The sequence below is a fragment of the Glycine soja genome, chromosome 3 (assembly GCF_004193775.1).
Source record: "Glycine soja cultivar W05 chromosome 3, ASM419377v2, whole genome shotgun sequence".
NCBI lineage: Eukaryota > Viridiplantae > Streptophyta > Magnoliopsida > Fabales > Fabaceae > Glycine > Glycine soja.
Genome location: NC_041004.1, coordinates 29,872,965 through 29,945,053, shown reverse-complemented (window position 1 = coordinate 29,945,053; position 72,089 = coordinate 29,872,965).

The following is a 72,089-nucleotide window of genomic DNA, read 5'->3' as shown; positions in this document are numbered from 1 at the left end:
GTCCGGAGCCCCACGAATTGATTGCCTAGCGCTGTTCGTGCATCCTCCACCATCAGATCTTATTCGGAGCCCCATGAATTGATTTTCGTTCATGCATCCTCCACCATCGAGTCCGGAGCCCCACGAATTTATTGCCTAGCGTTGTTCGTGCATCCTCCACCATCAAATTTTATTCGGAGCCCCATGAATTGATTGCCGTTCATGCATCCTCCACCATCAAATCTTATTCGGAGCCCCATGAATTGATTGCCTAGGGTTGTTCATGCGTCCTCCACCATCGAGTCTGGAGCCCCACAAATTGATTGCCTAGCGCTGTTCGTGCATCCTCCACCATCAAATCTTATTCAGATCCCCATGAATTGATTGCCGTTCATGCATCCTCCACCATCAAATCTTATTCGGAGCCCCATGAATTGATTGCCTAGCGCTGTTCATGTGTCCTCCACCACCGAGTCCGGAGTCCCACAAATTGATTGCCTAGCGCTGTTCTTGCATCCTCCATCATCGAGTCCGGAGTCCCATGAATTTATTGCCTAGCGCTATTCGTGCATCCTCCATCATCGAGTCCGGAGTCCCATGAATTGATTGCCTAGTGTTGTTCATGTGTCCTCCGTTATCAAGTACGGAGCCCCCGGTGAAGGGAAAATATAGTTTTTGTTATTTTCCCAATCGGTTCCTTCACCAAAAATGTGTATACGTGTATATTATGTTATTCTTTGTTTGTTTTGTGTTGTGCAGAGAAAAAAGAAGGAGAGACGGGAGTCAATTATTTCAAATCATTTTGGTTGGAACTATTGTGATTAAGATCAATTAAATCCCCATGATGGGCAAAGGACGGCCTTCGGGAATAATCATAGATTAATTACGGAAAAGGATAACAGAGTCGAAAGGAAACATTATTGTGCAATCCGTAAAGTTCCGTAACATTCCAGAAGCCGAAGAGGGGATGGTTGCGTAATCCATAAAGTTTCATGACATTACGGAAAGAAAAACAAGTATTTTTATGTAATTCATGGGGTTTCGTAACGTTACGGAAAAAGAATCAGCAAAAAAGGAGCAAAGGGGGTGTATTTAGTAAAATGGGGGGTGCAAATAGTAATTTTCAAATCTAGGTCCTTCTAGAGGTTTCTGCGCATTTTCTTGCTTAAGGTGGAAGCAACCTAGCTCGCCTAGGCGAGCTAGGTGGCAACCACCTCCCCCATTTTGTTAAAAAAAGGGCTTCTGGGGCTTCCGGGACACCTGTAATGCTTCCGTAAAATTCTCATAACCCCAATTAAGCATATTTCACTTAATATGGGTGAGAAGGAAGAGAAAAAAAGAAGAAAATCAAGTCCTATAGGCTTCCGTAACTTTTCCGTAAATTACAAAAGAAGGGGGGTGAACTTATCAAAATGGGGGGATGCAAATAGTAATTTTGAAATTTTTGAATTGGGCCTTCCAGATTGTTTTTCGAAGCTGGATTGCTTCTGGAGGAAGCAACCCAGCTCGCCTAGACGATCTAGGCAGCAACCTCCTCCCCCTTTTTCCTATAAAAAGGCAAAAGGGGGTTGTTCTAAGGGTCCCTGATCCCCCTGGCTATGCATTTCAGCTGTTTTTGGTGAAAAAAATTGTTTTCATGAATAAAATCCAAGCCGAGGTGCTTCTGTAACGTTTCCGAGATGTTTCCGTAAACAAATCCTTGGAGGTTTTCCTCTGTTCTTCACCGTTCTTCATCCGTTCTTCGTTCTTCAATGGGTAAGTTTCCGAATCCGAGACTTTTAATCCATTTCTTGTTTTTTGGCTTTCATCTTTATTTCATTCAAGTTTGGTTTCTTTTCTTCCGTTTTTAACGAGCTTTAACCGATCCTTTAAGTCGTTTTCTCACCTAATAAATAATAAAATGAATTTCAATCGATCATTTGTGTTGTAATATCGTTTAATCACTGTTAAAACAAAATCTAACCGATCGTTCACGTTGTAACCTCGGTTAAACCAAAAAAAGCAAAAAAAATAATAAAATAATCAAAATATCTTTGAATAAAATAATCAAAAAATCAATCGGACATTTTTCTTTGGAAGTTTCCTTGGATCAATTGACTAATAACCAAAGTGAAACTAAGGCTAAAATCAATTCACAAATCAAGCTTTGTTCGCAAAAATCACTGATTTCCTCTTCGATGGAGGATACGTAGAAGCAAAAGCCCCGCTTTTGTCGACCTCGTGAGATGGTTAGAGGTCCAACGCCTTAGCTTTCTCACCAAGTAAAATGGATCATTTTAAGGTCCAACGCCTTAAATGACCCCCCTTCCAAGTAAAAAGAATCACTTGATTCGCCCCTTTTGAAAGAACTACGTAGGTATGATTTCTTTACCACAATTGAGGAATACGTAGGAGCAAGGGAAATACCATTGTCGACCACAAAAAGATAAAAATACAAAAAAGGCATAAAAAGACATAAAAACATAAAAAAGGGAAAATAAAACAAATTGAAGTCATATTTGCACACTTGATTAAAGGTTGTTGTCCCTTGTGACGGACGCGTGGGGTGCTAATACCTTCCCCGTACGTAAATACAACTCATGAACCTTTCACGATTAAAGTTCGTAGACCACACCTTTTCGATTTTTCCGACGTTTTCCTCGAATAAACGTTGGTTGCGACAATGACTATGAAGAACTTCATGCTAGAGGACACGGGAACACAACGCTCTGATAGGATGTGACATTAGGATATAGGTTCTATATTAATTGTATGAAGTTTAGACGACCTTGTTTGAGCCGAAATAATTTATTAATTATTTGAACAAGTTTTATTTTGATGTTAGAAAGGTGAATGTGAGCCTTCTATCCTCTTGAAAGGCCTGTATTTAAATGTGTTTTAAAAACTTTTAATTAAGTTTTATTTCTTATTTCTTTTATTATTAGTACATATATGTATGGGGTAGAGGGTGTCACAAGTGGGGTACTTGAGTTTGTAGAGTGATACACTATTTAAGGTGGGTTACAATCTTGTAATTATTTTTTTGTTAAGTGAAATCCTTTTGAGATGTTTCCATGGATGTAGGCAAGAGGTGTCGAACTATGTTAAATTCTTGTGTTCATTATTATTTTTCTTACAGTTACCCAACACTACTGGACAATGTGACTTAGAAGCTGTAGAATCAAATGAGAAAGTCATATCCAATGTTGTTTTGTGCAAGTAAATTTTGAGGAAAAAATTTCTTTTAAGTACACATATATCTTATCCCTACTCAACATATATATCATCTGATTCTGAGGCAATGTCTGCCCAAGTTTTATTTGGATGTTTGGTCAAGCCTATTTCTTGAAGGGCCAAGAATGTTTGTATTAGGAAGGCATAGTCAGCCTTGGATTGTTTTAATGTTGGGTTTTTTGGGAGTTCCTGAGTGGATGACTCAGGTTTAATTGAAACTACTTGGGGGGATGACTCAGGTTTAATTGATCTACAAACTCTTATTCAAAGAACCAAAGAATCCATCACCATTTGTAATCATCCAAAAGAAAAACAAACTTTATCCCAAAGGGCAACACCAGCCCCGAAACCAACTAATAGTTATCTATATAAAAATAAATTTTCAACTGTTTTGCAGATGGAGCCGGAGTATTAGGACAAAAATCCCTTTAAATCCACAGCTAAGGCGTTTCCTTCTGGATTACATTTCAAACCAACTGCAATCAACAAAATTAGAAATTTTTATGAGTTCATTTTGATAGACTAAAACTCAGTGTCCATCAAACACTTCAAAGATCCAAATGATCCATCATTAAACACCCATTCAACAATCCAAATCCTAAAAATTTTACAACCAAGACAATTTGGTCCAAATCTTAATGAAGTCAAAAAATTCTCAGTTCCTTTTGACCCACGAGGTTATACTTACTAGGATTATGTGGATGCTTGGACCAATGTATTTTGGCATCAAAACAATAAATTTAAGCATTCATGGCTTATTTATTTCAAGACCAAAGCGACCTATAATTTCCCAAATTAGTTTCTCCAGTGGTGGGACTTTTTTGGTCCAATACCCGAGATTTTTTCGGAGCAAGTTCAACAAGGATTTGCACAATTCACCAAAATGTTTAACTCTTAGGATTCAGGAATTCCAACATACCTAAAATATTTTTCTAGTTTTGCTTTGTCCTGGATATTCTCTTGGCAATACATGTATAGTAAGACTGAAAGTGACAAACAATTTCCATCACTTCAGCAACATGCTTTTGTCAAGTGGTGGAATCAATTTGACACATCCAAAGCTGAACCAGACCAGGTTAAACTTTGGTTCAAATCCCATTCGGAGTTATTGAAAGCAGCTGATCTAGAGACTTCGTTGTTTCTCAACCGGAAGTCCCAATTAGCTGCCTTCTTGGCTGGCTCCAGTTCCAAAGAACACCTGACCAAAAACTTGAAAGAAGTTTTGCAATTGCTTCAGAAAGACGAAGAAGAGGGTTCTTCCTCAAAGAAAGAAGACACTAACTCTTTAGATACTGAAGATGTATTCTACCAAAATGAGGATAACTGTTTTGGCATTTGTTTAGATGATGATTAATTCAAAAATACCATTTCTATAGTAATAGTTTTGATCATGTAAATTGTATTGTAGTTACAGTTCAATTTTATGTCTATAAAAAGAGTCCTCAATTCCATTGTGAGACACCCTTTCAGATAGCAAGAGTCGGATAGATTGTAGAGAGAGAAGCTCTTGGAAACACTCTTTGTATGCTTTTCTTTCATTAATAAAATTTCAAGTTCTTTCTTCCATTTCTCTCTCCCTCCTTACTGATTCTATGCGGCTCTGCCGCCGCTTTAGTTTCTTCTTTTCCTCCCCCTAACAGATCTAGTGCGGCCCTACTGCCGTTTTTGTTTTCTTTTGATGTTTTAGATTTAAATTTTTGCATATTTATATTTACTATTTTTATTTTCATATATCCTATATCTTATATCAACATTGTTCTTACTTCTCATTTGTCCGTCCTAATATATTATTGTGCACATTGCCAAAATTTCTGGGAGGTACGTGCACTTGTGATACTTTTGATGGCTATGCAAATGTCATCTCATAATTGATTTTTTCTGTAGTTTTTGGTTTAACTTAGTATTATGCTTATGCTTCTAAATTATTGATCACAAGCAGGGCCTTGATTCCTATGGACCAATTATATGTTAGAAGTGCTCATAGATAACAAGGTAGGTTTGTGGCAATTTTATATTCACCTGTTCAATTTCTTTAGTTCTTATGTATTTTTATATTACCAACCAATAAGTGTGCAATCCTGTGCTTTCCAGCAACTTGAACCATACTTGCTCCCTGTAGTCCAAGGCAGTAAGTATCCTTATCTGACTAACTATTTGTAATGTTATTGTGTTGTCACATAACTGTTTCTTTTCAAGGTTATCCTTAACAAGTAAATAGGATTTCATCACTTTCAAGCAGCCATTGGGAAAGATATTATTGATGTCACTTTCATTGCTAGGAGATGCACAACAAGAAATGGTATTTATTTCCATGGACCGAAAAAGAAAAATCCAATGTTTCTAGTTTGAATGTGCACTTATAAAGATCGAATGTATTTATGTTCCTTACATTTATAGAATCAAGATCTCTAATGCCATGGAATTAGTTAATGGTTACTTTAGTGGTGATAGTGAAAGCAATCATGAGAATTGTATGCAGTTGCACTACTTTAATGGGTATACTGCTTCATTTGTTCAGGTAATTCTTTTTATAAGTTTGACATGAACCAATTATACTATATGGTTGTGATAGTTGGAATGTTGGATGTAAACTAGTATTAGAAGGTTTTTCATGGAGATCACTGCATCTATCTTAGATTATAGAATGGGTGGCTTATGCCATTGTATGATCCAGAAGTACATACTTTGATAAAAGCTAAGCAAAAGAAACTAAGAAGCTTGCTTTAGTTTTGTGAGATAAATGGTAGTTGTATATGTACCACCAATATTGTGTTAATTAAACATGTATTTCATTGCAAATGACAATCATCTTGGTTGAGCTTTTGCAAGTTCGTGGTTCAATCCCACTCCTTTGGCAACAAATTGTTGACTTGACTTATAAACCAAAGTTAAGTTATTGAAACTTGAGGAAGCTGCAAGTGGTTGTTGATGGTTGCATTTTTTAGATCTATGTATAACGTTCTATGCCTATTTCATTTATATTTGTTTGCTTAAGACGTAGCCACGAGTCCTAGAGAGGCATTTCTTAAATTTAAGGAAAAATATGGGGTAGTATTAGTTGTTGATCCTGTTAACAAAGTAAATATTCTTCATTGCATAATGAGTTGAGAATACTCATACGATGGTTCATAGTTTTACCTGATGATGTATGTAATTGCATTATAAATATTGGTATGCATACCAATATTCTTAAGATTGTTAAATATATATATATATATATATATATATATATATATATATATATATATATATATATATATATATATATATATATATCACCAAGTGTTACATATAATTATTGTTTTCATTTTTGGTACAAAACACATGCATAAATTAACACATGGATCTCTCATATAACAATTTGACCATTGAAAATCCAAAGCAATTGACATGTCAACAAGGAAGTGTGTAAGAATCCTTGCCTTTGCATATTTTTCTTTTTTTGGAATTTTGAGTTGTTATATGGTTATATGAGCCTTGGAAATTTATTATGTGGCTTAGGAACTTGTTTGCATGATCTTTGAAGGGAAAGAACTTGTGAGTTTTATATAGTATTCATGCTAAGTTAATTTTTTCTACATATATAGCCTATTCTAGTTAAATGTAGTTATGCTGACCTGTTATGCCTACTCCATTATTTTCCCAGGGGAATGATTCCATGTTTAGGGAACCTTAACTGTCTTAAAAGTAAGTTGATAAGTTATAAACTTCTAATATTAATATCTAGCTAATTCTTTATTATTTGAAGTTGTTCAATTTTTATAGTTATGTTGACATGTTAATAGTAAGTTAACTGATGATATTTTTCATAGATAATCATCACTTTCTAAACATGCTTACAATATAATTATTCCAACAATTTCATTGGTAATGACAGCAAATGCTACATTTTTTCATATTCCCCCTTTATTTGGAAGTATTTATCATTAATTTCCTATAAATTAGATTTGCATTTTGATTTTATAAGGAGATTTAGACTCACCTACAACTCATAGGAACTTTGTATTAATTTTTATTGGATTTGATGTGTACTTTTGTGCTGATCTTTGCTCTGTGAGATGCAAGTGCTTTCCATCATTTGTATTTGTGAAACACTGACACAGTTAAAAATGTAGTATTGGTTGTAGAACTAAATATTTTTTTAGGTAGGTTGTAGAACTAAACATATTATTTTATTAGAATTGATATAAGATTTTGATATTAACATTTTCTATTATTTTATTATAATTTTTATTTATTTTTTAAATAAAATACACTCTATGACAGTTCTTTGAATGACTGTCTTAAAAAGATTACATTCTAAGACAACTTTTTGAAAAACTGTCTTAGAATTTTCAAATTTTTTGATTTAAAAAAAAGGATTCTAGGAGAGCTTTTAAGAGAACCATCTTAGAAGGTACTTCTACTTCTAAGATGGTTCTCTGAAAAACCGTTTTAAAATTCTCATTTTTTTTAACAATTTTAAAGCGGTTTTTAACATACAACCATCTTAGAAGAATATCATTATAAGATGGTTTTTATCTAAAAACCAACTTAGAATGATACTCTTTTAAGACGATTTTTAGTTAAGAACCGTCTTATAAAGGTATATTTTTCTAAGTCAATTTTTTAGGAAACTGTCGTCGAAAGTTAAGACTTTCAATGACGTTGGCCTCAAAGATGGTCTAAAATCATCGTAGAAGGTACTTTACAACCATCGTGGAAGGTTTTTTTTTTTCAGTAGTGTAGTAGAGTGAAAAATAGTGATTTTTCTTATCTTATGGACCATGTAAATTAATAATAGACTGGCTGGATGGAAGTCCAAGTTGTTGAACAAAGCTGGTAGGGGAGACTATTATTCAACTAAGACAAAGATGAGACTTAGGTATAAGGCCTGCAAGGGAGAGTAACATTATACTAGTATTGCTCTCTGAGGGAAACATGATCATAATAAACTTAGGGTTTAAACTGTTTACAAATATCTTTGTAATAATTCCATATATTCAGTTTGTTAAGTAGTATCCTAGATATTCTTACACTTAGAATCCCATAGCCTTAAACCATATCAACTAGCATTTATCAACTCCAAAACTCTCATCCGAGATATGAATTATACATCATTCAACCTCTATCTTGTATTTTTACATATATCATATAATTCTTAGACTTAAATATGTTTTGAATCCCTGATAAATTGACATATTTTGTTTTGGATCCTTAATATTTTTTTACATTGAGACCCTAATAAAATAAATTTTAATTTTGGTCCTTGTTATTTTGAGTTAGTCCTTCTAATATATCTATTCTTTTATTTGAGTCATTTTCATATTTTGTTAATCTTATATTAGTCCCTTTGAAAAATATTTAAAAGGGACTAATAACTAATGTTCTAAATATTTTAGGGATAAAAGTAAAAAATAGATATATTAGAAGGACTAAAACAAAATAATATGGGCCAAAAAAGTTTAAGCAAAACATGTTTAAGCATAATTCTTATTAGTCGAGCTTATCCCTTTATCTGAATGCTTTTTTTTCTTCAGATTCAGTTAATTCGTACAGAAGAAGACAAAGTAGAAATTATATGTTTATATGCCTATAAAAAAAATTAAGGCTAGATATGTAGGACTGGGTATTTGATTGTTATAGTCAGATTTGGACCATAAAAGCTCCATGTGACCAAAACTAAGTACTCTAAATTTAAATCAATATCTAACTTTTGGAGCCTCAAATTTGGTTGACTTTTGTGCTCGACGAGCGAGTTGGGGTGGATTTCAACTTTCACTGAAAGACACGTTACCAGAATGTTGTCAAGCAACAAATATAAACTTTGATGTTCATTTCATACATGTGAGTAGTCACTTTGTATCCAATGACGATATGTTTGTAACACTCTCTACCTCAACATCCATATAAAAAGAGACATAAAATGAGGAATCTAATTAAATTAATTTTATTCAATAAAATCTTAAGTAAATCCATGGAGATAAAAGGTTCACATTCGCATTAATCACCTAATTAAAAACTTATCAATTAAGGGTATGAAAACATCTTTGGCTCAAAACAAGGTTCTCCAAAATCCAACGATGAACTGAATACTCAACATATGAAATAAAATCATTAAAACCACATGTCCGAAACTTCATGCAATTAATACAGAAACTCATGTCTCAATGTCACATTCTATCAAAGCATTGTGTTCCAACGTCCTCTAGCATGAGGTACCATTTCATAGGGAGACCAGTCAGGGTTACATTATTTTGTGAGAATGCTCTAACCATGTGGGATTGCTAAAAACATAAAGAAACCCTCAAACTAGGTGTATTTATCCCCAAGGCCTAGACTTTGAAGAGTCTGTTAGGACCTCTCCCTCCTGATTAAGGTCCAACCTAGAAAACATTATTTAGCATATAGACTTTATCTATGCGTTGTACAAAAACACACAACTCCTCAATTATTCTCAAATTAATTTTAACTCATCGCGCTTTAGAGTGATTAAACTCGTTGGGTTCCCATAGTGGATCTCATCACAATACTCGTCACGCATTAACTCATCGCCGTTAAATGGTCTTACAGTCGTGTGATTGAACAGTTCATAGCTCGCAACTCAATATATACAATATCTCAATACACATCTATCTCACAACTCATCACATTCAATTCATCACATGCACTCAATCTCAATCACAATCTTCTAATTCCAAAACAACATGTTATTACACCTCATGAATCATATATGCATCACACAATATTAATATATACATGACACAAAAATAGACTTTACCTATGATCTATGCAATACATAAAACTACTCAATTATTTTCAAAATCCCAATTTGATCCTCTAAGGATTCCTACACATGTTCATTCTAACCCTAATTGCAATAAACTCATCCCTTACCTCTAAGTGGGCTCACCAGCATAGTCCAACAGTGATAGTGACGTCTCTAGTAGTTCCCTAAGATTCCTCAAGTTTTTTCTCTGGTTGCTCTACTAGGATTTCCAAGCGTTAGAGAAAAGAAGAGATTGAAGCCTCCATTTCACACTCACCGTGCGAGGGATATTTATCTCACCAAGGAAATTATTTTGAAAATTCCAGCACTGGTGATGTGCAGATATGAGTTATGAATATGGTGTTCGAATTTCAAGACAATCCAACGATTAACAAGTTTGGGATCGTAGTTTTACTGGGGCAAGTTTGGTTGTATGTGAGAAAAAGAGAGCTCTGTGCGAGGGATATTTTTCTCACCATAGACATTATTTCACATATCCCAATGTTGGGGATGTGCGAAAATGAGTTCCGAACCTAGCGTTCAAATTTCACGACGATCCAATGGTTAACGAGTTCGAGATCGTAATTTTACCAGGGAGTTTTGAGAGAGGGAGAATGTAAAATGAATTTTGAGAGGAAAAGACATGTAGAGATGTGTGTAAATGTAAAAAAAAAAAATGATCTACTATGTCTCTATTTATAATTAGAGTACTCTCAATCTATTATTTACTATGTTTTTCTTTATTTTATAAAAATGAACTCTATTTTACTCCTTATCAAATGAATAAATAAAACATCCTTTTTATTTTTTAAGAACATATATTTATTTTATTTACCTTAAAACCATTATTTTAATCAATAAAATTATTTCTCCTTATTTATTTAATTACAGAAATCTCATTATTTTCCTAAAACTCTATTCAATTTTAAATAAATCCTTTTAAATTTATCTTACAGAAAAATGGGATGTTACAAAACATTCCAAAATAAACCCCAATTTGATCTTCTAAGGATCCTTACACGTTCATTCTAACCCCAATTGCGGTAAACTCACCCCTTACCTTTAAGTGGGCTCATGTGTGTAGTCCAACAGTGATAGCGGCATTTGTAGTAATTTCCTATGATTCTTCAAGCTTTTTCTCTGGTTGCTCTATTAGAATTTCCAACCGTTAGATTGAAGGAGGAGGGATTGGAGTCTCAATTTCATTGTGTGTGTGCGAGGGAAATTCTCCCTCCATATACATTGTTTTGCAAATCTCAATGGTGGGGATGTGTGAAAATGAGCTCTGAACCTGATGTTCAAATTTCACGATAATTCAACGGATAACGAGTCCCAAATCAAAATTTTACTTTAATAAGTTTGAATGTATGTGGAAAAAAGAGAATATTTTGGAAGAGGAAGAAGGAAAATAAATTTGGGAGAAAGAGAGAACGTATAAACTTATTTTAAATATAAAAATTGATATAATAGTCTCTATTTATAGCAAAAGACATTCCCAGCCTAATATTTATTATATTTTTTCTTTATTTTATTATTTTATAAACAAATTATTTTTTACTCCCTATTAAATGAATAAATAAAACATCCTTTTTTATTTTTTAAGAACATGCATTTATTTTATTTACCTTAAAATCATTATTTTAATTAATAAAACTATTTTTTCTTATTTATTTAACTACAAAAACCTTTATTATTTTCTAAAATCCTATTTATTTTAAAATAAAATCTTTTTAATTTATTTTACGAAAAATGAAATACTATTACAATATCACATTTGCTACTTCGTCTCAAATTCTTTTTATTCCCATGAATATTGAATAACAATCATTTATTTGAATTGGATATACTTTATTCAAAAAATAAATACTTGTAGATAAAAAACGATCAAACGTAAATAAGAGATACATATTCATTCCTATGATATGAAACCCAAAAAAATAATCTGTAGTTTGGTACTAAATGTTGAAGAGAGTTGGGAGTAGTGTTAGTGTGGGAGGGAAAGTGAGATAGATGGGAATGAAACAATATAGGTAAGAATATTGAACTGAAATGAAATAAATAAATGCATGTGCAGGCTATTTCTCTCAATCAAAATTGTTTATATAGATAAATTGAGCTGGAGATCTTAATTCATACCCTTTGACACAATCTCCAATAAAAAAAAGCAATTAATGGAGGCCTAAAGACCAAAATTAGAAATAAGATAAATCTAGAAACTAAATAGAAAAGTCTAGACTTTTCTTAAGAACTAGAGTTGTCAATGTCTTCTCTTGGATTGCAGGTCCAAACACACTAATTAATCAAGAAAATCACAATAGTGAAATATGTGTATTAGCCATGGTTAGAACCAAGGATATAGCAAGACATAACAGTGAGAACGAAGAAGTATAAGTCAAGGTGAACAACTTCCATCTATCTAGATTTGCAATGAAAGTCTGTGAATGGGGTTCTGGTTCCTTGCTCATAAAAGGCACGGCCAAGATGATTGTATGTTAGTACTTATCCCGACTCTAGTTTTTATGGCTTCATGTGGGTTGCCCATCTTCTTACTTATTGCCCTTTCTTGAGCTCAACCTCTGCGTTGAAGTTGCATCAAGTACATAAATAACTTTGTTCCATGCATGGAGGAAAAATGAAAGTGGAACCTTGGTCTTTAAAGTTGTAGGCAGGAACTAAGAATTGACATCTTCATTATTAACTTAAGCTCCAGCTCCAACTTCATTTTTGACATTATTCATAGTCAAGGCAATTTGTTTGCAGATCAGGCACTGGTTCCTGTGAATGAGCCACTGTTTGATGCACTGCATGTACGTGAGACTTGTGCACACATAAATCCAGCTTCGCAATTTCTTCTCCAACTCCATATATTATCCTGGTACACATGGAAACAAATTTTGTAAGAGAAAAGTTAATATATAATACAAATTCAATTATTTGTTTTGTATATTCTTTATTTTTATTTATTTTAATTATCGAAGCAAAGTTGAGTGTTCACAATTGTATTATAACAATAACAAATATTTAACATCCAAAACTCTTATTCGATATGAAATGATAATCATCCAGCCTCTTCCTTTTTTTTTAAGGCTAAATTTATTGCAACAGCAATTGGCACGATATATGACCAAGCTGACAGTAACAGGGTACAGCTACAAGAGAAAACTAAAAAGAGAATACAGTGGCTATCTAACTTATACAATCAATAGGAGAATATTGTACCATGAACCAAAAGCTACACCATAAGACAAACCCCCTTTAATGCAGATCCAAGACCACAAGATCGTCTTTATATGTATCAACACCGAATTAACATCCTTAATATGCAGAACCTTGGAAAATAATGTTGTTGCGATGCAACCATAGACACTAACATGTTGCATATGTATTGCTAAAATAACATTACTAGTAATCCTGTGCAATTAAATTATATAATACTACAAAGAAAAAAAAGAACTACTGCTAATAAATAAAATCTACCAGAATCGTCCTACCAATTTGCTATTTTTATATCACCTTTGATACCTACCTATATCATTTAATAGACCATCAAATCAAAAAGTTTGATCTAATTTTGGGAGTTTAGAGATTGCAATATAACCACAAGCTTCGTTTTGCTTCTCATCCACATAGCCTGAAGTTTTCAAAACCTGAAAAAACAGTAGACAGAAAACAAGGTTAAAATCTTTCCTCCTCTGGTCGGGGTAATGAGTTGATTTTCTATTCCACAAATAACATTCTCTAAAATTGGTTCATTATGTGGTCCATCTCATGGATAACATGGTGTGTCAGCATGTATAGTGTGTAATGTTTTTCAAACAACTAAGAGTGTTTAGTGTAGAAGTAAAATGAAGAGTATTAGAGGGAATTTGACGAATCCTCGAGAGATGTAAGGGCATATTACTCAAAAAAAAAATTGTTGATGTCTTTAAACTAAAAATGGACTGGTAGTTCTCCCAAATGTTTTTCCTATATGAATGTTCAATCATCGTCATTCGTCAGGGTGGTTAAAAAGCAATGACAATATCCTTATAGCACCACACATGCACATAGCTAGCCACAATACATTCAACCAGTTTGTTTCATGTGTCGGAAAAATGATTAAATTAAATAACAATAAAGTAAATTATTGAAAGAATCGACTTGTTTTGCAGCTACGAAATATATATGATTGCTAAGAAAGAGCAAAAGGACTGACATGGGTTTCCCTCTGACTTGCATTGCAGATTTATATACTTACGTTCCAATCAGACAACAAAAATGATCCATTAAATGAAAGGGCATCGATCACCTAAAAGAAAATTATAGAAGTACATCACTATTCTTTGACCTACCAACTGGCAACTACAATTCCTAAATTACAGCTAGATTGGATTAACTTTTTTTAATTAGGACGAATGTTAATGAAAGGATTCATTATATTAATAAATAAAAATAATTTTGTACTCTAATTAAAACTCTTAAAATGATTTCACAAAAAAATCTTAAAATAACATCATTTTGTATTAAAATAATTAAAAATAAAATTGAAGTGAGTGAGGTCAATTTTGTATGGTGGTATAGGCAAATTGGCTATAGCAAAGAACTATATTGACCAGTCAAGGGGATTTTAATCTCATTCAAGGAACCTGTTTGCGCTAATAGGTGGAATGCCCCTCTCAACAAGATTTTAATATCACTTAGATGAACCATTTGTTCGTGCCAACAATAATTATGGTGAGGGGCTTGAAAGAAATGATGGATACTCTAACAATGATGGTTGCTTTGAAATGTATTAAATGATTTGGAAAAGGTGATACATTTTGTACTTTGTTAAAAAAAATTATTCTTGCTTACCAATCATACATTGTCTAATTAACCAAATCTAATTTCTAGACACGTTTCTCAAAAAATCAGATATGTGTAGATTTTCCTCCAACTAACGAAGAGATCTAAGTAGATCTGCAACAAACCAATTTGTGTGGGTATCGACCGTGCCTTTTATGGAGGATACAAATTAATCATGTAATTGTGACTATTAAATAAGTTGATTTACAATAACCAAAGAGTTAGAACTTTTACCTTAATCAAGGAAATCACGATTGTTGAAGATGATTATTGGCCATGGTTTGAACAAAGGATAGGGCAAAGCATAAAAGAGAGGGCGAAGAAATATAAGACATGGCCAACGAATTCCATTTTAGTAGATCTGCAACGAAGATCCATGAATGGGGCTTTGTTGTTTGGTTCATAGATCTAACATAAACATGAAAAACACAAAATTTTTACATGAAAATGCCAACATAACAAAAAATAATTATAAAGTGTGGAAGGGTTAGTCTCAGAATTCTAAGTCTAATAGTCTATTTGGTGAGAACAACAGGAGGTGATGGACTTTAAGGTGTAGGCTTCGTGTGGTAGGAATAATTACATGTGTGAGAATGATGGTAAGATGTGGGTGGAGGGTGCTTTCACACAATTCCACATTATAAAGCCTTGAAGCCTTTAGAAGGATCTAGAGCGACTAGCCTTGAGAAAAAAATAAACGGTTTGATTTGATGTTATCAACGGCTCAAGATTATTATTTGTTTGATAATCCGTGTCTTTTTGAACCAGCCAATAAGATGACATGCATGACGCAACACCAACTTTTTATTCGGTATACATTCTTTCAATTTTAAATTGGGTGAAGATGTGGATAACAACAACAAAACTTGCTCATGTATTGCACTAGTTTTATTTAATGTGTTTAAATTATTAGTTACTAATTAGAGATAAAATATTGTATCTTGAGTTTATTTAAAATAAACACATGTTTAAATAATGTGTTTGAATAAACACAACTAAATATTTATTTAAATTATTAGTTATTAATTAAGGAGTGTCTAAAAGTATATTCTATTGATTAAATAATGTGTAAAAGTGATATGTATTAATTCTTGAGTTTATTTAGCAAACATTATATGTTAATTTTTTTAATAAGGTTAAATTACTCATTTGGTACCTATAGTTTTATGATTGTTACTTTTTTAGTTCCTATAGTTTGAAAGTTGCGTTTTTAGGCCCTATAGTTTACATTTTAATTCTCTCGTAGTCCCTGTAGTTTAAAGTGTTTTTTTTAGTCCTTATAATTTGTATTTTAATTCTCTTTTAGTCTCTATAGTTTGAAAGAGATATTTTTAGTCCCTACAATTTGTATTTTAATTACCTTTTAGTCCTTACTACAAAAAAATATAAAAATAATTAGCTACAGATTAGTTATAATTTATCAATTATTTTTTGTTTTTTACAAATTATCTTACGATAAATTAGTTATGAATTACTTGCTAATATTTTTATAGTTAATTATAATTGATAATATTACTCATATTTTGATGGTAAGGACTAAAATGAAATTAAGATATAAAGTATAAGGACTAAAAAAATCACTTTTAAACTATAGAGATTAAAAAAGAATTAAAATATAAATTATAAGGACTAAAAAAAACCACTTTCAAAACTATACGGACTAAAAGAGACTTAAAATATAAACTATAGGGACTAATAAAACCACTTTCAAACTATAGGAACTAAAACTAAAAAGATAAGAATCTTGAAACTATAGGGACCAAATGAGTAATTTAACCTTTTAAAAAAAAATCTTCTTTTGTATGACTTAATTTTGAGGCAATTATCATCAAAGTCAACAAGCTTATCATTCATAATGGTTTGCGGTTGGGAAACAGTGTAAAATGCACAAAATCCACAAAAGAAAACTTCAATGGAAAAATCTACAAAATTATGAAAGTTGAGTGGTAAAATTCACGAAAATAAAATTTGAGCGGTGAAATTTGTAAAATAATAAAAGTTTGATGGTAAAATATGTAATTATGCAAAAAATAAAATTAACTACTACTTCAGGAATGTGATTCTTGAGTATTTTATTTGGATAAATAACAATTTTCGTTCTTGAATGTATTGAGCGTTGACAAATTCGTCCCCGATAGATGAAAATTCAAATTTTAGTTCTGAAAGTGAAAAATGTGTGACAATTTATCCATTAACTTTTATCCGTTACCTTTAATGAAAGAGCTTACGTGAAACATTCATGAACGAATTTGTTAACGCTCTACACATTTCGGGACGAAAATGACTATTTACCAAAAATATCATTTTTTCTTCATCTTCTTCCCTTTTTGTAAAAATTGCAAGCATAACACTACCACAAACATTTAAGAAAATAGGAAAGCAAGCATAAGTTATATAAAAAACATAATAATAAGCATAATATGTCTGTTGTTCTAAAATTTATATTATGACAACATTAAGTAGTAACAAAATCAAGTTCAGTTTTTTTTTCATAAATATTAACTTAATAGTTGTGCTTTTTTGTTTGAGTCTCATATTTTGAGTAAGATACTATCACATTAGAAATTTCAGACCAATATACAAGTTATGCATATTAATTAATATTATGCTTATTATTGTATTTGTTCCAACTCATGTTTGTTTTCCTATTTTTAAGTGTTTATTATAATTTTATGCTAGCAACAATTAAAAAGGGGAAAATGAAGATTTAATTATACTTTGGGTAAATAGTCATTTTCGTCCCTGAATGTGTAAGGTGTTGACAAATTCATCCCTGAATGTGCCACGTAAATTCTTTCATTACGAACAGAAGTTAACAGATGGATGGATTTGTCGCACTTTTTTCTATTTTGGGGACTAAAATTTGAATTTCAATCTTTTGGGACAAATTTCTCAGCGCTTTGCATATTCATGAAAGAAAATGACTATTTACCTTTTTTAATTCAAAATATGTAATGAAAAAATTTAGGACCTTCCAAAATTTACCGCTAAATATTTGACAACTTATTTACAATATTTTTCTTATGCTACTAATTGACTAACTGGCTGCGCACTGGTTTCGGTGGATGAAGGAAGAACACAACTGCCTTTGCTTTTTTCTTTTCCTCTAGTGTTTATTGCACGAATTCATAGATATTCATTCTGCAGTGACCCTTTCTCTTTCTCTCTTCCTGAGAACCTATTGCATTGTATTACTACCTTTGTTTCTTCTCCTTACCATTTTCACAAAAGTTATTATTTCTCCCATTATTTCTCTTTCTCTCTTGCTACATTCTTTCTTGCTGATAAATCAACTATTTTTTCCTAGCTCTTTCTTCATGAATTTTATTCCATTAATTCCTCACAAGAGTCTTTGCATTCTTGATCTTCATTCTTGATTTTACAAGAACATACCCTCTCTGAAAGAATCCATTTTCTAACATTTTCCAATATATTCGCCAGCTTCGTATATTTAGATTCTCGGGAGTGAAAATGTTTGATGCGCGCTATTCAAGCCCAAATTCTATTCAAAGTGGTAACAATCCTTCTCTGTTTTCCCTCTTTCCTATTTTATTTTCTTCTTTCTTCAAATAATAATAATGATGAAATTAAAATGTGAAACAAAAAATAACGGTTGGAGTTAATAAAGACGAGGCAAGAGAAAATAGGCAAGAAAAGGAGCATGCATAAATTTCTCAAGAAAGACACATCGCTGAAATTCTTAGCAGTGCCCTTGGTTACAATGCACATGGAAGGGTAATTTGATTTCCTTGCCTTTTTTTATTCATATGTCTATCTTTCATAGTATTAGGTTCTTAATTATTCAAATTTCTCTTATCCAATCACAAAGGATTGCTGGAAGTATTAGCATAAGTTATCATGTACCTAGAGTTAGAGTTAGCTTAGTTGGTTAAAGTTAGTTAGTTAGTTACACTTGTAACTAACTGTATAAATTATAATATCTAATCAATGTAAGTTAAATTTTATTCAATGATAATCTAGCCTTCTTTTCATTCTTCTTATTTTCTTTGCAAGCTTCTATGTATCCATGGTAGGTTCTTTGATGGTATTAGTGAAGAGCTCTGCTACGCAACTCATCATCTACTTCTTGTTTTGTTTGTTCTCTTTATCATCATGAGTAGCAATCAATCACAACAAGATCAATCCTTAAATATACACAGTCCCTTCTATTTTCATCCAAGAGAAAATCTTGTGATCGCATTGGTCTCTCTGGTGCTTGATTCATCAAACTACAACTCATAGAGTTGTTCAATGGTCACTGCATTGAGTACAAAGAACAAGGTTGAGTTTGTTGATAGCTCGATTAAGAGATATGAATCAAATCATGCACTTTAGCAACTTGGAAGAGGTGCAATAACATGGTGGTCTCTTGGATCGTTTTCATTCAGTTTCACCTTTAATTAGACAGAGCATATTCTGGATGGATGATGCTCGAGACATATGAAAAGACTTATAGTCGAGGTACTCACAAGGCGATCTATTGAGAATTTTTGAGTTACAATAGGATATGGCATCCATTAAACAAGGTGATAATACAATAACTAATTATTTTACAAAATTGCGAGTTATTTGGGATGAATTAGAAAGCTATCAACCTGATCCAATTTGTGCATGTGACCCAAAGTGTATGTGTGATGCTCTTGGTAGTGTTATATAAAGGAAGAAATAGGATCAATTTATGCAATTTCTTAGAAGTTTAAATGACCATTTTGGCACTGTCAAATCCAATATACTAATGATGGATCCATTACCTAGCATAGGAAAGGTTTTCTCATAAGCTGTTCTACAAGAAAGGCAAATCAATAGTAGTGATCTAATGGGAAACAATAGTCTCATCAATGCAGTAGGCTTACTTCCACTAAAAGCATGTACCTACTGTGGTAAGGATAATCACACGGTGGAAAAATGTTATAGGAAAAATGGTTTTCCTCCAAATTATACTTTTAGAGGAGGAAGAAGTAGCCGAAGAGGCTCTGGTAAAGGGAGTTCTGATAGGAGAGGAAGTAAGGTCTGTACACATTGTGGATTCACAAATCACATGGTTTATAAATGTTATAGAAAACATAGATATTCTCCTGGACACAAGCTTCATAGGCCTCAAGGATCAAATGTTAACAATGTTAATGTTGTGAAAGAAGAAGGTGATGGCCTTGTTTTGGAAAGAAGTCAAGAAGTACAAAATGATGAAGTGAAGTTGACCTCTCAATAGCATAAGGCCTTGATGACATTACTGCAACAACAACAGAACTTGGCTCAAAACAATTCACATGTAAATCAAATTGGTAGTCACTGGTTCTGTTGGTTCTAGCAATATACACATAGGTAAGATTTTATCTATCACTTGCGGTATAAGAAAATCCAGTCCAAGTAAATGGATTCTTGATTCGGGAGCAACTGATCATGTCACAACCTTCTCTTATCTATTTTCTTCTTACAAAAAGATAGATCCCATAACTGTTAAACTACCCATGGGCCACACAGTCACTGCAACTCATGCAGGCAGAGTTTAATTCTCAGTTTTTAGACCTTGAGGATGTTTTGTACATACCTACTTTTCAATTCAACTTGATTTTGATATCTAAATTTCTCTAATGTTTTCCTTACCAGTTAACTTTCATGAATGACAAGTGTTTCATACTGGATATGCAGAACTTGTAGAGGATTTATACAGTTGATATGGTGGAAGGTCTTTATGGGCTCAAAATGCCTCCTCTCAGTCTCAACAAGGAGTGTAATTCTAGTTCAACTATAAATTATGTTTTTTCCACTGTATTAGCTCTTTCATGTAATAAAGTGTCCATAGACTTGTGGCATTTTAGGCTTGGCCAACCATCTTTTGAAAGGTTATTGTTGTTAAAACAGTCATAGCCTCTTCTTACCTCAGATAAACATTTTGTATGTGATTCTTATGCTTCTTGTGCCATTGCTCTTATACATATTGATATTTAGGGACCTTGCAATGTGACTTCTATGAATGGTTACAAATATTTCTTGACTATAATAGATGATCATACATGGTTTTTTTTGGATTTTTCTATTGCATTCAAAGGTTGAAACACAATTCCATTTAAAGAATTTTGTTAATTTTGTTGAGAGGCAGTTTGACACAAAGGTAAAAACCATCAGATCAAACAATGGCTCAAAGTTTATTATGAAACAATTTTATGATGAAACAAGAATTGTTCATCAAACTTCTTGTGTTGAAACTCCCTAGCAGAATAGGATTGTAGAAAGAAAACACAACATTTACTTGATGTTACACAATCACTCTTATTTCACTCTAATCTCTCTTCCATTTTTTGGTCTTATGCTCTAATTCATTATGCTCTTCTTATTTAATTGTATGCTTACTCCTTTTCTTGGCAACAAAACTCCATATGAGAAACTGTATGGATCCATCTATGACATTGATTCTTTAAGAGCTTTTGGTTGTTTGTGCTTTACTTGTACCTTAATTCCCAACGGAAAGAAGCTTGCTCCAAGAGTTTCAACTTCTATCTTTCTAGATTTCAAACCTAATACAAAAGGATATGTCACCCTAAGTTAGAAAGGACAATAATGGATGGGCTCTTATTGCATTACAGTAATATTTAAAGTCAAGGAGGACGACATGCACATCCTAGTCAGCTGGATTATGATGATTTGTTAGCTTACAATTCTTAGTAAGAAGCATCACATTTTTTTTATTGTTTGATCATTCTTTTCTTAATCAAACCTCACACTCCCTACGGGGTGATTCAATATTTAGTTGACATTTTGTATGAATTTTTTAGACTGAAATAAAAATATCATTCTTTTTTAAATAACAAATTAATTAGCTAAAGAGAATATGAATATATACACGGAGTAGATATCATATCACAATTCACAATATTCAATATCCTGCTACAAGCATAAAACTGAATAAATGCAAGATGTAGCCCATTAGATAATTTTACATAACAAATTAATTAATAGGAGAATGAATAGTCCTAAGTATGTGAAAAGAAATGTATATAGATCCTTCTAAGTATATGAAAATGAAAAGAAAATTTTGTTTATTTTCAGGGTTAAGCTAATTTTAAGAATTAGAAAGTATTTAATAAAATAAATTAATAAATATAAAATGATATATAAAACGTTTATACAAATCGTAGGATTTATGTTTCAGCGTCACACTTGACTAATTTAATTAAAGAAATAACACAAAATCATTTATGTATTGAAGGTAATGATGAAATAAAGAACAATTAGAACTTATAAACTCAAATTCTACTATTATTACTACAAAAGTTATCTTCCACTACGTTAATTTAAAGATGGTTGAAAGAAGACCGTTGTTATTATAATCATGGTGGCATTTTCATAATTAATTGAAAATATTCAAGGACGGTTTTCGTAAGACCATCTTTGAAGTTCTTTCCCATTTCACTTTTCATTTCCTTTTTGCTCGTCCTTTCTCACTCTCTCTGCGCAACTCTCTCCTCTCACATTTCCTTTTCCCTCGTGCTTTCTCTCCTATCGACGTGTCGAAGGCGGCAAAGTTCATGATGTTGAAGGTTGATGATCTAATGAATTGGGCTTGTCGCGGCTCCATCTGGCCCATGACCTTCTGCCTCGCATCCTACGCCGTTGAAATGATGCACATCGGTGCGCCAACTACGATCTTGACCGCTTAGTCAGTCTGATCGTCGTCAGCACTTTCACTAACAAGATGGCTCTTGCTCTTCACAAGTATTCCCTCTATCTCTTGTCTAGGGTTTTTACTTCTCTATTTTTATTCCTTTCCACCATAGATTCAAAATCACATGACTCAGTTGATGCACTGACATTTTGAAAAATGGATAATATAGCTTGCATATTTATAAACACATGATAAATGATTTGTTAATTCAGCGTCAAAATCTGAATCTTGTTCCTGCCTGGGAAATCAACGTTTCTACGAATCAACGTTGTTTGGGGTTATCTACTACATATTGAACTCAAGTTTGCCTTTTTTTCTCCCATCTACTCACTTCTTCGATACTGCTTCCATATTCCTTTGTAAGTCTCTGCCAAACACACCTTTGTTTTCTATTTTTTTTCAGTTTTATTTTATTTTATTTTATTTATAATTGCATGTCATTGGTGAAAGAAGAAACGCAGAATGCTTCCATTTGCTTTCAAGATTCGGTTTAGGTAAAACATTTTCAATAATTTTTAGTTCTTGCTCCTCATCTTTATGACAATTGAATTATGGGTAAAGAAGAATGGCATGACAACTTGATTAGTGTGATCCATGCTATGGCGTGTTTGTTTGTGTTAGTCTAGGAAATTGATTCAATTTTCTTGTGTGCTTAGTGTGTTATTTATCGATGAAACTCACAGGTTGGAACCTTTGGGTTTTCTTAGCCCAGATCCAAACTATAATGGCTTGTGGGATAAGCGGGAAAAGTGAGATCAATGAAGGAGGTGCAAATGATTCAGTGGCTAGTGTGGAATGTCGCAACCTACCTTAGGAAGGGAGTGCGGGCGAAAAGCCAAAGGTGCATCTTCCAAAAAGGAAAACGCGTGAGAGTCGTCACCAAAGTTGATTAAAGGAAAACATTACAAAAAAAAGGTATGTGAATTTTGAAAATAAGGGTTCAGGAGTTGTTTACGCATGGGGAAGGTATTTGCACCCCACGCGTCCGTCACAAGGGACAACAACCTTTGATCAAGTGTGCAAAACATGACTTCAAAATTGTATATTTTCCTTTTTTTTAATATTTTTTTTGGGTCGACAAGGGTGTTGCCCTTATTCCTACATATCTTTAGGTGCGATGAGAAATTCAGACCTATGTAGTTCTTTAAGTCTGAATGTTTGTTAAATTGATTTTATGTTTTCGAAAGATTTATTTTAATTGCGAACAAAAAGTCGTTTAAGGCATTGGACCTTGAAACAATGTTTTAAATTTTTGAAAAGCAGAGAGAGTCATTAAGGCATTGGACCTTGGAACAATCTCTTAAATGATATTTGATAAAAAGAAGTTAGTTATGAGTTGGTTTTATTTTTGGTTTTATTAACTTTCAATGTCTTTAGAAGACAACTTTGCGACGCTAATGATCGGTTAAGATTGAGCTTTACAAAGAAAAAGAGATTGCCGATGATGAATGGAGAAGATGAATGTGCACAAAAAAACAAAGGGGGACCCCTAAGGATACATAGATCACATTCAAATCTTTAAAAAGAAAACTAACCGATGGATGCATGAAGAACACAAAACAAGAAATGATGTAGGGATTGATCACGGTCGCGATTCGACAACGCCTCTACTTTGTTTCCTCTTCTTCTTTCTTTCTTCTCTCAATTTCCTCACCCTCTGGACCTTGGAACCTCTCCTCAGCCTCCCTATCACGCCTATTTATAGGAAAATGGGCACTTGGGGCAAAGGTAGCTCGCCCAGGCGAGCTCATGCCTTAGTCATGAAGTAACTGGCTCACCCAGGCAAGCAGGTTTCTTAACATTGAAGTCTTTTGGTGGCCCAGGCGAGCCAGAGGCTATCCTGGGCGAGCTAGGGTCCAAGAAACTCAATAAAAGACCATTTTCCCCCTCCTTTTTGGTATCCTTCGCATTCTTGATCAAAACATTGAATGATCTTTCGTCTTGTGTTGTAACTGGTGTTGAACAATGCAGTTCGGCCAGCGAGAATCAGTGAATGATAGTCCCTAGTCGAAATTAAGGTATGGCAGTTGCCCCTCTTTACTTATCTTTTATTGGAAATAAAAGGGAAGTAAAGATAAAGACACTAATTTCATTCGAGCGACCTTGCTATTCGATCGGGAAACTGGCAAAAACCAAGGAAGTGAAACCGAAAAAACAAGAGGACATTGAAGTCTTATAAAACGTGAAATGGAGGACATTGAAGTCTTGTAAAGCAGAAGACATTTGAAGTTTTTTCTCCAAAGCATAGAAACAGAGGACGTTAAGTCCTAAGAAGCACAAAGACAAGGACATTGGGTCCTATAAAAGACAGAAGACGTTGAAGTCTTATAAAGTGTAAAAGACAGAAGACATTGAAGTCTTGTAAAATGTAAAAGACATAAGATATTAAAGTCTTTGAAATCTAAATGAAGACTGTAGTATTTGAAAGCATAAATGACTGAAGACATTAAAGTCTTTGAAATGTAAATGATAGAGGACTTTAAGTCCTATGAAAGCACAAAGACAGAGGATTTTGAGTCCTATGAAAGATAAAGACAGAGGACTTTGAGTCCTATGAAAGATAAAAGCGAGGACTTTTAGTCCTATGAAAGATAAATGCGAGGACTTTGAGTCCTTTGAAAGATAAAAGTGAGGACTTTGAGTCCTGTGAAAGATAAAACGAGGACTTTGAGTCCTATGAAAGATAAAGGCGAGGACTTTGAGTCCTATGAAAGATAAAAGCGAGGACTTTGAGTCCTATGAAAGATAAAGACGAGGACTTTGAGTCCTATGAAACATAAAGGCGAGGACTTTGAGTCCTGTGAAAGATAAAAGTCAGGACTTTGAGTCCTATGAAAGTGTTAGAGCCTATCGGCAAGTATACCGATTTGCACAAGTAGTATTTAAACGGTAAGACCGAGTATCGTATCCATAGGAAATTTGTTTCTCCTAGATTATGTATATTCAGTATGTAAACACCTTTTTAAATTTGGAAATAAGGATTGAATGATGGTTTAATTTTCTGCAATTACTACTCTACTTATCAACTTACGAAATAAACTCAAAGCTGTAAAAGATGCAATAAATATCAAGATAAAAAGCGTTGGGGAGTCTTCTACTGAAGTTTCTCTTGCCGTATAAAGAGATTTTTCTCTATTTAACGTTATTCTAGCGCTCTTGCACCGAGTAAATACTCAGACCATGATTCTTCACAAGAATGAGCCTAACTCTCTTAGCTTTTGTTCTTGATTCCTCAACAAACTCGTTCTATAAGAGTTGCAATAAGCATACAGTGCAAAACATACTAGATTATTGCATTCTATTCCTAGATGCACATGCCTCTAGTTTGCTCTACCAAGTTCTAAGGATTTAAAGCATTTTCTAATACTCAAGAGCCTAACTAAACATACAAATGGATTATCAAGCCACAAGCATGTAAAATAAGTGCAGATAGAAGCAAAGAACACCAGAAAATAACATTAAATAGATAGTTAGAGGTTTAGATTAAGAGTGTTCAGTAGACAACTCCCCAAAAAAGAAGTTCTTAGCCCTCCATTAACATGAAAAGCTTCATACAAACAAGAAAATAAATATTTTTGTGAAAGAAAATAGAAAAGAGTGAAGAAGAATGTCTTCTCTCTAGCCTCTTTGCCTTTTTCTTTCTGTTTTCATGTAGCTTTAGCTATGTCTAGCTTGGTGTCCTTTGGTTTCCCACCAGCTCAGTGTTTTAAAGGCTCTTGGACTTCTCATCACACGAAGGCTCGCTCAGCGAGAGTAAGTGAAAATCCGCTAAGCGAGCTAGGGTGCACTAAGCGCGAGAAGAGACAACATCCTCGCTGGGTGGGCTGGCTGCATGCTGAGTGCACTGATCTTTGACTTATCCTCTTCTAGGGTTTTGCATTTGCTAAGCGAGCTGGTTTTCTCGTTCAGTGAATGAGGCTTGTTTAGTCAATCTGCCTCGCTAAGCAAGTTCATCAGCAACTTTTTACACCTTCTCTTCTTTGGCCTACAAACTGAGTTGAATTCAACATTAGATCACAAAAATGGAGTTTCTAATCTATAAATTTACCCAAGAATAAAAATATTTACAATTTACACAAAAAGAACCATAAATTGGAGGCACATTGCTATTTTCTTACAAATTTTCAATACACTAAGAACTCATGAATTACAATTAACAAACTCCCCCAAATTTACAATTTTTGCTTGTCCTCAAGCAAAGAAAATCAAAGTTTACTTGTCCTCAAGCAAAAAGACTTAACAGTGGTCAGTCAAAATGGTGTTTACGTATCTTTTGATTCTGAAAAATGTGTTATCAAGCATGAGCATGACAAAGACATTGAGCATATAGTTTTAAGAGAAAATAATGTTTACATGATTGATTTGAAACAAAAATCTGAAAATGATAAATGCTTTTTAAGTAAAGATAGTGATCCTTGGTTGTGGCATAAGAGAATTGCTCACATTAACATGGATCATCTAAATAGATTAATCTCAAAAGACCTAGTTGTTGGTTTACCAAAATTAAAGTTTGAAAAAGATAAGTTATGTGATGCATGCCAAAAAGGTAAACAAACAAAAGTATCTTTTAAATCTAAAAAGATTGTATCTACTACTCAACCATTACAATTATTACATATGGATTTGTTTGGACCCTTTAGGGTCATGAGTTTTGGTGGTAGTTACTATGCCTTAGTAATTGTTGATGACTATTCTAGGTATACTTGGACTTTATTTCTTACTCATAAAAATGATGCATTTCATGCATTTAGAAAACTTGCCAAAGTCATCCAAAACAAGAAAAATCTCAAAATTATCTCCATTAGAAGTGATCACGGAAGTGAATTTGAAAACAATGATTTTGAAATGTTTTGTGATGAACATGGCATAAAACACAACTTTTCTGCACCTAGGACACCCCAACAAAACGGTGTAGTAGAAAGGAAAAATAGACCTTTAGAAGAAATTGCTAGAACCCTTTTAAATGACACTCCACTTCCAAAATATTTTTGGGCAGAAGCTGTCAACACCGCATGTTATATTATGAATAGAGCCTTAATAAGACTCGTTCTTAAGAAAACCCCATATGAACTTTTTAACAATAGGAAACCAAACATTGCTCATTTACATGTTTTTGGATGTAAATGTTTTGTCCTAAACAATGGTAAAGAAAGCCTAGGTAAATTTGATGCTAAGGCAGATGAGGGAATCTTCCTTGGTTATTCCCTACATAGCAAAGCCTTAAGGATATATAACAAAAGAACCATGACAATTGAGGAATCAATACATGTTTCTTTTGATGAAACTAATATTACTTCTCTAAGAAAGGAGTTTCTTGATGATATTGCAGATTCTTGGGAAGATATGCACAATCAAGAAAGGAATGTAAAAAGGAAGAGAAATGAAGAAAACAAGGATGTACAAGATGACATAGCCCAAGAAAATGATAATCTTCCCAAAGAATGAAAAACTTCAAGAAATCATCCTCTTGATAACATCATCGGACATATCTCAAAAGGGGTAACAACTAGACACTATCTCAAAGATTTATGCAATAACATAGCATTTGTTTCTATGATAGAACCTAAAAATTTTAAAGAAGCCATAATAGATGATCAATGGATAGTTGCTATGCAAGAAGAGTTAAATCAATTTGAGAGAAATAATGTTTGGGAACTGGTTGAGAAACCACATGACTATCCTATTATAGGAACTAAGTGGGTATTTAGAAATAAACTAGATCAAAATGGTATAGTAACTATAAATAAAGCTAGGCTAATTGCAAAAGGGTACAACCAAGAATAAGGTATTGACTATGAAGAAACATTTGCACCTATAGCAAGATTAGAAGCCATTAGGATGCTTTTAGCTTATGCATCTATTATGAACTTTAAACTATATCAAATGGATGTCAAGAGTGCCTTCTTAAATGGTCTAATCCAAGAGGAAGTATATGTAGAGCAACCTCTCGGGTTTGAAGACTCACAAAAATTAGATCATGTCTATAGGTTAAAGAAAGCACTTTATGGGTTAAAACAAGCACCTAGGGCTTGGTATGAAAGATTAAGTAAATTCTTATTAGAAAAGAATTTCATTCGAGGGAAGGTAGATACCACTCTATTCATAAAGAAGAAGGATACTGATATCTTATTGGTACAAATTTATATTGATGATATAATCTTTGGATCTACTAATGAATCTTTGTGCAAGGAATTTTCTATTGACATGCAAAGTGAGTTTAAGATGTCCATGATGGGTGAGTTAAACTACTTTCTTGGACTAAAAATCAAACAAACAAATGATGGGATCTTTGTCAACCAAGCAAAATATTGCAAGGAACTCATCAAGAAATTCGGAATGGAGAACTCAAAATACTTGGCTACTCCTATGAGCACTGGTTGCTATCTTGATAAAGATGAGTCCGGTCAACCTGTTGATGAAAAGCAATATAGAGGTATGATTGGATCTCTACATTACTTATCTGCAGTAAAAAGGATCATAATATATCTCTTAGGAATAGTTAACTTAGGATTATGGTACCAAAAAATTCTTTATGCAATTTAGTAGGATACTCAGATTCAGATTTTGCTGGATCCAAAACAGATAGGAAGAGCACTAGTGACACATGTCAATTTATAGGATCTGCTCTTGTCTCTTGGCACAACAAGAAGCAAAATAGTGTAGCATTATCCACAGCCGAAGCAGAATACATCTCTGCTAGTAGTTGTTGTGCACAGATTCTATGGATGAAACAACAACTATCTGATTATGGAATTGTACTAGACCATATCCCCATAAAATGTGACAACACAAGTGCCATAAATATATCTAAGAACCCAGTTCTCCACTCTAGAACCAAGCACATAGAAATTAGGCTTCATTTCCTTAGAGATCATGTCCTAAAAGGTGACTGTGTTCTAGAATTTGTAGATACCAAAAATTAACTCGCAGATATCTTCACAAAACCACTACCCAAAGATTCCTTCTACACCATTAGAAGAGAATTAGGACTTCTAGATGCCAGTGACTTAGACAAATAATTTATTTTATCTTCACTTATGACTTGTTTAATACACATGCTTTTATTATGTTTTGTGAATAATTTATGATATTATGTTATTTATTTATTCTCTCAATAATGGTTGTGTTTTAAGTATTTAGTACTTAGTTAATTATGACTGAATACTTATGGGTTGTGATATATGACTAAGTGGTTTGCATTTCAATTTGGTTTTATTCATGTTTTGCTTTATGTATGGTTTAGAATATTTTATGTTTGTTTTACAAGGTATGCTTTGTGTATGTTTTTTAAATTATGTATGTTTTACGCACTTTGACCTTTTTGATGTTGCCAAAGGGGGAGAGAAAAAATGGGTATTTTAAGAAATCAAGATGTTATATTTTCAAGACTTAAAATTAAGCATAAATTCAAAAAGAAATGGGGAGAAAGGGATGAGTGAACGGTAGAACAAAAATTGTATGCATTCTCTTGATTTTAGGACTATCATCATCAAAAAGGGGGAGATTGTGGAAGCAATGCCTTCCAAGGTTATTTTGATGATGCCGAAGAATCAAGGGTTAAGCAAAGTTTCAAGCAAAGATTCAAGAATCAAGTTTCAAGTTTCAAGATTCAAGAATCAAGAGAAGACTTAATCAAGATAAGTACTAAAAAAGTTTTTCAAAACATTGAGTAGCACAAGAAGTTTTCACAAAATCATTACCAAAGAGTTTTACTCTCTAATAATCGATTACCAGAAGGTAGTAATCGATTACCAGTGTTTTAAAACGTTAAGATTTTAAATTTCAAGAGTTACAACTTGTGTTTAAACATTTTCAAATCATTTTAAACTTGTGTAATCGATTACACAATACTTGTAATCGATTACCAAAGCTTCTAAAGGTTTTAATTTTCAAAATTTAAAATTAAGAGTCACATCTATTGATGTGTAATCGATTACACCTTAATGGTAATCGATTACCAGTGACTGATTTCGAAAAATAAATTTCCAGAAGTCACAATTCTTCAAGTGACTTGTTTCTGAAGATTTTTCAAAAGTCACAACTTTTTAAGTGACTAGTTTTAAAGAAATTGCCAAGAGTCACAAGCTTTGACTTGAGTCATCAAGAGATTATAAATATATGACCATGGCACGAATTTCATAAATAATCTATCTTTCAATCTTCTCTCAACATCATTCAATATCTTTCAACCCTTTCTACAAAATTTTCTGATTCATTTCTCTTCATCTTTCTCAAAGTTTTTGTTCAACAATTTTCTCTTCCAAGAAAAGTTCTTTGTTCAAAAACTTGTGCTATTTATTTTTTTTCATTCTCTTCTCCCTTGGCCAAAAGAATAGAAGGACTAACCACCTGAATTCTTTTGTGTCTCTCTTCTCCCTTACAAAAGATTCAAAGGACTAACCGCCTGAATTCTTTTGTATCTCTCTTCTCCCTTACAAAAGATTCAAAGGACTAACCGCCTGAGAATTCTTTTGATTCTTCCCTTCCCCTTAAGCAAAAGATTTCAAAGGACTAACCGCCTGAGATATCTTTTGTTTCCCCTTACAAAGATTCAAAGGACTAACCGCCTGAGAATTCTTTGTCCCAACACATTGGAGGGTACATCCTTTGTGGTACAAGTATAGGGTACATCTACTTGGGGATTGTTATACTGAGAACAAGAGAGGGTAAATCTTTTGTGGATCAGTTCAAGTGGAGGGTACATCCACTTGGTGTTTCAAAGAGAACAAGGTAGGGTACATTCCTTGTAGATCTTTGGCTTGTAAAGGATTTTACAAGGTTGAAAGAAATCTCAAGAACCGCAGGTTGCTTGGGGACTGGATGTAGACACGGTTTGTGGCTGAACCAGTATAAATCTTATGTTTGTCTTCTTCTTCCCTACAGCCTTTAATTTCCGTTGTGTACTTTTAATTATCGCTTTTACTTTTGGTTAAGTTTCTATTTTTGTTCTTTACTTTCTTAACTTAGTAGTAAAAGCCTAATTGAATCTAGTAACATTAAGAAGGATAAGTTTTTAATTAGTCAAGACACATTAATAATTAATTCAACCCCCCTTCCTAATTATTCCGAGGCCACTCGATCCAACATATTGGATGTTCTATGTTCCATCATGCCAATGTATTAACTCCTTACCTTTCATATATGAAGGCATTCAATGCAGTTAGTTGATTGTGCATCATTGTCTCAAAATCAAAGAAATGCTTTATGGCTGCTAGTCCTGAACTTTCAAGGGTTGTGTTCTTCAAAGCTACATTTTCCTAAATCCACTTCATCTGTTTGCTGCATTGTGGTTGCATCCTCTTTGAGCTGTAACAAAAAGGACAAGTATGAATGAAAAAAAACTTAGAATTAATGAAAGACATATAGCATTTTGCAAAGTATAACACTGTCAAAGTGATTGGCTTTCTTCTTACCAAAAGATAAGAATAAACATTTTGCAAATTAATTAAAAATAGAAAATTAAACGACAAAAACAAATGTCCAGCTTAACAGGGATACAAACAAATTGGTTTGCCATATATATTGACAGGGACAGGACAGAGAAGGTGGCCTTGCATTTTCTACATTCTTCTCTATTAGAGGTAAGGATGGAATTCAATTCTAAACGCACAACCCAGATGAGGTTAAAAAGCTTAAGTGTTCTAATTCAAGTTTCTAATCATTCCTCACAATCTCAAAATATAATTGTTAATTGTAACAATATTTAACATTGAATATTAATTAATTGCATTCTTCAAGTTCAATTACATGCTCGATATATTTTAATTCAAACTAATTAGAGATGCCTACTAATTAGAACAAGAACTTTAGAGGACAGGTACCACAAAAGAGTTAAAACTTTTACCTTGTTTAATTAATCAAGGAAATCCCGATCGTTGAAGATGTTTATTCACCATGGTTAGATCAAACAATAGGGCAGAACATAAAAGAGAGAGGATGAAGAAATAAAAGACATGGTCAATGAATTTCATTTGAGTAGATATGCAAAGAAGGTCCATGAATGAGATTTTGTTGCCTAGGTCATGGATCTTGCATAAACAAAAAGTTTAGAAACAAGAAAAGATGTCGACACGAAAAAAATAATTATAAAGTATGATCAGGGTCAGTCTTGGACCTCTAGGTCTTATAGTCTATTTTGTGAGTATAGGAGGAGGTAATAGACTTTATAGTGTATATTTTGTGTGGTAGAAATAATTATAGGAGTGAGAGCAATGATAAGATGTAAATGGAGGATGCATTGGCACGATTACACATTATAAAACTTTGGAAACTATTATGAGGATCCGACCAGATTGGCACAAAGAAACATAAGTCATTCAATTTAATGTTATTAAGGACTCATAATTATGTGTTTGGTAATCCGTGTCTTTTTGAAGCAACCAATGGAATATTATTGTACATTACATATGCACTTTTTATTTAGTGTATTTATTCTTTCAATTTTAAATTGGGTCAAGATGTGAATAACAACAACACCTAAATTGGCTCATGTAATACACTCTTTTTACTTAACATGTGGTTTAAATTATAATTTATTAATTTGAGATAAAATATTGTATCTTATTAATGAGTGTTAAAAGTATATTATATTGATTAATTAAATAGTGTGTAAAAGTGATATGAATTAATTTTTGAATTTATTTAGCATACACTATCATTTTTTTATGAATTTTTAAGGTATATATCATCAAAGTAAGAAAATTAATGCATATTTTATTTTCTCTTTATTCTTATGTATGACAAAAAAAAATTAAACGTTTTATTATAATTTGAATTAAAAAAATGTTCTTCGTATTTGATTATCATATAAAAAAATATATATCACATATTTCAAATAAAAAAGTTATACTAATTAATTGGTGCATTAAAAATATACTATATCCATTTATTAATAGTTATGATTAGTTGACAATATCATTCCCAACATTGAAAATTGATATTGGTATATTTTGCATAATATTTAAATGGGCGCTGAAGTATCGTAATCCTACTATGTGTTTTATTGATGCTTAGAAAATTCTAAAATGATTCAACAAAGTTGCATACCCAATTGCTTTATCCTTGTTACTTTCAACTTTTCATAATATCTTTCATGTTTATCTACTTATAAAATATGTTCATGATTTTTCACATATGATCGAGTTTTTGTTAGTAGAAGATCAAAAGGTGAGCAATTAAGAGGGGAGGAAATTTGTGACATCCTAACCCAGGGCACATGTTTTCCCATAACTATACCTGACAAAATATAAATACGTGTCAAAAACTACTTTATTCTTTTCAAAGATATAGTGATTAATTAAAATGGCATTACGGATTTACGGTAAAAACATTTTTTTTAAAAAAAAAACCTTTATTCGACGAAATATTAAGAATCAAAGATCTTTTCTTAGACAAATACCACTTTTAATGTGTCATTGCCAAAAAGCTTTAGAGTATTTTGGATAGGATAATTTAATTAGGTAATGTATTTTTTATAGGGAATTAAATTCTTTTTTTATTAAAAGCAACTATTTGGATATTTTAGTAAAATCAATTCAAAATTTTAGAATTTTAAAAGGAATTTTAATTAGTTGAAAGAATAAAATTTCAAATTCTATCTTCAAGGGAGTGAATTTGGAAATTTCTCTCGCTGTCGTTGTCATGCCCCTTCTCCGCCATGCCCTTCTCTTCGTTGTTGTTATCATGTTCCGAAGGACGCGATTGGGGATTAGGTCGTTGTGTGATAACGTTTGACCCGTTTTTGAACACGTGTTGTGTCCAGAATCCGTCCAGAGCTTGATTGATACACGATCGTATGTTTGTCCTGTTGCCACCAAGACGAGAGCGCACATGAGCTCTAGGCTTATCGGACACCGGTTATTCGCCGGAATCGCCAGCTCCGACGACTAGTTCCACCGTAGAGTGACGGTTTTCTGCGACGGCGTTGATGCACCATAGAGAACGCACTTTGTGAAACAGACGAGGCCGATTAATGCGATGAGATATGTTTTCGGTTGCTCTTCGCAACGGTTGTGAATCTCTTCCTCGAGGCTCCCAATCTCCACTTTGCAGCTCAACGCGTCGCGAATCTCCAATTTCTCGAAGATTGAAGCGAGATGCGCTTGGTCAGGGACGATCTCGTTCTTGATCCGGCCAAGGACCAAAATGATGTCATTTCGAAGGCTAACATGTTCGGCTCCGATGAAAGCCTTCGCTTCTGAGCACTATTTTCTGACGAGGAGAACGAGTTCCCTAACATCGTCGTTTAGGTTGAGGTCTTGGAGAGGGAACATGTCGAGAAGGATGGAGAGTTCTCCGGTGAGCCTATGGAAATTCTCTGCGACGGTATCGATCTACATGAGCAAATTGAACTTGCTTTCATTGGAGAAATCTTGGATTAGGGTTTTGGAATCTGTGATTGTTGAAGAAAGAAGTTTTATCCAAACACAAAATTTTAAAAATAAAGAAATTTAAATTGAAGCATTTGAAATTCTCAAAATTTACAATTCTTTATAATTTTAAATTACCTCATCCAAACACATTATTAGCAAAATTGTAATTTTGAATCATTAAACTGATAGACCGCTATTATAAGGTAAACATACATTTTGCGCAATAGGATACAAAAATAAGGTGTGCCTCCATGGCTACCAAAAACATATGTATATAAATAAGTATGAAAAACTATGCAATCAAGCATACTTGTGGAAGATAAGGTAACATAATTATAGCCAAGTTAAAATCGAAATAAGTACTAAAAAAAATTAGTCAAGGACCGAATAAAACAAAACTTTGAGCCTAGCCCAAAACAAATATATAAAATTGGAAAATCAAGAACCAGAGCATTCTGTTAGGAGCAGAGGGGATAGTGTGTCTTAGTTCGAGGCAAGGCTCCTAAAAGAGAAATGGAATTTTGGAAATAAGCTTTTGCATGGTTTATTCATTATGCATGCAACCTTTTATATACTACAGCTTTCTTTACACACGTAACCAACCTAACTAATAGGATTAACAGACTTTAACAACCTGCAATTGAATTAACTAACTCCATGTAACTAACTACACGTAACTAATCTGTATGTGGGTTATTATACTTGGCTGCAACGTTTTCTTCTTCCTAACATTCCCTAGCCCATCAAAAACACCTTGTGCTCAAGGTGTTAAGGATATGCTTTGTGGCACATGATATGAACAAATAAAAGGCTATCCTCTTTCATCCATTTGGATATCTTCTTGAGAAGATCTTTATAGTTCTTCATATGCTCAAACATTTCTATGGAAAATATTATGTCGTAAGAAGCCTCCATTTCAAATGTGCCAATATCAGCAACTATAATATTCAAATTTTGCAGCTGAAGATCTCGGCACTTCTCCTCAATATAAGTCTTTTGAGTTGTCGAATAGCTGCTTCCAATAACCCTACAGTTAGTGTAATTCTTGGCAATGTACAAAACCAGCGATCCCCAACCGCATCCCAAATCAAGTACTGTATAACCGTCTTTCAAATTTGATCTCTCGCAGCACAATTTCAACATTGTTTCTTCAGCATCGAGGGTTTGCAACACGTGAAGGTCGAGAGGGTGGAGTTGTGGCCTACGCCGTAGAGCAAAGAAACAAACCCAGCAGTTACACCAGCATCTAAATTTCTGCTACACAGAGCAAAAAAGGATGTCAAACCATGAATCCCACCACCAGGATCAAAAATGAAAAAGTTCTTCTCAACATAACTAATGGCCTTCTTGTCAAGCCCATAAACAATGGCAGCCATGGTAGACAGGTGGATAGTTCGCATCACATTGAGCCCAGAATTGACACTAACATCCTTGGTGGTTTGACGTTGTGGGTCGTTGAAGTAAACAGGCACAGGGACAACCACATTCCTTATGGTGGTTTCAGGATACCCCTCTGCGATTTCCTTCATCTTCATAAAAATAGTTAAGTACTTAGAAGCCTGGTCCTTCACTGCAACATTGATCAGCTGCGCTATGTCGAGGAAAGGCACGTCGAGTGGGGTAGTTTGGTGACCTTGATTGTTGGCCATGCTTTCAACATAATTGTGTTGCCAGATGCCGATGCAAGGGTACGTTGTTCACACAATGACATTGCTAGGAGGATCATCTTCTTTACTGGGCATTGGCATGTGGGGCTTGTTGTTGGCGGGTAGGTGGACGGTGGAGGAAGTGCCTGTGTTTTGGTGTTCCAGCGTTGCCGTTGGCACTACAGAATCCATGGAAGGCGGAGTCGGCATGGTCCGCACAGTTTGTAAAGCCATGGTACCGCACAAGGCTAGCAAACGGATCCGGGTACTCTCAAAATCAACCCCAAGGGATTGAGCTGGATGTACATAAGGAGAAGGTGTGTGCTAAAACGGAAGGGATGGGTCCAGCAGAGGTAGTTGTTGATGGATGGTTGTGTGGAGAGGAAGAAACAAGAAGAGGTGGACCGGTGGGTGGTGTGGTCTAGCATGGGGATAGGCAGCCATGGGTGGCAGGTCGAACCAATTTGTTAGGAGTAGAGGGGATAGTGTGCCTTAGTTCGAGGCAAGGCTCCTCCTAAAAGAGAAATGGAATTCTGGAAATAAGTTTTTGCATGGTTTATTCATTATGCATGCAGCCTTTTATATACTAAAACTTTGTTTACACACATAACCAACAGGATTAACAAACTCTAACAACCTGCAACTAAATTAGCTAACTCCACGTAACTAACTACACGCAACTAATCTGTACATGGGTGATTATACTTGGTTGCAGTGTTTTCTTCTTCCTAACAAGTCCTACACGCTATTGTCAGACCTATGTATAGTATAGACCTCTGTAACTCCACTAGTCTAGCCTATGTCAATCATCCAAACAAAACTAGAAGAGTCTCCACTTGTGCTTTCCTCAGTCCTCAGGATCATCCTCCTATAAATCCAAATTTGTGGCTATGCTAATGGAATTTAAGTGGGTGCGAATTTAAATTAATCCAAATTAATTTAAGAATAAATAGTTATTTTTGTTTTTGAATGTATAATTTGTTGACAAAGGCGTCACTAAAAGATGAAAATATAAAATTAAGTTTCTAAAAGTGTAAAAAGTGCGATAAATATATTTGGTCATTAACATTTGTACGTCACTGTTAATAAAATAGCCTACATGACACATAAGAACGAATTTGTTGCTGAAATGATTGGACAAAAATTTCAATAATCATTTTTTGACATAAATGTCAATAATTTTTTGTTGAACAAAAATGCCAATATTTTTTTATTGGAAGAAAATGTCAGTAATTTTTTTTTTGGACCTAACTGTTAGTACATTCCGTTGGACAAAAAATGGTAATAAGTTACCATTATTAGACGAAAATGTCAATAGTAGACCTAAGTATCAATATGTTTCATTGGACTAATTTGTTAGACTTTAAATTTCGTTTCATTTAAGTGTAAAATATAATTTTAGAATAAATTTTTGTCATTTTTTCTGTCGTTACAAGCATAACATTATAATAATCACTTAAAAATATATATTTGCAAACATAATTTAAAACAAATATGACAATAACGATAATATTAATCATCAACCATAATTTATCTCTCACTATAGAAATTGTTCAAAATAAACATTGCCCCAGTTTACCAAAATAAAACATTGTAACAGTATACCAATCATTACAAAATTTTCCAAATTATCCTAAAAGATAAAAATATCCCATATTTCACTTCTTCGAATCTTGACTATTTTATTAATGGTGATGAACGAAAGTTAACGATCGGATATATTTATCGCATTTTTTACACTTTCAGAGACTAAATTTTATATTTTCATTTTGTCCGGACTTATTTGTTAGTGAATTACACATTTAAGGACAAAAGTAACTATTTACCCATTCATATTCCCAGAAAGTGAAAAGACGAAAAGTCAAGAAAATATTATATGACAAATATATTCCTACGTTAAAAATTAGAGATGATCACATTAGCGATCATTTCGATGACAAATTCGTTCTTCTGTATCATATAGATTATTTTATTAACAGTGACGGATGAAAGTTAATGGCAAAAAATATTTATGATACTTTTTATACTTTTGAGTATTAAATATATTTTCATTTTTTAAGAATATATTTATCAATAAATTAAACTAAGAATAAAAATAACTATTTATTAAAAAAACAATCACACACCAAAGCCCAAGGAATATCGTTAGAAGAAAAAATATTGCAGCCGCAAACGCAAGAGACAGAACACACACTTGACAGGAAAAGAAAAAGAAGAAAAGGGCCAGATATGGAATTACGCAGGAAAGTTGAAAACAACAAATCATGATATGACACGTGTCCAATGAAATTATTATTTTTTATTATAGGGTAATAGAAAAGGATAGTGGGAGGAGAAATTGTGCAACATCTTCCTGTATGGTTCCGTGCACGTAGCCTAATTGTATGTTTGGCCAATTTATTTTTTACTTTTGTTCTCCATAAAATGAGAAGGTGGTTCAAATAATTTTTAAATAAGCTAGCTCTTATAAGCGTAAGAAGATAAAAGAAAAATTAGAAATAAACTACTTATAAAAAATGTCATTCAAAGGAGCATTGATACTACTTATGCGAAGCTTTTCTATGAAGTCCCAATTCGAATTCCAACTAAGATTAAAAGCTCAAGCTCACTTTTTTTTTCTCCTTAAAACGAAATTGCAGTTTTCATGTTTGTTACCTCTCTACTCCTTAATAATTAACTGAAGATATCATTGTGTATATGAGTAAGAATAGGTCTGGTCGCCAAACTTTCACAAGCCTAAGCGATTTATTTTTTCTAGTATGTAAATAAATCACGAATATAATCCAAGTAATAAAAGCCCAAGTTTCCTTTGGATCTCAATTCCAATATGATCCCGATGCCTCATTAACCCATACTGCTCCTGAAATAATACCTATCGTTAAAAAGATAAAACCTAGACTAATAGTATGGTAACCCAACGATCCAATTGTTGAAGAAATTGAGATCTATAATAATTTCTATAAGACAAAAAAGAATTTTTTTTTTGTTAAACATTATTTTTATCAGTCATATTCATGTATTTGATTTCAGCAAAAGAAAATGATTCATTTAAAAAATAGAAATTCTTGCTTTTACCAATAATTTGTATGAGTTCTTGAAGTGTAATGACTAAAATAGCCACTGCTAATAATGATCCGCATAAAAGAGTTGCATAAGATGAATTTTTGAGGCCTGAGCCTGGCCTATATAGCCTATCAAAGACTTTTATTTTGGCTCAACTTGACCTTTTTAAAAGCATAGCATGACCTTTTTAAAAGCCTAGCCTGACCAGATAACCTTTTTAAAAGCCTTATTCACATTAAATCTTTAATATTTTGCACTGGAGTAGGGAACGTAATAGGAAAGTTAAAGGAAAAGGAAACGTTAACAGGAATAGGAAAGCCAATAAAAATAATGAGGAATATAAAGGAGCACATGACTCACACCTAAATTGTAATTAAAGTCTTACTTGATTATAGGAATGGAAGTTATGGAGCAGTAACATGTAATCAAAGTTTGCTCGTCTTAAAAAAAAATAATTGTACCCAAAAAATAATATAAGTATATATACATATATATAAGCCGGCCTATCAGGCTTATAAGGTTTTTTAATAAGCCTAAGTCTGGTCTATTTAATTTAATAAGCTTTTAAAAAAGTTTGAGCCTAACCTTTTAATTAAATAGGTCAATCCAAGTTAGGCTTTGTGTAGGCCAGGTTGTAGGCCTATGTAGGTCGGCCTGACCTATTCCTACCCTTAATTGTGTACCTTTTTTTGGGAAACATAATTATATCATTTCATTCATGATGTGTAAAACAATAAATGATGGAATGTAATCGAATTTATGAGAGTTAACATAGGATCTTGAAGTCCTAATTAAATTATGAGCTACAAGATTAACTTATCTTTTTATAAATTCACCCTAGAGTTTGGAATTGAGTAGAATTGTCGCCTACATTTGTCATCGGTTACACTAAAATTTGAAAACCCCTTGGTGTAGCTATGGAAGCTATCTATTACCATTTTACAATCTGATTAAAAAACAACATTTAAAATATTAAGACTTATCACCATATATTAGCACTGAATAGCGTCCATGCTTATGCTTTTTTGGAGATGGAAAACCGTTGATTTTGGTTGTTTTTGCCTTGATGAAATTTCATTGATTGTCTCGCAAACACATAAAAATACCAAACATTTTTGTTTCTTCAAATAAGGCAACATTTATGTTGCCTTATTGAATCATTGTTTATCATGAGAGGTTGAGAGTTGGATTTTGAGAGAAGTCTCACATTTTCCCATTCCATAAAGTGCTGCAATGCCGAGGAGAAAGTTGTTGGTGGTTGTGTAGTTGTTTCATCGCAAAGATTTGTGTTTCTAGATTTCCAAATGCACCAAAGCACTACACCAATGCGAGATCTAATACTCAAGTGAGAGAGATCTCCAAAAGCTTAAACATAAAATCATGGAAATTATCTTCATTGATCCAACTACTTTCCTCGTTGCTGTCCAGATTTGCCTTGCATAGTCACTATCCAGGAACAAGTGCCATTCATTTTCAATTTTGGCTTCACATGACACACAATTTTGAGTGCAAAGGATGTGCTTTTATTGAATCTGGTTGGGAGGCATCCACGAAGAATTCTCCGAAAGAAATGTTTGATGTTATGTGATACTTCTAATTTCTAAGGGATGTCGGAGCATCCATTTTCCTTTATAGTGTGTTTGAATGGAGCAATTTAGTAAGGAATTCATTTTTTCAAGAAATTTAAAGGGATTCATGATAAATAGCTTGGTTTGATAGAGTATTTGAAAGGAGATTTAATTTTTGGTATTTTTATGAATAATTTTGATTGATTAAAATAGTGAAATTTCAAATTTTCTTAAAATATATAAATTTGAAATTCTTTTTTCAAAGATGTTCTCTCTAACTCACGTTCTTGCTCGCGACTCTTTCTCACTCAACACTCACAACTATGGGTGACCAAAGTTTTTACGGCTGACATCGACATAAGTTGTTTTTCTCTAACGTTGGCTGAGGTTTATTCGGTCGGAATTTTTTTGTATAATGTCTACCAAAGCTATTTTTGCCGATATCGGCAAAGATTTTTTTTAGATGATGTTGGTTAGGGTTATTTTTTAGCCAATGTTAGTTAGGGTGTTTTGGCTGATGTCAACTAGATTTTCTTAGCCAACGTCGGTTAGGATTTTTTTGCTAACATCGACTAGGGTTTTCTGGATGACATCAGCCAGAGCTATTCCTTAACCACATTAGCTAGGTTTTTTGGTTGATGTTGGCTAGGATTTTTTCTGCTAATACCAGCTAGGTATTTTTAACCAACATCGGGCATGACTATTTTTAGTCGACATCAACTAGGTTCTTATAATTGACATCCACTAGAGTTTTTTCTGTTGACATTGGTCAGAGCTATTTTTTAGCCAACATCATCCGATTTTGGGTAGGGTTTTTGTCCGACATTGGTCAGGGTTATTTTTTAGCCAACTTTGACTAGGGATTTTTTGGCCAATGCTGACCAATGATGTTTTTCAATCGACATCAGGTAGATTCTATTGGTCGGCATCGACCAAGCTATTTTTTAGCCGATATCAATTTCGTAGATTTTTTGTCAATGCCTGCTAGGATTTTTTAGGTCGACGTTGGCTAAAAATAGCCTTGGTCAATGTCATTCGAAAAGATCCAAGCCAGTGTCAGTCAAACAAACCCTAGCCAACGTTGGTAAAAAAACCTAGCCAACATTGATTGAAAAATAGACTCAATCAACGTTAGCTGAAAAATATTCTCAGCATACTTTGACAAAAAAAAACCCTATTTGACGTTGATCAAAAAATAACCTTGGTTGATCTCGGTTTAAAAACATCACTGGTTGTGGTAAGACAAAATAACCCTAGTTAAAATTATCAATATTTATATTTATAAATTATTAAAAATTGAAAAATATTTTTTAATTAATATTTCAAAATTAGATTGTGTTTATTTTCTATAAAGTTTAATATTAAAATTTCATCTATTTATAGCATAAAATTGAAATTTTGCCTTTGGAGGAAATTGAATTGCCCTATCCAAACAAAGAATTTAAAATGGAAGAAATTTGAATTGCTTTATCCAAACAATGCATTTGAAAAATGAAGGAAATTAAAATCAAAGCAATTCAAATTCTAGGCATTTCAAATTCCCTAAAATTTTGAAATTCATGATCCAAACACAAGGTTAGCTACAAGTGAGAATTATCCAGCAAGTTCTCCATAAGATTATGATATGCACTACGGACAAAATAATCTCCATTAGAAGTGAATTTCCATATTAGTTTATCATTAACCTCGGTTTGAGAAGATAAATTGATTGGAAGTGTTATGTGTGGCGTCCCTAAATTAATGACTGGGTTAATAGTAATAATTTAAATAACAAAAACCATGGTAAATTTTTTTCTTCTTCTTTTTCTTTTTCATTTCTTTCTCTTTTCACCAAAACAAGGTTTAGAAGGAAAATCCTCACTATAGAGTCCTGAATGGCCAGTTCACAACTCTATTCGGAGTCAATTCTTCCTTACCGTTCATAATCTCTAAAACTAATTTGTTGTTTCAAAAGGAAGAATGTACCAGCCATTACTTTAGGTCGTCACGTGAAAATAAAAGAATAAAATACGGTCGATAAACTCTTATACAAATAAAGTTGCTAATGCTTTCTTTTCAAATAACAAGATCGATCATAAATGCATTCATCATTTTAAAGTTGTCCAAAATATGGGAGTTTTACAAAATACACAGTGTCATCCAGAGCAAAGGTATCCACAATGGTGGCTTCAGCCACATGTATACAATCATCAAACTCCTATACATCAGGTCTACCCATACAAAACAAAAGAGTAAACCTAACAGTTAGTCCTAGATACACCCACCCTCCAAAAGTATATAAAACTAGTCCGAAGAGCTGTCCACTATGATGAAGAGCCTCCACTGGTCGCCATCTCTCTCGGGCCACTATCCTCCGTAGAGTCTGCCTCAGATGCCGACATGACTTCCTCGGGAGAATCCACCTCAAGAAGTGGATCCTCATCACCCTCTAGAAAGTCAAGGGCATCCACAGCAGGCTCAGGAGGTAGCTCCTCCAGATCCTCCTCAGGGTCTTCCTCGGATGACGTTACCTCGATCACTTGGACGGGCTCCACTAGACGATATGGTGTAGGCGTGGGTAGTATCCACTCCACCGTGCGCTGAAGAGTCCGTGCAGGTTCATCTGGATGCACCAAAGAAGTAGCTATGAATCGAATGGTGCCCCGAAATCGGCACCTCGTGTTGCCTTCGAGGGTCTCCCAAGCTCCCTCTAGGCACTCCATCTCTACTCGATCATGGATTAGTTGTGCTGCCATCACGATCTACAAGAAGGAAAAGAAAGGGGTAGACTCTTTCACAAGAATCTAACTATGCCGCAACACAACGCTTCTCATAACCATTACATGCAAGTAAAAAGGGTATCTTAAGGCTTTTCATCTCTGGTAATCGATTACACATACCTGGTAATCGATTACCAGAGGCTAAACTCGAATTACACAGCCTCAGGACATGAAATATGCAAAAATGCACTGTGTAATCGATTACACATACCTGGTAATCGATTACCAGTGACCCATTCCTCTGTGAAATCGATTACACAGACTGGTAATCGATTACCAGAGGCTTCCACCATCTCCCAGTTCCCTTTTTAAGCTTGGTAACCGATTACATCCCCTGGTAATCGATTACCAGAGACCATCTTAGCCTCTTGTCTTCATTTTTAAGCCTTGTAATCGATTACCCACCCTTGGTAATCGATTACCAGAGACCATATCTCACATATCAATCAAGTTTCACAGCTGGCCAACCACCACAAGCCTCCTTGCTTTGTGGTCTTTGTTCCTTTTATCTGTTGACTGCCAGGAGCTCGCCTGTTTAGGTACATCACAGGTTCTCACTGACCGACTATGCCCGGGTTGGGTCGGGATTGGTCAAGCTTGGTTTTGGGCAATAGCACCCCACCTGACGTCCCCAAGGTCTCCTGACCCCCGCGTCATATCTCCAGGTACCACTCTGTGGTCAACAATAAAAGCAGGAAGTTCACCCTTCTACACTTCCTCATCTCAAGCTTGTAGGATTATGGGGTACCCATCACATGTGGTACTAGGTGGCGGTTGGGCGGTGGTGCACAAAAAGTTTTCCACATCCACAATGCGCGCATAAACCCACCATCCCCTGTTGCCCACCTCCAACTGAGCTCACGTACTCCCACGTAGCCCATATCCTCGTTTCTCTCAACATCGGGTCCCCATCAATCCTCCCAAGTTTCCACAACATCCAAGCAAAACAACATTCAAACAGCACAAGCTATCACAGCCAAGCAAAACAGAGCAAAGGCAGAAAACTCTGCCAAAACACCAACCAAATCACAGCTTTTCTCACTTAAAGACCCCAGTAACAATTCCTTCGTTCCGGTTCATTAACCGTTGGATCGACTCGAAAAATTTTACTGGAAGTCTTTAGTACATAAGCCTACATTGTGACCGTTGGGATCTACTAGAAAACATCCAGAACTCATTCTGTACTACTCTTTCCACAGCCAACCACACACAAGCATTTTTCTGCACAAAGCCAAAATTCTGCTGCACCTATTTTGACAGCAAAATTCTGCATAAGTGCAGATTTCGAAAATCACACTTCCCCTCATCCAATCTTGCCCAAATCAAATCCTACAAGTCCCAAATCATGCATCAATCATGTCTAAACCAAAGTCAAGCTTCAAACCACAGCAACACAAAATCTAGGTGTCCAAAACCCCTCAATTCAATGGGTTTTCTAGGTTTGAAAAGTGAAATTGAGAATGAGGTAAATTTGAAGCAAACTCTCACCTCACACAAGTCCATAACATCAATTTAGACTTGTTCAAACTGGATTTACACCTAAAATTCCACCAAATCAAAATTTGATTCCTCAACACTCAATTTTGTCCTAGAAATGGCTCTTAGTTCACTTTGGTCATTTGTTTTTCTCTCTAGCACAGTCCAAGCTTTCTCATAAGTCCTAAATGACATTTCAAGCTAGGATTAACTCACTTTAACCTTCATTTACCACAGAATTCAGATTTAACCTTCCAACTCTCAAAGCCTCACTCTTTTTCCACTCATAACACCACATTCTCACTTTCTAACCCTAGGTTAACTCTACCCTTCACCTCTATCAGTTTTCCATAAGCAATTTCAGCACATAAGCATCACAAGCATCATCATAAAAACCCTAAAACAGAATGGGTATGTTTAACTCATCCAAACATGGCGATTTCAACAAGCTTTCAACAAGAGTCTTCACAAATAACTATCATGAAGCAGAAAACTAACAAAACTACCCATCATATCTCCCAAAACCCCATACCCACGAAAATCAAAGGAGAAAGAAGTCCACCCAAACCTGAAATTTCGAAGTCCCACTCATAGACACGCACTTCACGACCCCGAAAATGCTCCCCTTTCACGATTTGGGGCAGAAATGATGGCCAAAGGTTGAAGCTTTGTTTGGAGCTTTAATGGAGAATGAAGGAGGAAAGAATGGCAACGTGAGGGAGAGGGGAAAAGGCTTCTGAAAAGTGTGGGGCTGAGTGAAGAGAGAGAGAGTTGCTTTTTAATTTTAAAAAGGCTTTTTCCTCATTTCTTATTATTTTATTATAAACTATGCCACATGTCTCCATTTGAGTGGAGCAAGAAGGGCCCACTTTCTCTTTTGATTGTGACCCATACTCAGCCACAAAAAGTGAGAAAAATCTGACCTTTGAGACGCTAAAATCCTGCCTCGGTTTGCGTGTCATTTCTCTGGTTCCAGTTCCTCGCGTTTCTCTGCGTCCGTCGGGGCCAATTTTCGAAAGTAAGCAATATATATATCAAAATGCTCAGAATAAAACCCCGAGCGTGGTTTAGAGGTTGGTTTCATTAAACTCTAAGTCGCACGCAAAATGATGATTTTTAAACTAATTAATTAAGAATTAACCCACAACCTCCCAGTTATGGATTTCTCTTCCTTAATTAGCCTAACCCGCATATCTTGCCCCCGCTATTCCTACTTCGACCAAGAACATATATGCATATACACTGAATAATACTTATATATATAATCATTCAAAATACATCGTTTTCAAAAATTCTGGGTAGAAATTTCCAGGATGTTACATTGTGCATTGTGATTATCGAAATTGGTAGCAACCAAATTTGTTTGCCAAGTGCACGAGTTGTGGTTTATGAGGTCCCTAAGTTTTAAGCCAAAGTTTCCAATGTGGTTAGTGGATGTGACATAGGGATTATCAATATTTGTTAGCCATGGTTGGGTCCAAGCATGAATAGAATAACCATTACCTATCCTCTATTACAAGCCTTCTTTCACCATACTACACCATATGAAGCTTGAGTTATGCCCCAATTGAGCCTCCAAGAAATCTATTGTTGGAAAAAAGTTTACCTTTGAAAACTTGTGCCAATATATTATATTGTGTTGGACAAGTGGCCTCAGATATCTTAAGAAGGAGGGGGTTGAATTAAGATATTACAAATTATTTCCCCAATTAAAAATTCTATTTAACTTTCTATTCAAGTTATAAATTCCCTTAATAATGAATTTCTTAAATAATGATTCAAAAAAACAATTTGAATATGAATATAAAACAATAATAAATAAAGAAGTTTAAGGGAGAGAAAGTGCAAACTCAGATTTATATTGGTTCGGCCACACCCTTGTGCCTACGTCCAGTCCCCAAGCAACCCGCTTGAGAGTTCCACTATCTTGTAAATTCCTTTTACAAGTTCTAAACACACAAGGACAATCCTTCCTTTGTGTTTAGAAATCTTTCACAACAAGAGACCCTCGGTCTCTTAATCCCTTTTCAGAATAAAGAAGAAGAGAAGAAGAAATCTCTCTTGAAAGAGATAGATTGAACAATTTGAGCACTCAAATAATTCCTTATTGAATCACAAGTGTTTTGGCCAAGGAATTTGTAAGAGGATAAAACAATTTTGCTTGTTAAGAGGATAAGACCTTTTTGTTCTTCAAAACTCTTGTTAAATTCGTGTCTCAAGTCACATATATATAAGCCTTTGATGGCCATTTAAGAAACAGATAAAAAGATGTGACTGTTGAGAATGTTTTCTGAAAAACTCCTCTGGTAATCGATTACAGTATGTATGTAATCAATTACAAGCTTTAAAATTTGAATTAAAACATTCAGAAACTGCTGGTAATCGATTACCATATATGTGTAATCGATTACATAGTGCAAATTTTGAATTCAGATTTTAATAGCTGTTATTAATCAGTTTTGGCCACTGGTAATCGATTACATCCTCTGGTAATCGATTACCAGAGAGTAAATTTCTTGAAAAAGACTTTTTAACTTAAATTTCTTGGCCAAACCTTTTGCTACTTCAATTGGAATTCCCTTCCTATTAAATATACCCTTTCTAAGACTCTAGAGACTATCCTGATCATCCATCTTGAATATCTTTAATTCCTTTGTCTTGAATAAAGCTTTGAGACGCATGTGAACCTTTGGCATCATCAAAACATTCAGCTTGATCCTTTGTCTACATATTGGTTAGCCATGAATCTCTAACCTTGCTTCCCTAGCATGGATAAATTAAATGCATGCAAATTTCTGAACCCTATTCCTTCATATTCCTTTTTCATTAAGAATTTGTTCCAACTTAGCCCATTAATTCCTTTCCTTTGTTGCTTAATTGAATACCACAAAAAAAGTCATCATTTTCTGCAAGTCATCTTCAATGGTAGAAGGAAGCAAATAAACACTCATGAAGTATGTGGGAATTGATTAAGCAACAAATTTTACAAGAATTTTTTTACCTGTTTGCACACCTTGACTCCATGAATATCACCCCCCACCTTTATATTTTTTAGGATAGTTGAAAGTCCCTCAGTACATAGTAAAAAAAGATAGGGAGATAGTGGATCTCCCTACTTGAGCCCTCTCCCAGGAGAGATGTTTCCTTCTAGTTTCTCATTAAAAATCACTGAGAATTAGATTGATTGAAGACACATTTGAATCCAAGATATCCACTTTACATGCAAGACAGATTGTTCATGGGATATGCATTTGGGTAGGATGGTCTTTAGTTTGTTGGCTAGGACTTTGAAGATGGTTTTGTAGGTGACATTACAAAGGGATATGGGTCTAAAGTCTTTCGTGGTGGAGGGATTGTTTTTTATTAGGATAAACACAATGGATGTATTGTGTACCTGAGAGGAAGATTGCATGCTTCTAACCAAGGGACACCAAAGTGAAAAATTCATGACCACAAAGATGCCAAATTTTTTTAAGAAGGCTGGATTTAGTCCATCATGTTCTAATGATTTGTCATAATCCATGTGAAAGAGAGCTAATTTGAATTCTTCCATTGTAAAGGGAGCAAGAAGGAACTCATTTTTCATAGTGGGAAACACATGGCTTAGTTCAAAAATTGAATTCAATTTTTCCTTACATTGATAGAAGCATGGAAATTTTTTGAATTAGCGTTGCCATCCATTAACCAAAATATTTTTGCTCTCTGTCTCCAGTATGAATCTTCTAGGTCAATCAAGTGGCTAAGTTTTTTGTTGAGTTCATGGTACTGGCTAGCTGCAATAAAATTTCCAAATTGTCTCAAGTGGTCAAGTTCCCTTCTACACCAGTCAATTTGATCCTTGAAATTCCTTCTAATTTTTTAGCCTCGAGTGTTCCTTTTAGTAGAGGAAGAATTTAATTTGGATAAGAAATCACCTTGGATAGCCTTGTCCTATCCTGTTCGAACAATCTCCTCAGGGTCAGGCTCCAACAATCATTTGTTTTTGAATCTTAATGTTTTGTGAAATAATTTCTTTATTTCTACGTCAAGTCTAAGGATGATAAGAGAGTGGTTAGATTTTGAGGACAATCCATTTATTAGTTTGAAGTTTGGAAAAATATAATACCAATCTATTATGGCCAAGCCTCAGTCTATCCTTTCTTCAACAACATTATATTTTCCAGGCTTCTTTGCCCAAGTGTATTGGTAACCTTCCATGGGGATGTCATGGAGGTTTCAATCAATAAAGCCTTCACGAAATCCATTCAAGAGCTGAGTGGGGTGATCCACGAGTCCAATATTTTCTTCATTGGATAGTAGATCATTGAAATCTCCAAAAGTGCACCATGGGAAGGTTGTATCAATTGCACATGTTATAAGAAGGTTTTGGGATTCCCTTCTATTGTTTCGATCAAGGTAGTCAGCATGATTCACCTAGACATTGATGAAGTTAGATGTGAAAGAAAGGAGATGATAGGTGAAAGGTTTATGCCAAAGTAGAGAAAGACTATCACTTCTACCATTGACATTAGCTACAAGGCAAGAATCAAAACCAAGCAAGGTTTTTATTTCCTCAACACGATGAGTATGAACTAGGGTTTCTCACAAAAAGATCAAATCAAAGTGATATAAGCGGACAAGGTCCTGAAGGACGGGAACTACAGTCGGGTTTCCAAGACCCTAACAATTCCAAATTACAAGGCTTATGGTTGTGTTTTGGGTGATTTTTTGGAATGGCTTTTGAGATACTATTTGAGATAATTTTTGGGGTATTGTTGATGTTGTTACTATTGGAATCCATCATGTTCTCATCATTATACGTTGATTATGCATTGATGTCGATCGTGATTGCCTCAATTTCAACCAACCTTCATTTTTTCACCTACAAGCTCATGATTAGCTTTGTCACCCTCAATTATATCATCATGATTGCCAATGATGGATGACGGTTTTGGTTGCTGATTGGTTGGAGCATTAATTTTGGAATTTTGAAAAACAACTGCCATCATTTCATAATTTTTTTGTCTTTCATAACTATGAAATTTGAGTTAATTTGATAGTCAGTTTTGGTTAAAAAAGATTGCAATTTCTTTACTTTACCATTGTTTTTAATGAAATAATAAAGAAATTATTATCTTTGCAGTTTTTTATTAGTAGAAGTTAAAAGAAGAAGATTTCAACTACTTTGGAGCAAAATTGATGCAAAAACTTGAAGAAAAAGCCTTGACAAAAAAGTTGAAGATTGGGACAGCTCGCTTACCATGCAAGACATCAAGATACAGAGACTTAGAGCTCTCTAATGAATACATCCTAAGCCTGAGTATCGCAAATAGAGGAAACCCTCTATCCATGTCTATTATCCCCATCTCCTCCTCAATCTATCCCTCTTCTTCTATCCACATTAGCCCCTAAAGTGTAAAGCCTCTCATGACAATAAAAGGCTAAAACCCCATTGTTGGGAGTCTAGCAACCAAATGCCCTTGTAATGTAATCTTTCCTTATTATATATTTAATGCAATGACAATTTCTATTATTTCTTTCATGTGCTTTATTGTTGTTGTGTGGATTCATTGTCCATGCATTAGTTTTAAAGGTTATACATTGGGAAATGGTAATTTCTAAAGAACTCGGGAAGGGCATCTAAACAATTCATTGCTAGGGATAGAGTAACTTTGTTTTGCCTCTACATACATACATCTCCATGCTTCATGCGATTTACTATTCTATCTTTGCAAAGGGATTTGGGAGAGAGAATAAATAAATTAGGTTCTGCATCGGGAAGGATCAGGGTTAAGTGTCTTAATAGATATGGGTGGAAATTGGGAAAATATTAAAGAGAGAAAAACATTAATATTGCATCAGGGGTAGTTATGCATGTTAGTCCCCAACATATTTTAAATTCTGAATTCATCTTTATCTCTTACTTTTCTTTTCTTATCTATTTTATCTTCTACATTTCTTTTCTTTTACTTTAATCTCTTATCTTTTTAATTTTTATCTTATCTCCTAATCTTTTATTTTAAATTTCTTATCCTTCCTCTCTCCTACTTTCTTTAAATTTTACATTTAAATTTCTTATCTCTTACTTATAAATTGGGTTTGCATCAATCTAAGTACAAAAAAATTCCGTCTAGATTCGACACTCGGACTTCTGAGTACTTTACTACTTGAGACAAATTGGTGTAGTTGTCAATGAGTTAACAAGTTTTTGGCGCCGTTTCCAGAGATTTTGTTCTTCGTACTTGGTTGTTTGCATATTCCAATTTTAAAGAAATCCTTATTTTTATTTTTTTCAAGAAAAAAAACTTTTTCAAATTTTCTTTCTTTACTCTTATATTTTTTCCAAAAAAATGTCTTTTTCTTGTGAGTCTATGCTTCCAGGGTGGAACCTCAAAAGAACTTGATCCATGGAAGATATTTTAAAGAGGTGGACTGAGCATCTTGAAAGAGCATGATCAGGGGTCAGCCACCCACCACCGGTAAATTGTGATTTTTGTGGAGGAGAGCATTTCAATAATAATTGTCATCTCTACTCCATGGAAAATTCTTGGTGGGGACAAGAGTTACACCCTTACAATCAATATGAGGAAAAAAGACTTTCTAATTTGGAGAATATATTTATGCAATTCATGGAAACATCCCAAGCTAGCTTTGAAGCCAATCAAAACTTAATTCAGAATTAGGAAATTCAAGTTGGCAAGAGTTACTCCATGGAAAATTGTCGGTGGGAGTAAGAGTTACAACCCTATAATAAATATGAAGAAAAAAGAATTTCTAATCTGGATAATTTGTTGATGCAACTCAAGGAAACATATGAATCTAGTCAATACACAATAAAAAATTTGGAAATTCAAGTTGGTAAGCTAGCAAAATAAGTGGCTAAATTTGTGGTCACGAGGGAAAAAACTTTGTAGAGGTTGAAGCTCATGAGGAAAGTCTTGTAAAAGAGCATGATTCAAGAGAAAAAGATGAAGAAAAAAGTGAGGAGAGAACACAACAACAATGGGAAAAGTGCTTCCAAGTAGAAATTCAACAAGAAAGTATTCTCCAAGTCAATACCTCTCCTCATCAACTGATTGTCAAGGAAGAAAGGCATGGAGAACATGACAAATCTTTAAGTGTCATTCTCTCCTTGATCACTAGCACTTCTCTTGCAATGATATGGAAGGTGTTTCTGGGATACATGAGTTTCATGGAGTCTCTAGCTAAGAGGCAAAAAATCAAGGAAGATGTGTTCTATGTGACCTTCATGCCACCTTGAAGTCATTGGACCCGTCAAGCTAGTGACGTTAAAGAAGCGTTTACTAGAAGGCAACCCAGGATTTCTTACCCTATCTATCTTTTAGTTAATTGCATTGTGTGTTTTTTTAGGATAGTTATGTTATTTCTTTTCTTTATTTTATTTTGATTTCATGCAGTTTAAATTTAGTAGTTTAATTCCAGTCATTGAATAAAAATTGCATGATAGAGATATAGGAAATCAGTAACTAGCCACGACTTGTTTTGGATGAATTGATGAATGAGATATATTGTGTACTAATGACATGATTGTGAAAATTTTGATTCTTCATTGAGCAGGCGTTATTGTGAGTGATGAAGTATGAATCAAAAACACAAGAGTGAAGAGGTTAGCATGTCCAAACGGAAATCATGGTATGGTAAGCCGAGCACTTCATAACTATCCGATGAGATGTGCGAACTTATGACTATGAGAGAATGATTGTCCTTAATTTCTTGATTTTGCATGATTCTTAGACTATTTGAGTACATACATAAGGTGAAAATGATTAAGGCCTTGTTTTTTTATTTTCTTAGCCATTGTGTTGGATCGAGTGGTCTCAGAATAATTAAGAAGGGGGGGGGTTGAATTAATTATTCCTAAACCTTTACTAATTAAAAAATTACTATTTTAAGGCTTTTACTAAATTGTTAAGAGAATGAGGAGTAGAAGAGAAACTTAACAGAAAGTAAAAGTGGAAATTAAATGCCCAACGAAAAGTAAAAGAGTAGGGAAGAAGGAAACAAACTGATGGAAGCTTGCTTGTGGGGCTTCTATGGAGGCTGGATCTTTGAGCTTCAATGAGGTCCTTTAATGGTGATTTTCCACCATAGAGATGCAGCGGAAGACAAAGTAGAAGAGGTGAGAGGAGACGCCATCCACTAGGGAATAAGCCATGGAAGAAGGAGCTTCACCACCAAGATGAGCCTTGGATAAGAAGCTTGGAGAGGATGCTTCAATGGAGGAAAAGAAAGAGGGAGAGAAAGAGAGAGGGGGGAGCACGAAATTGAAGGAAGAAAAAGGGAGAGAAGTTGAACTTTGAGTTGTGTCTCACAAGACTCTCATTCATCAAAGTTACAACAAGTGTTACATATGCTTCTATTTATAGACTAGGTAGCTTCCTTGAGAAGCTTTCTTGAGAAAACTTCCTTGAAAAGCTTATTTGAGAAAACTTCCTTGAGAAGCTAGAGCTTAGCTACACATACCCCTCTAATAACTAAGCTCACCTCCTTGAGAAGCTTCCTTGAGAAGATTCCTAAAGAAGCTAGAGCTTAGCTACACACACCTCTCTAATAGCTAAGCTCACCTCCTTGATATGAGAAGCTAGAACTTAGCTACACACCCCCTATAATAGCTAAGCTCACCCCCATGACAAAATACAAAAAAAGTCCCTACTACAAAGACTACTCAAAATGCCTCGAAATACAAGGCTAAAACCCTATACTACTAGAATGACCAAAATACAAGGCCTAAACGAAGGAAAAAAACCTATTCTAATATTTACAAAGATAAGCGGGCTCATACTTAACCCATGGGCTCAAAATCTACCCTAAGGCTCATGAGAACCCTAGGGCCTTCCCTTGGATCTCTGGCCCAATCTACTTGGAGTCTTTTATCCAATGCCTTTGCGGGGTAGGATTGCATCATTCCCTCCACCTTGGAAAGGATTTAACCTCAAATCCCGAGGTTCTTCATACTCTGGGATCCTTCCCTCAATACCTGTAAAAAGAACAAAAACATATGTATTAGTGGTGTTTGGTATGTTGAAGTAAGGTAAGGTCTGAAAACCCATTTCCTGGGCATCTTCCCATGAAGGAACATGGTTTCTCACCAACTCAATGAGTGGTGCTACAAGTATAGAAAAATATGGGACAAGCCTTTTGTAAAAGTTTGTTAAGTCATGGAAGCCTCAAATTTTTCTTATACTTGGTGGAGTGGGCCACTCAGGAATGATCTTTATTCTCTTAAGGTTCATGGGAACCCCTTGATCACTATTTGAAAAATTAAGAAAAGTAACGCAATAAAACATACATTTTTCTGTATTTTCATATTGATTATTCCTACCAAAAAGTATGACAAACCTAAGGTGTCCCATATGAGTACCTAAGTTTGTATTGAAACTAAAAATAAGAACAAACCTACCTAATGGGTCCCTATGTACACACACTATGAAGATGTTAGGTGTACGAGTGATTTTACAAAAGAGGGTTGCACCACTCAAAACATTCATCATACCACCTATTTTAGGGACTTGGTGCCTAATAATACCTATTTTGGGCACCAACAAAGCACAAGGATTTAAGCTCTTGCGAACCAAACCCTCATCCAACAACTTCTTTACTTGAGGAATAAACTCAAGCCCAAGAGGTGTGGCAATGCTAGCAAGTGTCTTTTTACAAAAGAGAAGGTTGTCTAAGAGGGAAAGTTTCTTTAATGTTTGTCTTTATTGTAAAATGAGTTTCCTTCTTAGCTAACCTCTTGGAGGAGACACTTACCTCCTTACACTTCTCTTTAACCACTAATGGTTGTCCATCTTCTTGAGGATAGATTTCTTCACTAGATTCTTCCCCTTTTGCTTCTTCACTTTCACTAGAGGAAGGTGAAGTAGTAGCCTCATCTTGGCTACTATAAATGTCTTGGCCCCTCATAATCATGGTTTTTGTGGTGGGGCATTGAGAAGTAATGTGTCCTCTTCCAAGACATTTAAAGCACTTTATAGAGCTAGTTTTCTCTTGCATACTAGCCTTAGGGGCTTGCTTTTCTATTGCCTTCCCCTTATCATCTTTGGGCTTAGAAGGTTACACCCCTAAGATGCCTTGACCTTGGTCTTTCTTTGGATAAGAGTGAGAGTCATAAGATTTTGAAGTAGACTTCTTTTTAAGTTGTTGCTCTACCCTTATTTCCCAATCTAAGTTAGCCTCTACATTGTCCTTCCCATGGAAGTATGAGAGGTTAATGTTAGCCTCTTGAGGCTTTTTTTCCTTTTTTCTTCTATGGGAGTGAGGTCTAAGATGTGACCTATGCCTTCCTTCGTAATAGTCACAAAGTTCTTTACTTAGGCTCTTGCAAGAGTTATGACTACTATAAGAGGCATGTTTTTCTCTTTTCATTTCTTTAATTGTTTTTCTTCTTTCTTCCTCTCTTATTTTCTTTCTTTCATCTTGACTTATTTCTTCCACTCTTTTTTTCCCTTTTTCTTTTCTCTCTTGTTTTTCTTTCCATAACTTGAGGGAACTCAACTCATCTAAGATTCTAGATAAAGGGTCTTTATGACTAGTACCCTCACCATTAACACTAGATGAATGATGACTCATGTTGGTTCCTAAGTTGTGGTTCTTTCTTGTTGGAGGTTTGAAAACAAAAGGTAAAAGAAACTATGGTTGAAACTAGCCAAAATAAACACTAAAAGAGGTGTGAAAGATAAGGTAAACAACTAATTGGTAAAAGGAAAGCTATCTAGGCGGTTTGGCAAGAAATGTAAACTAGGCGAATCCTAAGAGTGTTTGGATGACCACATTCAAGGTTCCCAACAAAACACTCACTATCCTAAGGAAAAATTGCCTAAAATTATTACACGCAAATGGAAGTTTGGTAACCTATTGGAGGCTCCCAACACACTTCCAATGAAAGGCCTTTTTGTTACAAAACTTGAAAGCAATGAAGGTAAGTAAATTGCAAATTACAAAATTACAAAACGGTCCTCAATTTTGGTGGTTGTTCTCTCTTTGGTGATTCACTCAATTTGGAGTGCTTCTTAGTCCAATAGCTCTTAAGGTGGTTGGCCCCTTTCTTCTTGATTCAAATTCTTCAAGGGATGACACCAATCCTTCTTCCAATTCCCTATATGGCAACCCACAACCAAGGAAACAAAGAGACAAGCAATAACCAAAGACCAAAAATAAAATGAAATGATAGCTAATGGGGTTTTAACAAGACAATTTTTCAAAGATTACTCAACAATTAAAGCAATGAAAAAGGACATAGAAGCAAACTAGGACTCAAAGAGAAACTTAGAATGGCTCTAGAGTAGAGTAAAAAAACTATAAAAAAAAAAAACTCAACAAACCTCTAGCTTTGGCACTTGTTTTCACAGTAATTTTCAATTGAAATTTCGGAACTAAGATTGGTATAACATAGGCACCAATTATAGAATAAATTTTGAGCCAAAACTACAAGCACACTTCCCTTTCACTTTTTTTTCCTGGATACTGATTTTTATGCCAACTTGTGTGATTTTTAGTATTTTTTCCTTTTATCCAAACCACTTGGTTTTTTTTGTATAAATTTTTTCTAGATGTCTAGAAAATTAAGTAAAACTTTCAGCTCAAAATTCGAAGTAACCAATTCTCAATAATTTTTACAAGTTTGTATGTCCAAGCTGCCAGCACCAGCGATTTTTTTTTTTAAAACATGGTATATTGATTGCCTTGGGCTTACTTTCAACCTTCCTATGTATGTTGAACTCACTAGTATTGTTTACCACAGTTTTAGGAGTTCAATATTCACTTAGGATCAACATTTCAGCCAGCAATTCAATCACCAAAACTCAAATTCACAATAGACACAATCATAAGGAAACCTAAAAGTTCAAGAAAAGGTTCACAATCAAAGACTCTAAGAATTTTGCATGAACATGTTAAGGACTAATTAACATGAAAGATTTGACTCAAATCAAATAATAGGCTAAAAGAATTTCATACACTCATGAACAAATGAGTTAGACAAAGAAACAAGAAAATAAAATTCAGCACAACATAAGAAATCTTATGTGACAAGTTTCATGACTAGACATGACTTCTATGACAAAACTACAATAGGTGAACAAGTCACTCTAGATTTTTGAGGTTTTCTTCTAATTTAATATTTTTGTAAGAATTTTATGGTTTAGGTTTCAGCCACAAAAAATAACAAGACAAAACTCAAAGGAACCTAAACTCAACACAATTCATGGTTCAAGAACAAGAACAAGAAATTTGAACCATAGAAAATCAAATCTAGCTTCTATAGCAAGTTTAATCGGTGGAAACTCTAAAGAATCATGTTAACAACATTTAGCACAAGACATGTGAGGATATACATGGAGAAAAAATGAAGAAACAACAATGGAAGAGAAGGTAAAGCAAAAAAAATAATGGAGGTTTAAGGAGCACCTACTTGAAGCTCTTGTGCTCTGATTACCACTTGATGGAAGCTTGCTTGTGGGGCTTCTATGGAGGCTGGATCTTTGAGCTTCAATGAGGTCCTTTAATGGTGATTTTCCACCATGGAGATGCAGCGGAAGACAAAGGAGAAGAGGTGAGAGGAGGCGCCATCCACTAGGGAATAAGCCATGGAAGAAGGAGCTTCACCACCAAGATGAGCCTTGGATAAGAAGCTTGGAGATGATGCTTCAATGGAGGAAAAGAAAGAGGGAGAGAAAGAGAGAGGGGGGGGGGGGCAGGAAATTGATGGAAGAAAAAGGGAGAGAAGTTGAACTTTGAGTTGTGTCTCACAAGACTCTCATTCATCAAAGTTACAACAAGTGTTACACATGCTTCTATTTATAGACTAGGTAGCTTCCTTGAGAAGCTTCTTTGAGAAAACTTCCTTGAGAAACTAGAGCTTAGCTACACATACCCCTCTAATAACTAAGCTCACCTCCTTGAGAAGCTTCCTTGAGAAGATTCCTAAATAAGCTAGAGCTTAGCTACACACACCTCTCTAATAGCTAAGCTCACCTCCTTGAGATGAGAAGCTAGAACTTAGCTACACACCCCCTATAATAGCTAAGCTCACCCCCATGACAAAATACATGAAAATACAAAAAAGTCCCTATTACAAAGACTACTCAAAATGCCTCGAAATACAAGGCTAAAACCCTATACTACTAGAATGGCCAAAATACAAGGCCTAAACGAAGGAAAAAACCTATTCTAATATTTACAAAGATAAGCGGGCTCATACTTAGCCCATGGGCTCAAAATCTACCCTAAGGCTCATGAGAACCCTTGGGCCTTCCCTTGGATCTCTGGCCCAATCTACTTGGAGTCTTCTATCCAATGCCTTTGCGGGGTAGGATTGCATCACAAACACACAAGAGTTTTTATACAGGTTCGGCAACAACCCGTGCCTACATCCAGTCCCCAAGCGACCTGCGCTCCTTGAGATTTCTTTCAACCTTGTAAAAATCCTTTTACAAGAAAAGATCCACAAGGGATGTACCCTCCCTTGTTCTCTTTGAACCCAGTGGATGTACCCTCCACTAAAACTGATCCACAAGAGATGTACCCTCTCTTGTTCTCAGTCAAACCCAAGTAGATGTACCCTCTACTTGTACCACAAAGGATGTACCCTCCAATGTGTTAAGACAAAGATCTCTGGCGGTTAAACCTTTGATACTTTGTGAACGGGGATACAAAAGAATTCTTAGGCGGTTGGTCCTTTGAATACTTTTGTATAAGGGAATGGGAAGAATCAAAAGAATTCTCAGACTGTGTCATTTTGAATTCTTTGACAAGGGAGAAGGGAGACACAAAAGAATTCAGGCGGTTAGTCCTATGTTCTTTTGGAAAAGGGAGAAGAGAGACACAAAAAGAATTCAGGCGGTTAGTCCTTGGCGAATTCTTTTTGGCAAAGGGAGAAGAGAATGAAAAGATGAATATCACAAGTTTTGAAGGTTTGGAAAACCAAAAAACTTCAGAAAGCTTTTGGTACAAAGAAGAAGAAGTTCAAAGAGATTCAAGGCTTGTAAAGGATTGATCGAATGAATGTGAAAAGTATCTTGAAAAGCAAATCAAAGCCTTGCTTTTATAGACTCTTCATGTCTGGCCAAGAAGACCATTTAGAAGAGTTATAACTTTTAGAAAAACTTAAAACCAATTTGAAATAGTCAAAACCTTTTTGAAGAGTTACATCTTTTGATTTATCAGAAACAGTCACTGGTAATCGATTACCAAATAAGTGTAATCGATTACACAAAGCTTTTGTGTGAAAGGATATGACTCTTCACATTTGAATTTGAATTTCAACGTTCAAAGGCACTGGTAATCGATTACCAAAACATTGTAATCGATTACAGCTTTTTGTAAATAATTGGAACGTTGTAAATTCAATTTGAAAACTTTTTCAAAACAATTTTGCTACTGGTAATCGATTACAACAATCTGGTAATCAATTACCAGAGAGTAAAAACTCTTTGGGAAAGGTTTTTGTCAAAAACTCATGTGCTATTCAAAATTTTGAAATTTTTTTTAATACTTATCTTGATTGAGTCTTCTCTTCATTCTTGAATCTTGATCTTGATTCTTAAGATCTTGAACCTTGAATCTTGATTCTTGACTCTAGACTTTCTTCTTGAGTCTTGAATTCTTCTTGATTTTTATCTTGAACTCTTGAATTGTTCTTGATTCACTTGAGTTGTTCTTTGATTAATCTTTGAGCTTTTTGTCATCATATTTTGTTATCATCATTGTTATCATCAAAACACCTTTGAATCACCTTTGATTCACCATGAAGCTTTGCTTCTACAATCTCCCCCTTTTGATGATGACAACTTCTGAAATCAAGAAACGCACACACACTTTTTCCTAGTCGATCACTCACATAAATTCTCCCCCTTTGTTTTTGAATTTATGCTTATCTTAAAAATAAGTTGATTACTCATGTGAATTCTTGATTTAATCCCATTTCTCTCCCCCTTTGGCATCAACAAAAAGCCAAAGTGCGTATCAAACAAATTTAATTTAAACATCCAAACAATGTTCATAAAAAATATCAACCAAATCATGAAGCAAGAACCATGAAGCAACAATCATTAATAGATTAACTATAAAATCCACATAGTCAAATAACATACTTGTTCAACCATACCAAGCAAATAGGGAAATAGTAAATTGTTCAAATACCATAGTAATATAGAGATTTATTTTGATAAATCACTGACATCTATTAGTCCTAATTCTCTTCTAATGTTATAGAAGGTATCTTTACTTAGTGGTTTTGTAAAGATGTCTGCAAGTTGATTTTTAGTATCTACAAACTCTAAAACAACATCAGCTTTTAGAACATGATCTCTAATAAAATGATGCATAATTTCTATATGCTTGGTTCTAGAGTGAAGAACTGGATTTTTAGATATGTTTATGGCACTTGTGTTGTCACATTTTATGGGAATGTGATCTAATACTATTCCATAGTCAGATAGTTGTTGTTTCATCCACAAAATCTATGCACAACAACTACCAGCAGAAATGTATTCTGCTTCTGCTGTGGATAATGCTACACTATTTTGTTTCTTGCTATTCCAAGAAACAAGTGCAGACCCTATGAATTGACATGTACCACTAGTACTCTTCCTCTCTATTTTTGATCCAGCAAAATCTAAATTTGAGTATCCTACTAGGTTGCATAAAGAATTCATAGGATACCATAATCCTAAACTAACTGTTCCTAATAAATATCTAATTCTTTTTACTGCCATTAAATGTGAAAACTTTGGATCAGATTGAAATCTTGCACACATGCATACACTAAACATAATGTCTGGCCTACTTGCGGATAAGTAAAGTAGAGATCCAATCATACCTCTGTATTGCTTTGGATCAATAGGTTGACCGGATTTATCTTTGTCAAGATAACAACTTGTATTCATAGGGGTAGCAGGGTGTTTTGAGTTTTCCATTTCCAATCATACCATTGTTTGTTTGTTTGATTTGTAGTCCAAGAAAGTAATTTAACTCACCCATCATGGACATCTCAAACTCACTTTGCATATCAATAGATAACTCCTTGCACAAAGATTCATTAGTAGATCCAAAAATTATATCATCAACATAAATTTGTACTAACAAGATATCATTATCCTTCTTTTTTATAAATAAGGTAGTATCTACTTTCCCTCTAGTAAAATTCTTTTCTAATAGGAATTTACTTAATCTTTCATACCAAGCCCTAGGTGCTTGTTTTAGGCCATAAAGTGTGTTCTTTAATCTATAGACATGGTCTAGTTTTTGTGAATCTTAAAACCCAGGAGGTTGTTCCACATATACCTCCTCCTGAATTAGACCATTTAAGAAAGCACTTTTGACATCCATTTGATATAGTTTAAAATTCATAATAGATGCATATGCTAATAACATCCTAATGGCTTCTAATCTAGCTATAGGTGCAAAAGTTTCTTCATAGTCTATACCTTCTTCTTGGTTATATCCTTTTGCTACAAGTCTAGCTTTATTCCTAATTACTATACCATTTTCATCCAATTTATTTCTAAATACCCATTTAGTTCCTATGATTGGATAATTTGAAGGTTTCTCTACTAATTCCCATACATCATTTCTTTCAAATTGATTTAATTCTTCTTGCATAGCTACTATCCAATGGTCATCTATAATAGCTTCTTTAAAGTTTTTAGGTTCTATTAATGAAACAAATGCCATATTATTGCATAAATCTTTAAGAGAGTGTCTAGTTGTTACCCCTTTTAAGATATCACTGATGATGTTGTCAAGAGGATGATTTCTTGAAGTTTTCCATTCTTTAGGAAGATCATCATTTTCTTGTGCTGTGTCATCTTGATCATCCTTGTCTTCATCATCTCTCTTTCTTTTCAGATTTCTTTCTTCATTTTGAGTATCTTCCAAAGTATCTGCAATATCATCAACAAACTCCTTTCTTGGGGAGGAAATATTAGTTTCATCAAAAGTAACAGGTATAGATTCCTCAATTGTCATGGTTCTTTTGTTGTATATTCTAAATGCTTTACTATGTAAGGAATACCCAAGGAAGATACCCTCATCTGCCTTGGCATCAAACTTTCCTAGACTTTCTTTACCATTGTTTAAAACAAAACATTTACATCCAAAAAAATGTAAATGTGCAATGTTTGGTTTTCTATTGTTAAAAAGTTCATATGGGGTTTTCTTAAGAATAGGTCTAATTAAGGCTCTGTTCATAATATAACATGCGGTGTTAACTGCTTCTGCCCAAAAGTATTTTGGAAGAGGTGTGTCATTTAAAAGAGTTCTAGCAATTTCTTCTAGGGCTCTATTTTTCCTTTCTACTACTCCATTTTGTTGGGGTGTCCTTGGTGCAGAAAAGTTGTGTTCTATGCCATACTCATCACAAAACATTACAAAATCATTGTTTTCAAATTCACCTCCATGATCACTTCTGATGGAGATGATTTTGAGATTCTTTTTGTTTTGAATGACTTTGGCAAGTCTTCTAAATACATGAAATGCATCATTCTTATGAGTAAGAAATAAAGTCCAAGTATATCTAGAATAATCATCAACAATTACTAATGTATAGTAACTTCCACCAAAACTCATGACCCTAGATGGTCCAAACAAATCCATGTGTAATAATTGCAATGGTTGAGTGGTAGAAACAATATTTTTAGATTTAAAGGATACTTTTGTTTGTTTACCTTTTTGGCATGCATCACATAATTTATCTTTTTCAAATTTTAATCTAGGCAATCCAATAACTAGATCCTTTGAAATTAATCTATTTAGATGATCCATGTTAATATGAGCAATTCTCTTATGCCACAACCATGGATCACAATCTTTACTTAAAAAGCACCTATCATTTACAGATTTTTGTTTTAGATCAATCATGTAAACATTATTTTCTCTAAAACCTATATGTTCAATATCTTTGTCATGCTCATGCTTAATAACGCATTTTTCAGAATCAAAAGATACTTTATATCCTTTATCACATAATTGACTAACACTTAATAAACTATGCTTCAAACCTTCTACAAGCAACACATTTTCAATAAGAGTAGAAGAACTCGTACCTATTTTACCGACTCCAATAATTCCACCCTTGTTGTTGTCTCCGTATGTAACATGTCCACTTTTCTTGGGGGAAATAGTTGTGAATTTGGATACATCACCCGTCATGTGCTTGGAACATCCACTGTCTATGTACCATTTCTTCCTTACAGAATCTTCTTTTTTATTCTCATCAGATTTTGTCATGAGACACAAGTTGACTTTGGTCTTCATAATGATCTTTGAGTAACCTGTTCCTGAAAGTACCTTTAAAAGACAAAGAATCTAAAGAGGCCATTAATCTTGAAGTTGTTAAACTTTCTACAAGAAACCTACTCTGATACCACTTGTTGGATCGAGTGGCCTCAGAATAATTAAGAAGGGGGGGTTGAATTAATTATTCCTAAACCTTTACTAATTAAAAAATTACTCTTTTAAGGCTTTTACTAAATTGTTAACAGAATGAGGAGTAGAAGAGAAACTTAACAGAAAGTAAAAGCGGAAATTAAATGCACAGCGGAAAGTAAAAGAGTAGGGAAGAAGGAAACAAACACACAAGAGTTTTTATACTGGTTCGGCAACAACCCGTGCCTACATCCAGTCCCCAAGCGACCTGCGCTCCTTGAGATTTATTTCAACCTTGTAAAAATCCTTTTACAAGAAAATATCCACAAGGGATGTACCCTCCCTTGTTCTCTTTGAACCTAGTGGATGTACCTTCCACTAGAACTGATCCACAAGGGATGAACCCTCCCTTGTTCTCTTTGAACCTAGTGGATGTACCCTCCACTAGAACTGATCCACAAGATATGTACCATCTCCTGTTCTCAGTCAAACCCAAGTAGATGTACCCTCTACTTGTACCACAAAGGATGTACCCTCCAATGTGCTAAGACAAAGTTCTCAGGCGGTTAAACCTTTGATACTTTATGAATGGGGATACAAAATAATTCTCAGGCGGTTAGTCATTTGAATACTTTTGTATAAGGGAATGGGAAGAATCAAAAGAATTCTCAGACTGTGTCGTTTTGAATTCTTTGACAAGGGAGACACAAAAGAATTCGAGCGGTTAGTCCTTTGTTCTTTTGGAAAAGGGAGAAGAGAGACACAAAAAGAATTCAGGCGGTTAGTCCTTGGCGAATTCTTTTTGGCATAGGGAGAAGAGAATGAAAAGATGAATAGCACAAGTTTTCAAGGTTTGGAAAACCAGAAAACTTCATAAAGCTTTTGGTACAAAGAAGAAGAAGAAGTTCAAAGAGATTCAAGGCTTGTAAAGGATTAATCGAATGAATGTGAAAAGCATCTTGAAAAGCAAATCAAAGCCTTGCTTTTATAGACTCTTCATGTCTGGCCAAGAAGACCATTTAGAAGAGTTATAACTTTTAGAAAAACTTAAAACCAATTTGAAAAAGTCAAAACCTTTTTGAAGAGTTACATCTTTTGATTTATCAGAAACAGTCACTGGTAATCGATTACCAAATAAGTTTAATCGATTACACAAAGCTTTTGTGTGAAAGGATGTGACTCTTCACATTTGAATTTGAATTTCAACGTTCAAAGGCACTGGTAATCGATTACCAAAACATTGTAATCAATTACAGCTTTTTGAAAATAATTGGAACGTTGTAAATTCAATTTGAAAACTTTTTCAAAACAATTTTGCTACTGGTAATCGATTACAACAATCTGGTAATCGATTACCAGAATGTAAAAACTCTTTGGTAAAGGGTTTTGTCAAAAACTCATGTGCTATTCAAAATTTTGAAAAGCTTTTTAATACTTATCTTGATTGAGTCTTCTCTTCATTCTTGAATCTTGAGTCTTGAATCTTGATCTTGATTCTTGAGATCTTGAACCTTGATCTTGATTCTTGACTCTAGACTTTCTTCTTGAGTCTTGAATTCTTCTTGATTCTTATCTTGAACTCTTGAATTGTTCTTGATTCACTTGAGTTGTTCTTTGATTTATCTTTGAGCTTTTTCTCATCACCTTTTGTTATCATCATTGTTATCATCAAAACACCTTTGAATCACCTTTGATTCACCATGAAGCTTTGCTTCTACACATTGAGCCAAATAACCAACCTGTTACTAGAATAAATCCCTTGCACCCTGCTGAGCCTAATATGAATAAATTGTCTTTGAAACCCAAGTTGAATGAAACTAATAACTATCTAATATTAGGTTGTAGGAGAGCACGGGTTAAGACAAATTTACCACTAATTTGGGGGAGGAGGATTCTTGGGAGAAAATTTTTGTTTCAGGAACACTAATAACAATACACATCCAGAGGAAACTGCATTATGTGATCAATTGTTACAGTACCAATGTAATTCAATTTTTATAGTTCTATTGTTTCAAAAATAAATAAAAAAAGAAAAAAAAAAGTATGCTTCAAATAAAAAGCTGATAGCAACTATGTACCCAAGAAATTTTGTGTGTTGTTAAGAATGGAAGACATGAAAGTTGGGGCTGTGAAGTATAAAGCCATGGGTTATCAGAAAAATATGAGGTAGGTGCTCTCTTAGAACCTAACTTTGAATCCAAAGAAAAACCATGAGTTCCTTGTTAGCCCAGCCACGTTACAAGCCTAAAAAGTCCTTATTGATCCACAATATGTATGTTTGATTACCTTAACTAAGAAGAAGTGCAAAGTTGGAAACATTAGTTCAATTGTTGAATTTAAAAAACATTCTTAGCCGAGACACTTGTGTGCTGAGAAAAACACTAGCCTTGTAAGGAATGAAGTGTGGTAATTTTGCCTTGATGAAGTTTTTACTTGCTAACCTTTTTCATCTCCATGTGTATTCCTTCATACTTCCATCACAAGAGCAAGACAAATGCAAACTCATGATCAGCCATTGAAAGGTTTGGAAGGATTTGTAGTTATCTCATGTGTCAGTACATTCAGAACTTGTCTTTTGCTTGAGGACAAACAAAGGTTGTAATTTGGGGGAGTTGATAATTGCAAAATTTGAGTTAATTTGATAGTCAATTTTGGCTAAGAATGATTACAATTTCTTCACTTTAATGTTGTTTTTAATGAAATAATAATGAAATTAATATATTTGCAGTTTTTGATTAATAGAAGTTAAAAGAAGAAGATTTCAACTGCTTTGGAGGAAAATTGATGCAAAAACTTGAAGAAAAAGCCTTAACTAAAAAGTTGAAGATTGGGACGCTCGCTTAGTGCACAAGACATGCCCAGCGTGTCTTCTTGCTTAGTAGCCAGCTCACGCTTAGAGCGAGGAAGACCCACGAAGAAGCCTAAAGGCATGTTTAGCATGAAAGCTAGCACGAAGTTGCATGGAAATTAAGCTACCTTAGGCCTATAAAAGAAGTAGGAATCAAAGGAGAAAGACACCAATCCCTACACATCTACACACCAGGATACCAATCCCTACACACCGAGATAACACATAGACTCAGAGCTTTCTAATGAATAGATCCTAAGCCTGAGTATCTCAAATAGGGGAAACTCTCTATCTAAGTCCATTATCCCCTTCTCCTCCTTTATCCATCCATCTTCTTCTATCCATATTAGTCTCTAAAGTGTAAAGCCTCTCATGACAATGAGAAACTAAAACCTCATTATTGGGAGCTTAGCAGCCAAATGTCCTTGTAATGTAATCTTTCCTTGTTATCTATTTAATGTGATGCCAATTTTTATTATTTATTTCTTGTGCTTTATTGTTGTTGTGTGGCCTGATCATCCATGCATTAGTTTTAGGGGTTATACATTGAGAAATGGTAATTTTTAAAGAACTAGGAAAAGGCATCTAAACAATTCATTGCTAGGGATAGAGTGACTTTGTTTTGCCTCTGCATACATCTCCATGCTTCATGCAATTTACTATTCTATCTTTGCAAAGGGATTTGGGAGAAAGAATAGATAAATTAGGCTTTTCATCGCGAGGGATCAAGGTTGAGTGTCTTAGTAGATGTGAGTGGAAATTATGAAAGCACTAGAGTGGAAATTAGGAAAGCATTAGATAGAGAAAAACATTAATATTGTAGTTAGGCATGCTAGGCCCCAACATATTTTAAATTATGAATTCATTTTTTATCATTATCTTTATCTTTTACTTTTCTTATCTTATTCATTTTATCTTCTACATTTCCCATCATCATGTGGCAAGAACAACAACTTGCGACAATGGACCTTAGTATGACCTAAAAGACTACAAAAATAACAAAATAAGTCATATTTGATTGAGACCTCCTTAAGATTGCCTCCTAGTTTCTTGATCTTCTTTGACTTCAGGAGGGGCTTTCAAATGTCCAAAAGCACCCTGATACGCATCAAGGATCATAGGAAATTAACTGTGTTCTTCTCACCGTACTCGAAGAACTGGCCAATGTAATTATCGATTCTTTCTCCAACCTTCTAGGACATAAACCCCATCGAAATGTTGTGGAGTTAAATAAAAAAATAACATAAAATAATGGGATGGTTAATGGGTCTTCTTCTTTGATAACACCCAATATCACAATATCAACATATTTTTGTTGAAACTCCATAGGCTTCCTTTAAGGACTCTCTAATAATCAACATGGTAAAACTAGAAGAGAAATTGATCATTTGATAGATCAATGATTATCACTCCATGGAAAGGTTTCCAAACTAAGGACATTCACTCTTTCATTATGTGGTTGTGGATGTTTTTGTTTGATACAAAGCATCCTACAAAACATAGGGAGTAATGGATTTGTGTCTCGTTGTTTGTTTCAAGGTTTATCTCCAAACCTATGTCATCTTCAAAAAGGTTCTAATTCTCAATGTTTGGTGTAGCCACAAGAAATGGAAGGTTACGATAAGGTAAAAGAAAAGGCCAAAGTAAAGAGGAAGGAAGTGGATCACTAAGAAAAAAAGAAAGCTCAAATCCTCACTAACGAAAGGAAATTCTCAATAGGGAGAGAAACATAGCATCTGTTCCTTGGTGGAGAAAATCTCTTATGTAACAAAAGCAGGGGAAATCCAAATACCTTTTTTAAAAATACTAATTTTCAAGTGTACCAAACAATTTAAAAAAAAAAAGTTTTGTCTTGTTTTTGTGCTCTTATAATAAATTATTTTGTCTGTTTTTGCAATTATTTTTTATTAATTTAAATATATAATAAATTATTTGTAAATTGATAATAAAATAAATATTTATTAATTAAAATAATTTTTGATATTTAAAAAAATCAAAAAAGTTTTTATATATGCTAATATTTTTTTTTCATTTTATAATTAAAATAATTTTATACAATATTTTTATTTTTTAAAAATATAATCTTCTATGATACAAAACAATTTAATCTTAAAAAAATGAAAGCTTTTTAAAAAAATTATCAAACAACTTTTTAGCTTAAAAGTTCATTTTAAGCTAAAAATAAATAAAAAATACCAAACAACTTCAAGAACTTATTTTGAGCTTTAACTTTAAAGTTGTAGAAGCAAAGCTTCATAGTGAATCAAAGGTGATTTAAAGGTGTTTTGATGATAACAATGATGATGACAAAGGTGATGACAAAAAGCTCAAAGATCAATCAAAGAACAACTCAAGTGAATCAAGAATAATTCAAGAGTTTAAGATAAGAATCAAGAAGAATTCAAGAACTCAAGAAGAAAGTCTAGAGACAAGAATCAAGATTCAAGGTTCAAGATCTCAAGAATCAAGATCAAGATTCAAGAATAAAGAGAAGACTCAATCAAGATAAGTATTAAAAAGTTTTTTCAAAACTTTGAATAGCACATGAATTTTTGACAAAATCTTTTACCAAAGAGTTTTTACTCTCTGGTAATCGATTACCATATTGTTGTAATCGATTACTAGTAGCAAAATGAGTTTGAAAAAGTTTTCAAACTGAATTTACAACGTTCCAATTATTTTCAAAAAGCTGTAATTGATTACAATGTTTTGATAATCGATTACCAGTGCCCTTGAACGTTGAAATTCAAATTCAAATGTGAAAAGTCACATCCTTTCACTTAAAAGCTTTGTGTAATCGATTACACTAATTTGATAATCGATTACCAGTGACTGTTTCTGAATAAATCAAAAGATGTAACTCTTCAAAAGGTTTTTGACTTTTTCAAATTGGTTTTAAGTTTTTCTAAAAGTTATAACTCTTCTAAATGGTCTTCTTGACCAGACATGAAGAGTCTATAAAAGCAAGGCTTTGTTTTGCATTTCAAGCATCTTGAATACTTTTTACATTCATTTCAATCAATCCTTTGCAAGCCTTGAATCTCTTTGAACTTCTTATTCTTCTTTGTACCAAAAGCTTTCTAAAGTATTTTGGTTTTCCAAACCTTGAAAACTTGTGCTATTCATCTTTTCCATTCCCTTCTGTCTTTGCCAAAAAGAATTCGCCAAGGACTAACCGCCTGAATTCTTTTTGTGTCTCTCTTCTCCCTTTTCCAAAAGAACGAAGGACTAACCGCCTGAATTCTTTTGTGTCTCCCTTCTCCCTTGTCAAAGAATTCAAAACGACACAGTCTGAGAATTCTTTTGATTCTTCCCTTTCCCTTATACAAAAGATTTCAAAGGACTAACCGCCTGAGATATCTTTTGTATCCCCTTCACAAAGTTTCGAAGGACTAACCGCTTGAGAACTTTGTCTTAACACATTGGAGGGTACATCCTTTGTGGTACAAGTAGAGGGTACATCTACTTGGGTTTGACTGAGAACAAGAGAGGGTACATCTCTTGTGGATCAGTTCAAGTGGAGGGTACATCCACTAGGGTTTCAAAGAGAACAAGGGAGGGTACATCCCTTGTGGATCTTTGCTTGTAAAAGGATTTTTACAAGGTTGAAAGAAATCTCAAGGACCGCAGGTCGCTTGGGGACTGGATGTAGGCACGGGTTGTTGCCGAACCAATATAAAAACTCTTGTGTGTTTGTTTCCTTCTTCCCTACTCTTTTACTTTCCGTTGTGCATTTAATTTCTGCTTTTACTTTCCGTTAAGTTTCTCTTCTACTTCATATTCTCTTAATAAAATAGGTAAAAGCCTTAGAAGAGTAATTTTTAATTAGTAAAGGTATAGGAATAATTAATTCAGCCCCCTCTTCTTAATTATTTTGAGGTCACTCGATCCAACAAAAGTAGCTTAATAGTTTTAAAAAAAGTTGGGCCAAACACAAGTCTTTGGGTTTCACAAGAAGCACACGATCAAATAAGCCATTATACCAAAAAGTTGTCTAGCACAACTGGTAGATGATTAAGTTCCTCAAGCACGCTTACATAAGTTCGATTTTCTAGCCATGCATATGGAAAAGACTTTGTTGGGAAAAACAAAACTTACTTAAGTGATCTCTACGTCTCGAGAGTTAATCTCATGGCTTCCAGGTATGAGAATACCTTGTTTTCAACAAAAAAAGGCATTATTAATATTTTGGATAAAATATATTTTAGGTCTTCGATAAATTAGCAAAATTTGTATTTTCTTATTGATAAATTTTTTCTTTGCATTGACTCTGAATAAAACAACAATTTTGTTTTTGGTCTTTTTCACTTTTTGTCCCTAATAAATTGATGAATTTTATGTTTACTCCCTAATAGAACAAAGGATGGAACATGCATGTCCCAAAATAACCGTTTTAGAATGTGTGTGTGGTGGCAATTTTGTAATACGATCAACTTCGACAACGACAGTTCTATAAAGACTGTCTTAGAAGGTAGCATCAATGATGGTTATTTATGTAACTGTTGTCGAATGCTTTAAAATCCTATTTGTATCACTCTCTATCTATCTCTCACAGACTCATCTTTTTAGTCACAAACCCTATCTTTGCACTCGCGTCCTCATTCATGTCGACATTCTCCTTGAGTCTTTCTCTCCTCTTTTCGCACCTTCTTCAATTCTACATTCCTCACTCACATTCTCATTCTCTTCATTTTCTTCTTTTCGCCTTTGCAAATCACGATGACAGTTAGGAAAGCATGAAGGATGCCAATTTCTTAGATGATGAAGTCTCTGCTCCCAACAACCTTGATTTCTCGGACCCACTGTCGCTACTGAGCTTACTCAAAGGTGCTTCATTTTCTCTTTTTTAGTTTGTCTATTTGCAATTTTCCTTCCAATTCCTAACCAGCTCTAGTGCCCTTCCTTTTAATATTAAATTCAACTCTATAATTGGACAAGAATTTTATAGATGGCAGAGAAAGACAAACCCCTTATTTACAATATTACAACACCAGGTGTTGTCTATCTTTAACTTTTATTTATGTCTCTAGCAGCAAAGTTAATAGGTTCTCCCTTTTCTAGTGCATCTCTTCATCACACCATAAAGGTGTACATATGTTCTTCTTGCTAGTTGTGTCCTGCATTTTCTTTGTTTATTTCGATACACCTAGATAACACTTAAGAAATGCTATACAATATAGTAGAAGATAAGGAAGTAAAGTTGGAGGATGGTAGAGTCCGGTGGATGGAGTATGGGAGTCAAAATGGAGATGGAGGTGGCGTATATTTCAATGGGAATAGAAACTAGTGGAACAGGTGGAAGAACTATCAGTGAAATCAACTTCAATTCTTCAAAAAAAATGTGGGTAAAAGTGGTATCTTGGAAGGAACAAATGTTTGTGTGGAAGGTATCTCTAAACCATATATATACCGTCTCTTGAAAATTTGATACACAAAAATATAATTGATCTCAGGGAAAGGATGTATGTGACAGAGTAGTAGAATGTAGAAGCTACTACGTACCCATTAATTTGTTCTTTGAATGTACAGTGGCTACAAAAGTGTGGGAATCTTGCTTGAAATGGT